This window comes from Mercenaria mercenaria, unplaced genomic scaffold (genome assembly GCF_021730395.1).
Source record: "Mercenaria mercenaria strain notata unplaced genomic scaffold, MADL_Memer_1 contig_687, whole genome shotgun sequence".
Taxonomy (NCBI): Eukaryota; Metazoa; Mollusca; class Bivalvia; order Venerida; family Veneridae; genus Mercenaria; species Mercenaria mercenaria.
Genome location: NW_026463578.1, coordinates 1 through 71,692, shown reverse-complemented (window position 1 = coordinate 71,692; position 71,692 = coordinate 1). Strand labels below are relative to the sequence as shown.

General features: G+C 33.6%; 3 protein-coding genes across 4 annotated transcripts; 2 read left to right on the top strand and 1 right to left on the bottom strand.

Moving 5' to 3' along the window:
- The first annotated feature begins 627 nt into the window (after nucleotides 1–627).
- On the top strand, nucleotides 628–14,417 carry LOC128554727 (uncharacterized). Its single transcript, XM_053536040.1, has 5 exons — nucleotides 628–756; nucleotides 3,171–3,383; nucleotides 3,756–3,977; nucleotides 7,615–7,773; nucleotides 14,266–14,417. Exons 1-5 carry the CDS (start codon nucleotides 696–698, stop codon nucleotides 14,415–14,417), a joined length of 807 nt encoding a protein of 268 aa, XP_053392015.1. The 5' UTR covers nucleotides 628–695.
- Nucleotides 14,418–18,565: 4,148 nt separating this feature from the next.
- Nucleotides 18,566–53,183, top strand: LOC128554726 (uncharacterized). The gene is made up of 12 exons (XM_053536039.1): nucleotides 18,566–18,671; nucleotides 19,022–19,211; nucleotides 22,138–22,353; nucleotides 22,811–22,966; nucleotides 24,749–24,874; nucleotides 25,251–25,421; nucleotides 48,416–48,558; nucleotides 49,191–49,386; nucleotides 50,708–50,857; nucleotides 52,192–52,326; nucleotides 52,574–52,635; nucleotides 53,160–53,183. Exons 1-12 carry the CDS (start codon nucleotides 18,642–18,644, stop codon nucleotides 53,181–53,183), a joined length of 1,599 nt encoding a protein of 532 aa, XP_053392014.1. The 5' UTR covers nucleotides 18,566–18,641.
- LOC128554725 (uncharacterized) lies at nucleotides 32,513–42,581 on the bottom strand. Of its 2 annotated transcripts, XM_053536038.1 has the most exons (4): nucleotides 42,408–42,581; nucleotides 39,466–39,658; nucleotides 33,303–33,597; nucleotides 32,513–33,063 (listed from the first exon to the last, which is right to left on the bottom strand). In XM_053536038.1, the coding sequence occupies exons 1-4, from the start codon at nucleotides 42,423–42,425 to the stop codon at nucleotides 32,811–32,813; spliced, it is 759 nt and encodes a 252-aa protein (XP_053392013.1). In that variant the 5' UTR covers nucleotides 42,426–42,581; the 3' UTR covers nucleotides 32,513–32,810. The 2 variants fall into 2 exon arrangements, with proteins under 2 accessions (XP_053392013.1, XP_053392012.1); XM_053536037.1 differs by lacking the exons at nucleotides 39,466–39,658; nucleotides 42,408–42,581 and adding an exon at nucleotides 38,296–38,878 and having other exon boundaries at nucleotides 32,515–33,063.
- Nucleotides 53,184–71,692: the final 18,509 nt, after the last annotated feature.

Sequence of the window (71,692 nt, the reverse complement as noted above, 5' to 3'; positions counted from 1 at the left end):
GATCTCGACAAATAAATTTGTCGCGTCGCCGTCCTCTAAACGTCGTGTTTTCGTGTTAATTGTGTCGAGTTTTCATGTTTTCGTGTTGCCGTGTTTTGCCTAGTCAAAATGCCAACACGACATGGCAGAAATCAGCCACCATGATAACACCTGAAATCTGGAAGACTTTGTATAAAAATGTGAAAGTCACGATTTCACTCTTCAAGACAATCGTTTTTTTTTTAATTTTATAAAATTTGAAATAGTGAATCTTGAAATCTTGCAGCGTAAATCACGAACTTTACGATTTCGCACTTCAACGTTTACTGTACATGTACTTCGATTATTTTATATTGTCATAAAATCTTCCGCTTTATTCCAAAGTTGATATTACCCATGTTTTAACTTTGTATTTTGTTTAGACCGACGGTCAATTGTGAAAATGTTTTCGTTATTATATACCTCAATGATATCGCAAATAGAAAGAAAAAAAAAAAACAGCTGACAGACCTACAAACAAGAACATTTTTGTAGCGACAAATTCTAAGTTGATTTGTAGGAAGTTATTATAAAACAGCGTTATCAACTTTTTTAAAAAGCTGTGTCTCAAATTACACCTCGTTAAAGGATCGTTCTTTCGTTCTTAAAATTATAGTTATACTTAACATTAATTGCGTCATTTTAAGACAACTTTTGTAATCAAACAGAATTCACAAATGATAACAGGAACATCAGCATTGCTGTTCACAGTATTATGGATATTAATTCCATCAACAGGTAATAGTTAATTAATTTTGCCTAAGCTATTTCGTCATTTTTATTTCAGCCCTTTCGTGTACAGTATATGACACGTATGAAAAAGACAGACTATTTCTTCAGGTGTATAGTTCTGTATCATATTTCTTGGCTTAAACGTATTCATTTATTAATCCCCTGCCACAAATGGTTGGGGTTATAGAAATGGTCTCCGCCCGTCCTTCCGTCTGTCCGTAACACTTTCGTGTCCGCTCCATATCTCCTAAGTCCCTTGAAAGCTTTTCATGAAACTTGGATCAAATGATCACCTCATCAAGACGATGTGCAAAACCCATAAGTCAGCCTTGTCAGCTCAAGGTCAAGGTCACAACTCAAGGTCAAATATTTGAGCCTTCCATTTTGTGACCGCTCTGTATCTCCTAATCCCATTGAAGGAATTTTATAAAACTTGGGTCAAATGATCATCTCATCAAGACAATGTGCAGAACTTATAAGTCAGCCATGCCTACTCAAGGTTAAGGTCACAACTCAAGGTCGGTCAAAGGTTTGAGCTTTCCATTTCGTGTCCGCTCTATATCTCTTAAACCCCTCCAAGGATTTTGAAAAAACTTGGGTCAAATGATCACCTCATCAAAACAATGTATAGAACTTATGAGTCAGCCATGCCGGCTCAAGATCAAGGTCACAACTTAGGTTCAAAGGTTTGAGCCTTCTATTGTGTGTATACTCTGTATCTCCTAAACCGCTTGAAGGATTTTTATCAAACTTGGGTCAAATGATCACCTCATCAAGAACTCATGAGTCAGCCATGTCAACTTAAGGTCAAGGTCACAACTCAAGGTCAAAGGTTTGAGCTCTGTATCTCCTAAACTCCTTGATGGTTTTTCATGAAACTTGGGTCAAATAATCACCTCATCAATACATTGTGCAGAATTTATGAGTCATCCAGTTCAAGGTCAAGGTCACAGCTTAAGGCCAAAGGTTTACCCTTTCACTATCCATAGCAGTGGCGGGGGATTTAGCTGTCTTTCAGACTGCCTTGTCTATATAGTAACTCAAAGCAAATGACAGTTTCACAGTTTTACATATTACTGTGGATTGAATTGAAAACTAACGCTTACAGAAATTCTCTCCATTTCATACTTTATATTGGTACAATATGTGGCGATCTATCAAGACAAGTAGACAAAATAAGACCCTGTGATTGAGTTGTCTTTGCTTATATATATAATTTTTTTAAAGTATTGGAAAGGAAGTCTAAAAACGTAATACGTTACTGAATAAGTAATAGGGTTCATAAGATACAGGTTAAGTGCGAAAGTGGTAGGGAGACGCCTTGTCACACCCTATATGGCTCCCTTCGGATAAAGCTTCTCTGGGAGCTGTGTTTGGAGCATGTATTCCTATAGAGCTCTTGCGGAGCTATATGTTTCGTATATATCTCTCGGACTAAACTTCGAACTACACACGGAAAACGTGTAGTTCTGTTCCGCCTATAGCTCGATTTCTTTATACAATATAGTCCACGTAATTACTTATTCATTTAAACTATCGAAATTAATTTCTGAAACAGAATAGTCAGGATCTGCACTCTACGTCCAGTAATATGTGTAGCGTTGGTTCTGAGATTGTGCTGCTATATAACTCTTGCGGAGCTATGTTCTCCGTATATAGCTCTCTGTATTTGGCGCGCGTATTCCTTTATAGCTCTTGCGGAGCCATACCCTCCGTATATAACAACAGCTGGCTGAAAATCATTGAAACCTCAAGAGGAAGTGCGCATTTATGTTCCGGTGGCATGATTTTTCAATGAGATATTTACCCTTGATTATTCAACATTAGTACATTACAAGTATATGTGCTCAGTGAATTCCACTATTGTTCTTTTAATATACAATAATCATATTTTAGGGAGCATCCATTGGTTTTACCGATATTTTTCAGTTTATTTTCCTGGTGTCACTTTTGCTAAAATAAATCGAGAATCGTTCGCATATTTTTTTTATTCGTTTCAGATTTAACACCAATATTTAACAACCCAAGAACGGTGTATTTATATGAAATGACTGTATGACAAAGACAAAATGTTTTTTCTCCAGGAGACTAGTTTTCGTTATCAAAGATCACATTTTTTTGCGCGTTTATTTGTGACTAGTTTGGAAACCCTGTAAATTTGTTACTTCTTTAAAATTCAACAATATTTCATACAAAGCCATATGACCTATCATGTGTCGGTGCGACGTTACATCCAACAAAACAAAACAAAAATGAATAAAGAATTTAGCCTTTCTTATTCTGCTAGGTTGTGTTATATATGACTGTATAACTATATAAAACTCCTACTCATTTTTTTCTTAGTCTCACGTTTGAAAATGAATCAAGAGTCGTCAAATATTTTTTATTTGTCCACATGATAGATATTTTTTGCTTTGCAGTTTTGGCAGCATCAGTTAACCTCAGCCCAGGAACGGTAAATCTGAATGAAAATGATGATTCTGGAAGAACTTTATCGACCGTTTCAGCCACCTGTTACCCATCAACTAATAACTATATCCTTGGTGTTTTTACTGGTACTACTCAACATACTGTAAGTTGTGAGACCTGCACGATCTCTTCTAATCCAGACTCTGGTCTCTTCTACTGGTCAGGTATGAGTTTCTATTTTCGGAATCAGAATTACTAACGAAATGATTAATAGTCACAGAACATAAGTACAGACTCGTATGTTTGCATAATGCCCTACTGAAATGGCGTTAAAATGATATCTAATCAAAAAATGTCTGATTTCGCATTATTTCATGTTCTTGCAAATTGAAGTTCAAATATAAAACACTTTGAATTCCATTATGCTCATGCCAGTTTAGATCATAATACCATAAAGAGTTTTAAGTAATAATAAATTTATTTAAACTTACTATGTTGCAAAAATTGCATTCTAGAAAATTCCATATGTTACATACTGGTGTATGTATTACAAGTATAATTTCAAGTTATACAACATATAATGTTTCCTTTTTAAGGAGGGAACACGGTATCCAAGTACTCTTGTTCAGCAACAAGTTGTGGTGACTGTCCTTCGTGCACGGCTTGTTCCACCTCTAACGGATGTCTTACTGGACCAGCAACATACAATATTGTTGTTCGTTGTTATACAACTTCCTATGACAATGATGATGACGGAACATCCACCCTGACTGTCAGTGTGGCTGAAGAAACACCAACATTGACCATTAGTCTTCCAGGTATTGGCAGTTGAAAATAGTAACAATCACATCAAAATTAGATTTAATATATTCCTTATACTACCTTATCAAGAACTGGTATAAACATTTACAATGGATTATTATTATGTTGTATTTATAGAACATCAAATAGCCTACAATATCATCTTGGATGTCATACTAGAACGCAAGTTTACGACACCTTTCTTATTTTTGGATCGCACATGGGTGATTTCTCTCCTATTGTTCGGAGGAGTCAAACAGTACCTCCAGATTGTAACACTAATGTTCTACCATTTTTGGCTACGTGAGAATACTGAAACAAAACATTTTTGTCTCCGCCTCCCGCGCCCCTCCCCCCGCCTCTTTTTAAATAAAATAAAATATGTAATGAATACTAGTGGGACTTTACATTATTGAGATAGTATCAGAATGTCTCAAGTTTAAAGTGTAATCTGCATTCAAATAATTCAAACTACGGTGAATTCTTTGACAGGTACAATAAACATTGCGCTATATACTATTATCGGAAACAAAAGTAGGTTGGCATTTCACAGAATTGATATGTCTATTCCCAAACCTAGACACGAACAGGTCTGCATAACTTTTGAATGAAAGCAGTTGAGATTTCCAAAACTCCCACCGGGTCTATTCCTAGTGCAGTAAAAGTCTTACCTATGGTTTTTGTTTTACCTCAAGAAATTATACAATAATTAAAACTGGTCAACGTGCATTTTATAATCGGCAGAAACCTTCTAAATACTAGAAATTAAAGATTCGCAATTATAAAATATTACTTCATTCACAGTTTAGTATTTTACGATGGTCCGAACGTTCTCGCTATCACTTTTCAGGAAGATCTTTGACTGATGTTTGTATAACACAAGCTTTTTTCCGACCATTTCTACAAATTATGCATGTGCCCGATTACATTTTTATAATGTCGTGGTTCTTATTGTTCCTTGAAGGACAATAATAAGAACAAAGGGTTAATAAAACAATTATAGCTTAATGTTTACATACTCTGTAAGTTATTATTAAGAAATTGAAATGTACCCTCACTTTTGCAACGTAGGCAGTTTAAGTTATAAACATTTCATTATCTTCGCACGTTTCTTTTTTCATTTTTCCATTGAACATACTTTCTATTGCATTGTGAACAATAGGACATGTTGGTAAATTATTACAGATCTGTTATTTGTAAGACTATTTTAAAGAAAACAGCCTTTAGTTTGTAGTAAACTTTGCTGTAAATCGTCACGTTAGCTTCCGGTTGGACATGAGCACATACAAATGTTAAGGTATACTACCTCCTAAAATGTAGTTTGTATACGTTTACGTGGGTCCTAGTTGAGTGGTTATGGTGACTTTCATAAAATAATTGCTAGTTGCCGCTGTGGGGTCAAACTCTAGCTGTGACATTTGGATTCTTTATTTAGGGAGCCACCCATTTAGCACCTACTGTGTCCAGGTCTCATATTTGTCCTATAGAGTCCATATCTTTAAATTGGTTACATGTATCCAAACGATTTGATCAGATAATATTGACTCAAGACTTTACGATAGTAGCAGTTGCAGCAGCTGATTATATATGTGAACATTTCATTTAGTCAAAGACAATATACAGCAAAGTTACAAGGTTCCGGGAGTGAGGTTCTTTTACAGTTCTCAAGGTCAAATGTTCTGATATTTAATATTTTGCCTACATGGATTGATGGAATGGATTACTACTTTCCACGAGTAATTACCAAACCTCCACACCTTCTAGGTTGTCATCTGAAACCATTTGCTAAGTCAAATGTAATTTTAACATTGTAATTATCAAAGTAATACAATATTATGTGAATATTTCATCTGCATTCAATTGTTTGAAGATTTCTGTGTTAATTTTACTAGTCTGTCATGGTGAATTTTGTCCCTGCTATTACTAGTCAGATATGACATATTTTTAACTGTCAAGCAAACATTATTCTCCTATCCAGTTTAGTGTCCGTATTATTTTAAGACTATCTGTCTGGGATGATTCACATTTCATGTCTCTCTACGTCATATCATGCCATCTGTAACAAGGACCACAGTGGAAATAATGGTTTTAATCTCTGTTTTGTTATTCTTGGGACTGAGGGCCATGATATGTCTGTGTATTTTATTTTTAAATAATTCAACATGATTTCAACATGACCTTAAATTTACCTTAATTTTATGTTTTGCTTTATTTACCTGATACTTTTGCACTAATGTTAGAGCCTTTCTCAGGGGGATTTTTATTTACATTGTGTTGTTTAACTTGTTGAAAATAGGGTAAGTGCGAGGTTATCATGCACTAAACGCGTTTAAACCCCCCAGTTTCCTTCATTTAGGTTACTGACCGTTCCAAGGCGTTGCCCCTAATTTCAACATGTTTTGTCTGTCTTGTATTGTGTGTTGCGTATGCTTCTTGTTTGTTGTAAGCGTTTTTCCTCCGCCCCACTCTCCCTTTTGCCCTCTCCTTTCCCTTGCATTTACGCCATTTTTGCATCTCCTCCCCCTTTACTTTGAGTAAGTTTTCGTGGCTCCGCTTTGTTTTGGCAGCCGAATCCCAAGACGGTACTTGATTGTTTTCCCTACTTGTGTGGGTGCGTTTGTAAGCTTGTGAATTTATAACGGTGCCCTACTGTTTCCTGGTGTGTTCCTTGTTCGTTTTTCTATGTTATTCAGTTGATCGTCGTTGTGTGTTTATCTTTGGTTCATGAGTGTCTGTGCTATTGTGGTTTACGTTGTAGTGCGACTGTTTTTAAAGAACATGGCATTCCCTTGAATATTCGTCCTTGTTCAATTTTCCCTTTCGGATTCCTCCCCCACCCCTACCCCATTTCACCCCTTACCAATTCCTTCCCCTTTATCGATATTTAGCTTATATTAATATTTACTAGTTGGATATTTGAAGCAACCCGTCTAAAATATTTTTCCATTACAGCTTCTTTTTGTTGTAGGCCTACTATGTAAATGCGTGGCTCTGGGGCTGTGTTTTTGGTGCTCTTTGCTTCCGAGAAATCTACCCTTACATATTATCTTTTGTTATTGTAACCATCCATGCACTTCATACGTTCATTTTCTGGGATGATTCATATTTCATGTATCTCTATCTAATATCTTGTCATCAGTTAAAAGGTCCACAATGGAAATAAGAGTTTAAATCTTTTTTTTGTTATCATTAGTACTGAGGGGAATAATATGGTTCATTATTCATGTCTTTGTATCTAATTTTGAAATAGTGCAACATGTTTTGTTATTGTAACCATGAATGCACTTCGTACAAAACTTACCTACCTACCTACCTACCTGTCTGTCTGTCTGTCTGTCTGTCTGTTTGAATTACATACATTGTGTATTAGTGTAGCTTACAACCATTGTGTATTACTGTAGCTTACAACCATTGTGTATTAGTGTAGCTTACAACTAATGATATATAACATCGCCATTGCTCGAAAGTATTGCTTGATATCATTCAGTTGGAACCGATTGGGAAAATGTAAATAAATCTAACGCTTTCCTCAAGAGCCGCCGTATTTCAGTTCAGGCAATTAGTCACTTAAATATCACAATTGCTTTTACGGTCATTCATGATAAAAACTCTCAAATTATTTAACATACCACGTTATAAATTCATTTTGTTTAGGTTCGGTAGCTGCGGATAACTCAATGAGCGTTGGCACTGTGTTAACGACAGCGAGTCAATTATTGACAAGTGGACCTACCATTGTGGAGTACACGAAGTCGTCAGCAGTTTCAAACACATACCTGCTCGATACAGCCAACATGTTTGAACTGAACACAGGTACTTTCCCTTTTTTAAGACTGACAACTGTCTGATGTTAAAACAACATATAGAATAAACGATGGAACCATTGCTAATGTATTCAGTTTTATTATACCTCACATAAATGTCCAATGCAAATTTCCCATTAGTTTAACTTGAATAATATATCATATTCCCCAGTGATTTTATATCACATGCGCAAAATCGTTATTTTCAATTTCTGCGCAGGTGATATGATCCATAATTTCATATCACATGCGCAACAGCGTTATTTTGTTTTTCTGCGCATGTGATATTATTTTTTGTTCACCCGTTGAGAGATTGATACTTCTGCATTGATTAAAAGAGTGAGTCGATTAATTTTCAGACGAGGCGCTTATATAATTATACTTTAGGATTAAATTACCCTTTTCTGCTGCTCTTGCATGTGCGAACACGGCCGAATTTTCTTTTTTATGCTACGTGCAAAATATTTCGAAAACAATATTTCATCAAATATTGAATCGAAACTACAACAATAAGTTTGGAAATGATCTAACTAAGAAAATGATTGCTCACACTTATATGTTTCGTTTAGAAAAAAAGAAAGTTATCGCCGTTTCTCGAACGCTACTGATTGACGCAATGTTAAAATATTAGAATAGATATAGGGGTCAGCTATAAACGTCTCGATTAAATCTATCAAAATGTCTTATTACACGGCAAATTCGCCACAAATTATAAGTGCTAACAAGTAAAGACTCTTTAATTCTGTCTTCATTATTAAGTTAGTAATTACTTTTTAATGTTAACTATGTTAACTATGTTGATTTTCCAGTAAATGCTTTGACCCTTATAATCTTTCGGTATAATAAAATAAATATTGCATTCCTGAGAGGGTGATATGAAAAATGTTCACCCCTCGAAATATGAATATAGACCTCGGCTGGCGCCTCGGTCAATATTCATATTTATCTCGCCTCCCAAAAGATTCTTGCATTTCTATTGGTCAACAGACGTCACGTGGAGACAGGATATATTCCATATCCTGCTAGTACATTACAGATATGAAATTTGATTAAAAACAAAATGGCTGCAGCACCGCTATCGTAATTAAAACAAGTCAGATTATAAGCCCAAGCTATAGATATCATTTCCGGGATAAAAAAAAATTAGTGTTGTCTTGCCGCTCTTATTTTTCCTATCTAAGTTAGGTTTGTGAAGTGAGTAGAAATTATATATAGAAGAACAGTAACTCTGTATGGCACGGCCGCGACTGACCTTGACCGTTGACAAGTTGATGTTGTTTTAGGTAGCAAGGTACACTTAGATGAGAAAATTTTGGGCACGGACGGTCTTACATGTAGCGAGTCGCAATACTGCACTTCCCCTATGAGCAAAATTTGGGTGGCTATTTTATAAATTGCGTGCATGTTTTGTGCTTTTAATTAATGGCAAGATCAGGATTCTCATACAAGAATAAAGAAAGTTATCAAAGCGAAAGGTTTACATCATCCATGAAAAATAGCGTGCCAAAATCATCAATTTTGCACCTTTTGAACAGTCTACAATGATCCCGCTGCAAGAACACTGTCCAATTTTACTGCATTTCTTAATTTAATAGTCCTTACTGAACGTCAGGACATAAACGGAATGGGGGCCTATCCAGCTCGTTTTTTCGGAAAATAACGAAAATGTTCCTGAGTATCAATCAACAAGCACAGAACCCTTCCGTGAATTGAATTTTTCCGCGAAATGGTGTCTCATTGATCATACAAAGCTACCAGCAGTTAGTTTTCCAACTGACATCAGAATTTTACATGTATCGGCTGTATAGATTTTCTAAAGAATTAATAATCATTATCTCTCACCTTAATTTACATGCATCCAAAATCACGATGTTCTCTTTATAACAAATATTGACGGGGGCCAAAATTCGAAAGTGTACCCTGCTACCTTAAGATTTTTCAGTTCATGAACAAAAGAGGGTTTGACTTGTTCTGAACTTTTATATGTCTTTCGCCAATTCAACCAAATAAAAATGTTTTCAATAGCATGAAAAGAAGTCTGTATGAGAGACTCTAAACTTGCCCACCCCTAATGCACAAATTTAGCCAAAATTTACAAATCGTCGCTACGAGACAAAGAACGTACAATACATCCGTTTTTACCATTTTCTGGCATGATTTAACGTATTTTGTCATTAGGAATGATATAAGGGCAATTCTGCACCATTTTGCGAAAATAAAATGTCTCCACCCCTTATTTTCTTATTTCATGGGGTCCCCACCGTCCGACCATCCCCCTAATTGACGAACTGCATAGCTGGTGGGCCAAATATGCGCTGTGTGGGTTAATAACGATAAAAATGATGTTTTTACTGTACCAGAACCTTGTTACTGGAGCTAGAATAAAAAAAAAATCGTATGCGTATATATTGACTTTTATGCTTTTATGTGTCCTCACCGTAACATTTTCGAGCTGCTGTGCCGTCAGGTAGCGTTTTAAGTGCCCAGAAAGTTTAGAATATCGAAGAAGAGGTTCTAAACTATTTGAAACCGCACAAATTTAAGAGTTCTTTCAAAATTTAATTTTGGCAGATTTTCCTTAAGGTAGCAAGGTACACTTAGATGAGAAAATTTTGGGCACGGACGGTCTTACATGTAGCGAGTCGCAATATTGCACTTCCCCTATGAGCAAAATTTGGGTGGCTATTTTATAAATTGCGTGCATGTTTTGTGCTTTTAATTAATGGCAAGATCAGGATTCTCATACAAGAATAAAGAAAGTTATCAAAGCGAAAGGTTTACATCATCCATGAAAAATAGCGTGCCAAAATCATCAATTTTGCACCTTTTGAACAGTCTACAATGATCCCGCTGCAAGAACACTGTCCAATTTTACTGCATTTCTTAATTTAATAGTCCTTACTGAACGTCAGGACATAAACGGAATGGGGGCCTATCCAGCTCGTTTTTTCGGAAAATAACGAAAATGTTCCTGAGTATCAATCAACAAGCACAGAACCCTTCCGTGAATTGAATTTTTCCGCGAAATGGTGTCTCATTGATCATACAAAGCTACCAGCAGTTAGTTTTCCAACTGACATCAGAATTTTACATGTATCGGCTGTATAGATTTTCTAAAGAATTAATAATCATTATCTCTCACCTTAATTTACATGCATCCAAAATCACGATGTTCTCTTTATAACAAATATTGACGGGGGCCAAAATTCGAAAGTGTACCCTGCTACCTTTAGTAAAATCATCGGAAAGCAAAGGAATTAACGCATTTGTAAGACAGCAGTTTGTTGTAGGATTATTTAATCTATCTGCAAGATAAAGGAATTAACAGGAAACGGACTAAAGCGGAAGTTTTAAAAGACATTTCTGACATCGTCTAATCTGATGATTTTTCGAAAGGATGGAACGTAAAAGTTTTTCAAAACCAGTTCATAACCTGTATAAATGAGCTTCTGTGTTTTGTGATTCTGTCAAAATACAGTTCAATTTTCATTTTATGGCTGGTATTAATCAACTATAATCAAAGCGTGAAAACCAGGGAAGATTTCAGGATTCCAGTCTGCACTGTAACTGTAAGTAGCTTTATTATAATATAAAATCTGTGTCAATCATCGGAACAAACCTAACTTAGATAGGAAAGTTTGGAAAGAAATTCGCTGATTCTGACCACTCTGACCCCGCCTCAGATTGGAATCTGTTCAAAGATGAACTAAATCGACTTAGTTCTCTACACATTCCAACTAAAACTACTAAGACACGCTGCGACCTCCCATGGTTAACTCCCAAGATCCTTAGACAAATCCGCAAGCGTGATAAAATGTACACTAAATTGAGGAAATCCAACCAATCCCCATGTAAAAGTAATACCTTCAAAGCCGTTAAATATAGCATCCAAAAACAGCTAAGGAACTCATACTGGTCTTACCTAGAATCAGTCATATTCATGGACGATTCACAACCAGGTAAAAATAAGAAATTCTATTCCTTCATAAAACATAAGAAAACAGAAAATTGTGGTGTAGCACCTCTTAAGCATGAGGGTCTAACATATACTGACCCTGCCACCAAGGCCAATATACTAAATAGGCAATTTGAGTCGGTCTTCTCAAAACCACAACCACTCAGTTTGAAGCAACTCTGCAAAAAAGTTACTACAAACACTTCAGCACCCAACATGCCCATGATCTCCGTTACAGAAGAGGGTGTTGATAAACTCCTGCAGGGGCTCTCTCCAAACAAAGCCTCTGGCCCAGATGAACTCTCACCAAGAGTTCTAAAAGAGCTACACCACGAGATAGCGCCCATCCTTACAATTATATTTAGGTCATCCCTGGAAACTGGCTGTGTCCCGCCAGATTGGAGAAGTGCAGTTGTCGCCCCTGTTTATAAGAAAGGCCCGAAATCAAAGGCCAGTAACTACAGGCCAATATCTCTCACCTGCATAGCTTCCAAATTATTGGAACACATTCTAGTCTCCAACATCATGACACATTTTGACAATAATGACCTCTTAAGCCAGTACCAGCATGGCTTCAGATCTAAGCATAGCTGTGAATCACAACTGATCAGCTTTACACAAAAAGTTTACGACAACCTTGAGCAAGGTCAACAAACAGATGTAATAGTAATGGATTTTAGTAAAGAATTCGACAAGGTTGATCACAATAAATTGATATTTAAACTTAATGAGCTGGGTGTCCACCCTCTGGTATCACAGTGGATAAAGTCATTTCTGAAGGGTCGAACCCAAAGAGTAGTTGTAGACGGCTGCACTTCTGACACCCTGCCTGTCCTGTCCGGTGTCCCTCAGGGATCCGTCCTAGGGCCCTGTCTCTTTCTGGCTTACATTAATGACCTACCAGATTCTATTAGAAGTAAGGCAAGACTGTTTGCAGATGATACCATAGTATACCTTACAGTCAAGTCCTCATCTGATGCCCAAACACTACAAAAAGATTTGTACGCCCTTGAAAAGTGGGAACGGGACTGGTCAATGGAATTCAATCCAGACAAGTGTGAGGTGCTGAGAATTACTCGCAAACGAAACCCTGTCATGTTTCCTTACACCCTGCATGACAAGGAACTGAAATCTACCGATACCGCTAAATACTTAGGTGTTACACTAACTAAAGACTTAAACTGGTCTGAACATATTAATACTATTTCCTCTAAAGCAAACAACTCTCTTAAATTCATCAAAAGAAATGTTCAGACAACAAACAAAAAGGTCAAAGAGAAAGCCTATAACACCTATGTCCGTCCACAACTCGAGTATTGCTCATCCATCTGGCACCCCTGGCAAAAGTCCCTCTCATACAAAGTCGAAAAAGTGCAAAGATCAGCTGCACGGTTTATCTTAAACGACTATAACTATACAAGCAGTGTAACCCAGATGATTAACACCCTAAACTGGCAAACTTTAGAACAACGGCGCATACAATCTTCTCTCATCTATTTTTACAAAATCCGAACAAATCATGTATGCGTCGACCATAACCATCTAACTCCGACCAGAAACCTGAACTACCTAATTCCACAGTCCCGTACTCAATACCACATGAATTCCTTCTTCCCCCGTACAATCAGACTATGGAATGGCCTTCCCCAATATGTACAGTCCAGCCCCAGCCTCAACATATTTGCTGAGCGGCTGGCCACTGTACATCTGCAGTAACTTCCTTCACTATGTTTTTAACTTAGCACCTGTAGTAATTTTTATTCTTTGCACCTAATGAGTTTTCTCATTTTTAACACTGCCCAGACAAGCGCCTTCCAGTCATAATCGTTAATGATTGTTGGAAGTATCATGTAGATGTAGATGTAGATCAGTACAGTGAGGATGTAAAAGGTAGTCGGCAAGATAAAATCGTTACACTGCTTGTTGGTGACAGGATACGGGATATACGCGGTCTCGAAAATCCATATCAGGCTCGAGCTACGCTCTCGCCTGATATGGATTTCCTCGACAGCGTATATCCCATATCCTGTCACCAACAAGCAGTGTAACTAATAATTTCGCGGTGAACATTTTTCATATCACCCTCTATGGAATGCAATATTTATATAATGTTCAATAAGTAGAACAGATAGAACAGAAAATTGCAAGTCTATTTTCTCCAAGATATAGTTTAATGTTTTCCCATTACAAATATGAGCAGTGACAGTCCCTTAACCGTGATTCTTTATGCACGCTGTTTGGAAAACACGACTTGGATGTCTGAAAAACAATTTGTAGCAAATATTTTATTTTAAAGGTCATGTATATGATGAGAAGTATGTGAAAATAAAAAATGTAACAAAAAAATTGACTTAATATTAAACCATCAGAAATTGTACACAGGAAGCACTTTCTAACAGCGACTATAAAAATATGTTTTGTAAAGTAAAGAGCTCCAACAAAAACTTTTTATATGCAAAGAAAATAAATATAAAACTAATACCATTTTCAGACAATGGGGACGTTTATGTTTAGACAAAATAAGTGTCAAAATAATGTTATTTTCAGACAGCGGAACAGTTTATGTGGCCACTGACCCTTCAGTAGAATATGACTACACTTTCATTATTGGAATATGCATACACAGTCGCCGGCAAACGTCCTGTGGAAATCTTCCTATAAACTTTGGTATGTGGTATGTTTCTGTACATAATGAATAAACATTGATCTCGCGTCAAAACGAAAACATTAAAAAACAAAACAAAAACAAAAACAAACACTTTAGTTTAAGGAGCATAGCAATTTCATTGTATATATCATTTTTGTTCTTGGGATTGGAAACGTCAATATTTTTCCATACTGACGTCTGAATTTCATATCGATTTCGTGACGTCGTTTTACTGTATGTCGTATTATTAATTTTTTATTTGAAAGTGAAAAAAGTCATTATATTTATATAATATTGATATATGTAGATACGCATTTATTTAATAGATAATTAGCTTTGCATCGAGAAATACTCACTCCCTGTTGAATTCCTAAAGTCACGCAAAATTTTACTTTTAGAACTCGTGCTTATTTCCCGAAAGATTTACTTTACATTGCATTCGTAAAAGTAACAGAACACTGACTTGTATTAATCCGCACACAAGCAGTGTGCACATGTGTAAGAATTGTTTTGAAATAAAGCACAGTCTATCAATTAGGACAAAACCTCCTCTCCTCCTTCCTCGTCGTTTGTAAGCCAGAGCATAGAGAATAGGTGGATATCATAGAGAGCGTTTAATGAAGTTGAAAGCGTATCAATTTGGTACTTTGTCCAAGAAATAATATATCAGGTTTGTGTTGAACAGCAAAATGATTGTTTCGTTTAAGTTATCTTATCGAAACTTATACCAGTTGTCAGACCTGGTGTCATTTGGTGAAATGGTTGAGGAGCACGAATTGATTGAAGGTGTTTCCAGCCTTTAACTTAACATAAAGATATTTGATGTTGAAATGTGCATTTTTAAAACTTGTTGAAAAGTGTAACAAAATGCTCTATATCCTTAATTGTTTTTTTCTTATAAAAGATGAAAAGTACTTGTTAACGGGATAGAGTGACTGAAATAAAGATTATTGTAAGATTCAATTGTCTACAACAACAAAGTAGACAGCTTTGATAATAACAATAACAAACCAATATAGGAACACTAAACATTTACTTCTCAAGTAAATGTACGTCCACAATGTGTAGATTAGAACCATGTCCAAAGATAACGTACGAATGTTGAGTAGAGCGCCCATGGCAAACTCACGGGCTTACGCTATTATCCCGTGGACAGTGTACAGACACTACAGTAACATCAGAATCAATACGAGTTTTATAGTAATATCAAAGAATCTTTTACAGACGGGTGCTTCCAGACCCCAAACTGTAAGGATCAGACAAACTACGGTTTCAGTGACCAGCATGCAGTCGGAGCTACATTGTTTACCATGATATATGATAACCCCTCAGACCATTTCACCGCAATCAGTTCCACATGGCAGAATTTGAATTTTGTAAAAGTTTCTTCAACACTAGCAGAAGCTTCCATAGATTCAAAGACAGGTAGGGAATGTTAACTTATCTATTCTGGTAGAAAAGCTTGTATATTTATATGAAGAAATGTTCTAAGGTCGTGTAAAGAAAATTGTATATTTGTGTCAAGAAGCTCGTTAGTTCGTGGAAAAAGAATGGAATATTCATGTAATGAAGCATGTGTATGCGTTAAGAAGCTTGTATAGTCTTTGTAATGCAAACAAACTTGTATATTTGTGTTCCAAAACCCTTGATGTCCGCGTAAAAAACGTGTGTATTTGTTTAACATGAAGCTTAATTTTTTGCGCAAGAAACTTGCACACACGCGCAAGAAAGCGTGTATAGACTCTCAATGTACCGCAGATACACAACGACACGTATGATGTAGTTTTTGTACCTTGAGGACCAATCCTGAGTCATGAGTTCGTATCATACATAGGTGTGGACGAATTTCTACTTCAAAACAAATTTTTAAAGGAATGTTTACACCAACTGACTCCTCAGTGTTAGATTAAGGTATTCCATTTTGTTGATAAAATATTGTTAATGAATTATATGAGAATGCGACAGTTACATTTCTTGCTTAGTTTTATTGCCCATTGTATAAGAAAAAAATCTTGAAGACTTGAGTTTCAAGGGTTAAGTTTTAGTTATTGAGAAATTCTTTACATGCGTGTAATTGCTCAAACGAAATTGAGAACATTTTAGAAGGTGTTGTTTTTTTATGCTGCATATTAACATTTGTTTATTTATGTTAAATGGACTAGTTTGGTAGACCATGATAACTTTAGTATATTTTTAAAGCAAGACTGTAGAAAAATAAACACATCACACATTCATTTTCGACAGCATATTTCAGCCTAAATATAGTAAATATCTAGATGTCAGAGGTGCGAATGGGTAATTTGCAGAAAAAGATTGCAACACGTGTGCAGTTAGGATAAAAAATGATAACATAAGGCAAAACTAAGCCCTAGCTAGAACAAAGTGGTTATTATGTCGCGACAGCTATTCTGGAGGAAAATTAGACGCGCAAATATACGTTACTGAAAAATCTCTAAAACCTTGAAAAGTGACTTTATCAAGCTGAAACTGGAAGTTTTAATGGATATAGGCTAGCTTTACAATTAAAAGAAAATTGACACGTTTATAGTAAAAAACGCCACTGGCACCAGATCAGAAAGAAAATGCCTCCGTATGTGTTATACCCTACCCCTAGGTATTCTATAAGAACCATGGTCGTGAACGGGAAAATATACTAACCCGTTTCAATCGCGCATTTCATACCTAAAACACGCAGTTGGGTAAATGTGTACTATGGATATCAAACAAGTGGTAATTTATCTTCCATTGTGTACCAGTCACATTTTTCAATACATCTTATCTTAAAAAAACAACGCGTAGTTTATAGTAATTTCAACATTACACAAAAAACTTGCTTGAACTTCCCTGGTGAAGTTCCGTTCTAGATTACAAAACCATTCTGATTGGCTGTTGTAAAAATGTATGTCAATCGTCATTTTACTACACGTGTCCGCTAAAATGTGAAAATGCAGCAAAATGTGCAAAATGAATAAAATATACAGAACAGATGCAGACCAATGTACGATTTCAAATTAAAGATCATATACAAGATGAATTTCATTCATCATTTCGAGTTTTAGTGTAAAATTGTGATTTTTTTAAAAATCTGTTTTTGTTTGTTTACGTTTCGCCAAACATGTGCGCACTGCCGTGACCTCTAGACCGGATGTTCATTAGGGAAGTTCAAGCAAGTTTTTTCTGTAACGTTGACGAAAGCATAAAATATGTTGATAATCTCAGCAATATGGAATATTGAGACAATGTGACTGGTGCACGACGGAAGATAAATTATCGCTTGTTCAATATACTAGGTACACATTCACCGAACTGCGCGTTTAAGTTGAGAAATGTACGATTGAAACGGGTTAGTGCACTTTCCCGTTCATGACCATGGTTCTTATAGAATACCTAGGGGTAGGGAATAACACGTACGGAGGCATTTTCTTTCTGATCTGGTGCCAGTGAAAAACGCTATTCTTACAGTAACTATTTTATTTTATTTTGGTATTTAGGTAAAGTGAAAATTCTTTCCGCGCTGAAAACTTTCTGGGCTAACAACAGCTTTTCGTATTGACGAAGCGCGTCGTGTCGCTTGTTGTGTCGTATCGACCTAAAACATTACCGACAGCACACGACCTGTCGTAAAACTTTGGAGACTCATTGCTTTTTTACCCAAGTATTTTCTACCGGTAATTTAAGAAAGGCCCTGGTAATTTCAAATGAAACATGGAATGTAAATTCCTGCATTTTTGTTTTTTTATAAAGGTGTTATATCAACAACTGGGAATGTAACAGTATGGCCGGACTATCCCAATCTGACTTAAGTACTTGATCTTCTAAACGAAGATCTGAGAACGACCCATTCACTATCGTCTTCTGTATATTTTGGATTTCCATTATTGCTATTTTTATTTTATCCAATCCGACGACTTGTTCGATTGTCATAGAGTAAGAAAAATGTGCAATTATTTCAGGGCTCGAACCCGGGCCCCCTCGCTTACAAAGTAAGTGGCCTACCGACTGAGCTAACCGGCTATCTGATACATTATGACATAAGAATTGTAAATATCAAAAGTCAAGGCTACAGGTAGATTTGCAAGATGTTGTAAGTTAGGCTCTGATTGGCGAGCGAAAGGGTCGTCAGAACGAGGCAATGAATAGGTCGTTCTCAGATCCTATGCGTAGCGTAATAGGAGATGTACTTTAGTCAGATTGGGACTATCCCTACTCCACTCATACCTTTGTTGTAAGAGTTAGCAACCCGGGATATTCGTGCTCTTATACCGCCACGTGCACTATGATCATGCGGTTCTCCTTTACAAACTGGGTAAGAAATTGAATGACAAATAAATGTACATGATTCATGATATATAGTGGGTGATTCAACTTGACTTTGCTTTTAATCTCTTTGTATGAAGAACTATACTCATTTCTTCATTGATGTGAGGCAGAATTGTATCACGTTACCGGTATACATTTCATACTGTTAGTGCATTTTACAGAATTTTGAAAACATTAAATTATGTACATTCTGAAACTTATTTTCATATATGAAAGTGATGCTGAAGGTTAAGTCGTTTAGTATCTTGTTAGTCGCATATACCATAAATATATTTTATCAGTGTATCATAGATACATTTTATGCGTTATAAGTACATTTTCATATGTGTATTGTAGCCTATACGTTTCGTCAGTTTGCCGAACACAGCCTATATTCACGAGGACACGGACTCTCGGACACTGGTGCACAGTATTATTACGTACGATCCCAACAACCCGGATCATGATAATGTCACGTGTACAGTAACAGCCAATGACGAACCAACTCTTCTTGAACTTATCCACGACGGAAACTATGATTATGATTGTAAAGATTTATTTTGAATTTCCACGACAGGGAAAGCATTTTGCATTAAAATAATTCTTAGTTTCATTGTAGTTACTTTCATATATCATAGCTGTAAAATAACTGTATTTATCACATGTTTGACGTCGCGGGAGTGTAATAATGCCATTAAATAAAAATGATAATACACTAGTGTAATAAAGCTTTGACGTCGACGTCATTTATAGTGTAAGCGACGTCGGTCAAATTGTCTTGTTTATATAGTGAAAGAAAGTCGATTTTTTGATGTTTTGACAAGAAAGTATAACATGTGATAAAAAGAATATTACATTTGTGACTTTCCACATTGAATTTATTAAACTCGTTGAATAAAATTGATAAAATGCTCGGCAGAGCCTCGCATTTTATTATTTTATTCAACTCGTTTAATAAATTCAATATGAAAAGACACTCATGTAATATCCTCTGTGTATGTTAAATTAATTTTGAGATGTATGTTAAATTAATTTTGAGATTTAATGTTTTAGATTATACGTTATTCTTATGTATGTCAAGGTCCATAATCTACAGTTCAGTTTCGTTCGAACTCGAGTGATCTCTTGAAATGTGCTCGAGTCATCAGTAGTACAAGCCATAAAGTACGGTTAGTTCGGTTGGACTTACAATAGAAATATACACTTTTTGGTGTACCACATATCGCATTGTGTTTATCGATACGTAAACGCTATAAAATTGTTTCTCACTAGTTAAAACTTATTACATAGATCATAAAGCAGTATAAAAACATTGCGTACCTTAGAGGGTGATATGAAACAAAAGATCTCCAGGAACGTGAATGTCGACCGAAAACAGATAAAGATTGTAAACTTTTATTGAAAAATAACACAATTATTTGAATGGGTTTATTTATATAATCGGAATATAGACTCTTAACACCAATAAAATATAGCCACATTACAGACAGTGTTTTATGTCTGGCAAGGATTGGACATCATTTTAGATCTGAAACTGTGGCGAAATATTCAAATATAATATTTCATAGCATTACTCAAAATGCGCATGAGACATTAGTATAACGATCAGGTCATAAGTACGGGAAACAAAAAACAGCTCTTCTGCGACATAATAATCAAATTAAACAAATGGGGAATTTGCATTGAGAATTTACTTGGCGCAAGATAACCTTAATTAGTACAACTCCTTAAATAAGTCGCTGAGCAATATTTTGTGCTGTTGACCTGTGTGTAATTGAACTCTCAGTTTTGGAAATGACTTTTTTCCTTTTATCATGTAACAAAATACTTACGGAGTGGCTAATAGTATAATATTACAATACAAACCTTTGCATTACCGAAACTTATTTATCCCTTTACAGTTTTACCGAGTCCGTCGGAACATAAAATAAAGGAAATAATAAAAATAATGTATAATTTCATATGGAACAACAAATCGGAAAAAATTAAACGAGATGTACCACAACTTGATTAGGAGAGAGGAGGACTAAAATAATAGATATTAAATGTTTTTTTCACTGGCGCCAGATCAGAAAGAAAATGCCTCTGTACATATTATACCCTACCCCTAGGTATTCTATAAGAACCATGGTCGTGAACGGGAAAATATACTAACCCATTTCAATCGCGTATTTCATACCTAAAACACGCAGTTCAGTAAATGTGTACTATTTATATTAAACAAGTGGTAATTTATCTTCCATTGTATACCGGTCACATTTCATCAATACTTCTTATCTTAGAAAAACAACGTGTAGTTTACTGTTTTTCAACGTTACACAAAAAAACTTGCTTGAACTTCCCTGGTGAAGTTCCGTTCTAGATTACAAAACCATTCTGATTGGCTGATGTGAAAATGTATGTCAGTCGTCATTTTACTACACGTGTACGCTAAAATGTTTATATGCAGTATAAATGTGCAAAATGAATTAAATAAACAGAATAGATGTATACCAATGTATGATTTCAAATTCAAAATCATATACAAGATGAATTTCATTCATCATTTCGAGTCTTATCGTAAAACTGTGAATATATTGCATTCTGTTTTTGTATGTTTACATTTCGCTTAACATGTGCACACTGCCGTGACCTCTAGACCGGATGTTCATTAGGGGAGTTCACGCAAGTTTTTTCTGTAACGTTGCCAAAAGCATAAAATATATGGAGCATCTCTGCAATATGGAATATTGAGACAATGTGACTGGTGCACGATGGAAGATAAATTATCGCTTGTTTAATATCAATAGTACACATTTACTGAACTGCGTGTTTTAGGTATGAAATACGCGATTGAAATGGGTTAGTATATTTTCCCGTTCACGACCATGGTTCTTATAGAATACCTAGGGGTAGGGTATAATCATTCTCGCATACCAGAAGTCTACCGTGGTTCCCCGTGGTTCGTCTCGGGATTTTGACGAACCTCTGATGGATGAGAATGGGGTATACTATGTACAGAGGCATTTTCTTTCTGATCTGGCGCCAGTGTTTTTTTTGAAGTCAATATTATTAAAAGCAAAGATATCATTCTGTTTTGTTATTATTTGATAGATCTGTAGAATTGTCAAAACAAGTGAAACATTTTGTATGTATGTCATAAAAGAGAACAAAAATATAAACCGCCGGTGATTAGTTTGTGCTATTGTTCGGTCTATAGTTCAACACGTGTTTGCTGGATAAAATCAAAACCTATGACAGAAACTTAAAGATTTATTACTATTGTGATGTAATAATATATTTATTGAATTACAAACAGATAATAAGCCCATCAGTCTAGTAAAAATTTCACTTTGTCATAAGAAACCATTAAAACGTTTTAAATCGCTGCGTACGAAGTGCTACATACATGTAAAACAGAAACGTTCGTTTGATAACCTGATAAACTCTCTTAATTGATCATGGAAAACATGAACATTTTATTACATTTTCAGCATGGTTTATTTACAAGAAAGAATGCAATGAGCCTGGCTGTGGGTACATTGATGAAAACTTCCTCTGTACTGTGGGTATTGGATGTTTGAACTACGATTTAGATGACGAATATACGATCACCATACAATGCAGTGACGCTTATGGTTCAAGTGACACGGAAACCTTCACTCTGCAAGTAACAGAAAATCAATCGCCATCTTTCACAAATACACCAAGTACGTTAGTGTTTTGGCAGTAAAATGCGTGTAGTGTTTACAAGGACAGTTAAATCATTTTGGTTTGGTTTACATTTGTAGTTTCCTGGACGTTGCACGTGTAATACCTAGGTTTCTGGCACTAGATTCAAACATTCGCTGTAGGCAACTGCTGTTGTCTGTACAGCAGTTATTTTTGATTCTTACTTCAAGACTGATTAAACTGAAATACTGGAAAAGAACTCGAGAACAAGTTATACATGTATTTTGAAATAAGCATAAACAGTCTATGACTCCGTATATGGATATTTGTATTTGACCCCAACAAACTTCAAAACATATATGGCAATTCAGTAGGTTATTACATTCTATATATTTGCAATTAACAAACTTTATGTCTAATAATGAAACATGATGAAGGAGAAAAATATTTTGTAAAGGTTACATGTGTGTTTAGAAATGTTTCTTTGCTTTTCAGCTAACATCACGATAAATACTCGTAATGTAGCACAATTTGATAGGGTGTTTTCAGTCTACTATTCGGATTCGGAGGGTGAAACATTGGACTACAATTTTACCATTAAACCGTCTACACCGTCTTTGTTTGTGTTTGATACTCGAGGCAATTATTACGGTGAGTATTGTGGGGAATACAGTATGAAAGAAATTTATCTTAGACGAAGGCAGTATCTGATTCCACGTTGACACGATAGCGCCTAGCTGCTACAAAGCCGACCACTACACGGACGCAGGCATTATCCCCCATACTCAAGCTCTTTTCAAACTTTAGTAATACGCATACGCGGAGAAAAACTATTACTATTACCTGATACAAAGAAATAATCTACATATCACCGTGGTAATAAACTGTTTTTCGTTGAAGCATAGAAAGTATACAATCAGATACAATAGCTCTATACATCTCATGTCTTTTTTATTGGGTTTAACGTCGCACCTACACAATTATAGGTTATATGAAGATTTTCAAGCTTTGATGGTGGAGAAAGAACTAGGGTGCCCCTCCGCCATTACTATAGCAACTGCCTGATAAAGCCTGTCTGAGAAAAGCAGGCTTTCTTAGGTCAGTGACTTGAGAACACTTTGCACTGTTTAAACCTATGATTAAATCCAAGGACATCGGATTGTGTCCATTTTGCATTTAAAAATTATTACGCTCTCATACGACACTGAAGTAGGTCTTTAAAATCCCAAAATATCAAAAAGCGGCATAAAAAAAACAAAAACAAAAAAAAACAAACAACAAATGCTAACATTGTGTTTTGTAACCGATATCTCTGTTCTGCTGAACACGAAAGAATAATTTCAATTTGTTGCCAAGTGAAATTTTATCCGAAGTTCAGTTGCTAGACGGATACCCATTCTCACCAAGCAAACGTTTGAAGTGAATTAAATACACACGCCATAATGCCAATTGGCAGAAAAATTAGGCAGTTCCGTTTCATCTACCGTTGATTTTATTCCATAACAGTCCACTCCAGATGCAATATTCCATGATATAAGAGCAGAGAGATAAAATCCTGAACAAACGCTTTGCATGAGTCATTTTCCGTTTTCTACGAGCGTTTCCGTTATAAAAACTTTTTTTGTGGTAATTGCAAATAGGTAGGCTAACGCTATACATTAGTGACATGGTCTCACGTACCTATTAAAGAGCGTTTTTAAAAATAATCGCGTAAATATGTCTTTAATAGTTATTCTAAAAACAAGATGGCGTCGTTTTGAAGAATAATAAAAATAAAAAAAGAAGTCCGGCAAAACAGCAAAATTTGGTCTACCCCTGCATTTTGCACTTTATTTCGCATAATGGTAGGATTTATGTTGTTAATAAATTATGGCATAATAAATAGAATAACAGGCTACTGTCTTTTGAGAAAGGGATTTCTCAGACTCGGCCAGGACCATATCTAGCCTCGTCTGAGAAACCCTTTCTCAAAAGACAGTAACCTGTTATTCTCTATATATCATCACGAGCGGGCACCTGAGTAGAACCACCGATCTTCCGTAAGCCAGCTTGATGGCTTCCTCGCATGAAAAATTCAACGCCCCGAGTGATGCTCGAACCGTCATCGGTGTTAGGCATGTGATTTCAAATCAGCGACCTTTACCACTCGGCCATTGAAGCCACAACATCGCATGTCGTTGATGTAAAACAGCGGTTTATCAAATTTACTACGTTAGTCTTAAGTTTAAGAACTTATGAACTTGCCAAGATTTGTAAACATCCCCGCTTGAAATAGCATATTTCACCACTGCTGTGTTATATCTAGTAGCTTACTTTACAATTTTAAAATCATCATTATAAAAGATGACATTCAAATCTTTTCACAACAGAAACTTCAAATGAAGTTGGTTATTGTTAAAATCTGTGTAAATGTATCTAATGAATATATTTCAGATGATCCATGTAATGTGACAACAACTATATCCCATTGGGACCAAGGAAATACAACATTTGCTGTGTCTTTTTGTGGTCGAGAAAGAAGAAACATAGTCTGCTCTGATTTTAACATTAATATCCGGGGTAAGGTTCATTTAAGCGTTTAAACTAGATTATATGAAGAGAGGGGGAGAGAGAAAGAGAGAGAGACAGAGAGAGCTTTTATTTACAAATAAATTTCTCTTTATGTCAGATTTCATTATATCTAGCATCTCGCGATTACTTCTCAGGTTAATTACATCTCACTTTCATAATTTCTCAAATTAAATCACTTCCCAGTTATTGCAAAATAAGATTTTTGAAACATGAATACTTCAACAACAAAATGGTGATAAAACGTTTCTTATTAAAAAATTTAAGCATTGTACTTAATGTAAGAGTAAGGCTTTATAAAAAGAAAAAATCGAATAGCTTTCACTATTAATGTATATATATATAGTCATTATACAATTATTTTCAGAATATTGTGGACCTACGCCTGTATGTAACGATGATTCAACAACAGTTACCGATCAGTTTGCCATAGGTGGTGAGCTTTTCCAAATTAATGTAACCGGAAGTGGATACACGTCACTAACTTACATCATAATATCAGAATACTCTGATCTGTTTTCTGTAGATTCGCTAACAGGTACATATAATAGACAGTGAGTTAAACGTTTGGTTAAAATCGCATTGGACAATTAAACGTAAACGGATCCTTATAGCCTACCGATCTGATCTGACGCAACATTTGACATTAATGATACAGCCATTCAAAACAAAACAGCTGTTAAACAATTATTTCTTAATCATGCGGAGTGGGGGTGGGGAGGGGACGTATTTTGCAAGTTGCTGCTTTGAGGCGAGAAAAATGCTGATTGCAGTTGAAAATGATGTCATTTGTTTACTTTTTGACATAACAGAGGTCACATTTTGCAGTGGTTAGTGTGTTTATTATATACAAATGTTCAAACAGTTGGTGGCCATATAATTTATCTTCACTCGGCGTTTGGTCTTTGTTTGTTAAAAAAGTTATTTAATATACAGTGCCAGTTTCTAGTGATTAAAAAATCCTAACCGTGCATGAAAATGTAATTCCTGTACAAACAAACACTTTACGGGATGTCTACTGATTTATACATAAGTTTATATTGTAATTGAAGATTTTTATTTGCTACTTCTAAAACTTCCCATTGCAAAAGTATTTTATTATCCTCTACCAGGAATATATATATATATATATATATATCATAATTGAAACTCAGTTTTTCTACAATGTAGTACAATTAGGTTTTCAAATGGTACAGCTCTTTTATTTCATTCTAATTATGTCGCAGATATCATTCATTGTTTGTGCATTAATATCATATCGTCATACTGGTATATTTAAACATATACTTTCTTTGTGTTAAACTCGCGTTTTTCTGTGCAGAACCGACATAAGTCTTGTGGGACAATTGTTTGACTGTAAATGACACTGATGCGTTCAATCATTTTAAATCTTACTATTGCAGTCTTCTCCCTTCTTCTTCTTCTTCTGGTTATTATTGTTATAATTATATTATTTTTATGATTAGATTAGTAGATTTACTCAGCATCCTTTCATTATGAGCATGTTTATTTACAGAGGCAGGCAGTCTGAGTGCGAAATTTATCCTCTTTCAGTACAGACAAGAGCGATCTGACTAGACCGACTGAACTCGAGAAAGTTTTAGCAATAGAAAGAGAGAAATTCTGAACTCAGCTTTTTTTTTAATCATTAATGTGTTTAGTGTACAGCAGCAATACCCACGTAGCACTATTTCCTTGGGGGAACCAATACAGACCTCATACTTAGGTGGTCTACTATAAAGAGCATCTCATAAATTTCAAGTGCTTGACTGGTATTTGAACCCTAAACCTCTAAATTGAAAGTCAAGCGTGTCACAAATATACCAACGTTAGTCTATTCATTACCAGACCGGATTATAATATAATTAACGGACCTTTGCAGTAGATAATCAAAATATATATTTCAAAATTACAAATCAATTTCATTGATTTTTTCTTTTTCAATTCTCAATCCCATAAATGTGTTTTTATACGCAGTATATTTCCTTCATTATTTCGAAGTATTTTGTTCGAATAACTAAAATAAATTAAATGTCCATTGCATAATGTACAATTTTGACAATTCAAAAGAGATGCTGCATTGTACCTTAGTACTCAAAGTAATCTGCAATTGTATTTAGGTTCTTTCTATCATTTGTACTTAACTGACACGTGCATATCATGAATTTATAAATATGACATTAATAATTTTGACCCTTAATTGTGACCTTGACCTTGAAGCCAGCCATCCAAATCTTGCACTTTGCACATTGTCTCAATGTAGTGAAAATTTGTGTTAAGTGCCTTCGGAATTTTTCAAGCGGTTCAAAAGTTACACAGCGGATACGAAATTGCTAACGGACAGACGTAAACTGTGACCTTGTTGAGCAACCGAATCCACGTGTACTAAGTCATTGTGTTACATATGAAAGGCTTAGCTTTTACCCTTTTTTATTAATGATCACGGAAACGAAAACAAAATATCAGGAATTTAGTCAGGTTCCTTTGACCTTGACCTTTGAGCTACTGACCCCAAAATCAGCAGGGATCTTGCACTTATAGTACTTAGTGTTTAGGTAAAGATGGAATGCTGTAGTTGTCATACTTCATTAATTAGAGTCCGAAAACCATTTTAAGTCTCCAGGTCAATATAACATTGACCTTTGATCGACTGAACATAAAAACATACATGGTCCTTCCAAAATAGTGCTTAATCTAAATGTCAAATTTGAAAGCTACACCAATTACACATTTTTACTTATAGTCCAGAAATAGAAAATGTTGAAGGACGGACAGATGGATGGATAATGCCATTCCACAATACGTCCCAAATTTTTATCAAAACTGGAGAATAAAAGTTAAACTAATTATTTCAAGATGTATATATAACTTATATATAATCTGTATATTTAGAGATTTATGACCTATATAAAAGAAATAAATGTACGGAGATTACCTAAAAATAAGTGTGGTAAAAATGATGTTCCTTACACGCTGCACTTCCTCTCAATGTCCTCTATCATTGTATACTATCTGCGTAAATTTCCTACAGCAGTTGTAGTGTAATGTCCTGGACAGTAAAACTTATTATCGCATAGTGCGGCAATTTTCCTTTGATCTTTGCAGCATGTTATACATAGTAACACACATTATTACTACAAAACTGTGCTGATATCTTACAAAACTGTTGCGATATATATCAACACGGAAATCTCTATGGAGTTTCATAAGAAAAAAAGTGTTCCGATATATATCAGCACAGTAAAACTGTTCCGATATATATCGGAACACTTTTTCTCTATTGAGGTCCTATCAAGGGAGTATAATTTTTTCCTTTCAAAGAAAAGATGATTTTAGCTCCAATTTACAGTTCACAGAGAAAGAATTGTCACAAACACCTACATTTATAAAGTAAAAGAATAAATAAACTAGAATATTTCAAAAACTTGATAGTTATTGCCAAATTCAGAAATACATGAAATATATGAAATTCTGAGATTTCTCAAATGTTTCTTTTTCTTTGATTTTTTTTACAAACAAAACAACAAGTTTTACAATATGTCTGGCCAATGAAATGCAAAGATTTAAAACCAATGCAGAAATTTGTTGGGTACTTTTATCTGGGGAACACATTTTCTAAAACAGAAGTTTAGTGTTTCGGTCAGCGAGGCGCAGAAAGGGAATCAAAATAGTAAAAATAATAATAAACAAATTTAAATGAAAATAATATATACATTTTAATGATATTCTATGCGATAAAACAGTTATAATATGTAATGCTCGTGTGTTACCAGGATATATCAGAGCTAGGGGTACATCTCGTTATTTTTCTCTTCACATATCTGTCTCGGCCTACCGGCCTCGACGATATGTGCAGAGAAAAATACCCTCGATGTACCCCTAGCTCTGATATATCCTGGTAACACACTCTCACACATACTATAACTATTACATAAAGGGCAATAACTTAAAAAGTAGGATAGAGTAATGGTTTGTGAGCATCACACATTTTCACTTGAAACTTACCATAAGTGGTAGTATTACGTGAAACTTCTCATAAGTGCCCGTTTGTTTTTATATTCCAGTTATGAACTAGACCCGAAACGAATATGGACAGATATCAAATAAAAGAAGATAATTGAACAAATACTGCCAATTTCAGAAAAGCTCGCCGAATGGGCGTTTACGTCAAACGCAGGTAGTAAATGACGTAGCTGTCATTGTAGTGATCGGTAAGAGAGTAATTTGATCACGCTTGTAGTTTGCTCCGCCCAAACGTATATTTCTATCTGTAGCAGTGGAAAGCAACCTCGTAAAGTGTTAGTTACAAAAGTGAAATATTACGGGATTTTATTTCAGAATAATCCTGCATAATCATACATGTGCATGTACACATACGCAGCATATACACTTAAAACTATTTACATTATAGATCTGAACTGTCTGAAGATCGACATTGATGTGTATAATTTGTATTTATAAGCAACTCTCGACGAAATACAACACAGCTGGTTTCATGTATTTATTTTGAATCGAAGTATCTACAGTTCGATTACCAGGTCATACGTGTTTACACGCTTTCAAACCAAATTTCTCTACTTATATTTAATGAACTTTCTAATTTTTAGCTCACCTGTCACAAAGTGACAAGGTGAGCTTTTGTGATCGCGCGGTGTCCGTCGTCCGTCCGTGCGTCCGTAAACTTTTGCTTGTGACCACTCTAGAGGTCACATTTTTCACAAGATCTTCATGAAAATTGGTCAGAATGTTCACCTTGATGATATCTAGGTCAAGTTCGAAACTGGGTCACGTGGGGTCAAAAACTAGGTCAGTAGGTCTAAAAATAGAAAAACCTTGTGACCTCTCTAGAGGCCATATATTTCACAAGATCTTCATGAAAACTGGTCAGAATGTTCATCTTGATGATATCTAGGTCAAGTTTGCAACTGGATCACGTTGGGTCAAAAACTAGGTCAGTAGGTCTAAAAATAGAAAAACCTTGTGACCTCTCAAGAGGCCATATTTTTCATGAGATCTTCATGAATATTGGTCAGAATGTTTACCTTGATGATATCTAGGTCAAGTTTGAAACTGGGTCATGTGGGGTAAAAAACTAGGTCAGTAGGTCTAAAAATAGAAAAAACCTTGTGACCTCTCTAGAGGCCATATTTCTCAATGGATCTTCATGAAAATTGGTGAGAATGTTCAGCTTGATGATATCTAGGTCAGGTTCGTAACTGGGTCATGTGCGGTCAAAAACTAGGTCAGTAGGTCGAAAAATAGAAAAACCTTGTGACCTCTCTAGAGGCCATATTTTTCACGAGATCTTCATGAAAATTGGTAAGAATGTTCACCTTGATGATATCTAGGTCAAGTTTAAAAGTGGGTTACGTGCCTTCAAAAACTAGGTCATTAGGTCAAATAATAGAAAAACCTTGTGACCTCTCTAGAGGCCATATTTTTCAATGGATCTTCATGAAAATTGGTCAGAATTTTTTATCTTGATGATATCTAGATCACATGTGCTCAAAAACTAGGTCACTATGTCAAATAATAGAAATAACGACGTCATACTCAGTTGAACACTGGGTCATGTGGGGATAGGTGAGCGATTCAGGACCATCATGGTCCTCTTGTTTTATTATGTTTTGTTTCAGCTTGTGCTCAAGTTTTTCTTAAACTAGAAACGCTAAACTAAGGAAGCAGGAGTTAAGGTTACAAAACGCAATATTTAATGCTTACAAATATGATGTTTACAAAAACGAACTGTATAATTATAGTCTTCGTATTATATCCACGGATGTCATTCATAGATTTTTTTTCAAACGTGGAAAATGCCGCTTATTATCGATGTTGTCTTCCACATTGAACTATAAGGTTCCTTTACCCATTTTGCTTTCAATTGTGAAAAAACAAACTCGGCAATATTTATTTAAAACTTCATGCAGTATCTTGTCAAAATACAACTGAAAGTTTTGTCCCTAGAATCGTGAACGTCTGGTTATACCTAGTGCATGTGTGTATAATGCCTTTCTTCTGTTTCAACCTTTAGCCTGATTGTGGCAAGTGCTTCTGTCTTTGCAACAAGAGAAGACCTATATCAGCATGCACGTCCGTGCAGTCTGATCATGGTCTGTACGGTTCGCCATTCAATCAGTATCTTTTTTGTAAGTACCCCTTTTAACAGTTAATGTTACTGTCCAAATTGAAAAATGAGATGGACAAATTCATTATAGAAATTTAGCAGGTTAAAGGTTAAGAGCGCAGCTTGTTGCATTTTGTTCTTGTTACACAGAGAATAGAAACTTAAGATTATGCACTAGATTTTGTAATAAAAACTTTATTGTCCAGTTTACATGTCATGTTGATTGCTATTTTAGCGCGCCAATTCTGACTGATGTCACTCTATTGAACATGTTTTTAGATCACTGTTATATTATAGCACTAAGTCTTGTTCAGTAATTCCTATCTTCTACACATGTATATCGGACAATTCTGTAAAGAGCGCAACGTGCGCTGAGTGCGACCGATTAAATCGAGTGCAGTCTTGGCATTTTTGTTTTATTTTCATTTTTGCTTCAAAAATTACTACAGCTCGTTTAAATGGGTCAACCATGCTGTTGTACTTATGTAATAGACTGGCCCAGTTTATAGGTTGGTCAGGACTACGATATGTATTGTATTTTGCCATCGACTTATTTCTATAAAATGCCCCGTCCATGTTTACAAACACATTTGAGCCGTTCTCCAGCAAAACCGGGCTTAATGACATTTTTTTCGATTTTTAGGTTTTGACATTTTCCAATTTATCAAGTATGACTGTGAAAACCGTTTTATTCTATGTAAATAAGTTTTTTATTTATAGAGTTTTAAAGTTACATGGTGCTATGCGCAGGAACGTCAAAAATGCGCTGTTATGACGTCGTGATAACGTCGTAAAGAGCTTTATAAAATGTGTTTCGGTGTCAGTTATAATTACTATTCAACATTATTCTGCAGGCTATAACTATAGGAGAAAACATTTCTTCTGTCAAAATAAACGTCTTATTCAGTATAAGATACATATATGTTAATTCGTCTTTCGTTTTGATATACATGTAGATCTAGTGATCATTGCGATTTTAAAGTAACTAACCCACAGTTTTCCAAGATTTTTTCAACATATTCATTTTCACCAAGTTTGAAATAAAATGAATATGTAACATTGAAAAAATGATAAAGTTGGTGAAAAGAAGAAGTAAATATCCGTAAAAAACACAAAAATAATGTATTTGTTTACATTATTTGAAAAGCGTTGCAACGGTTTACTACTGTTTTCACAATATATTTTGTCATTCATAAGGACATCTTTGACAAATTCATATCTCAATTAGTTTGTGCCACTAGCAACTTTCAGAATAAACACATACTGATTTTTGAAAGAAAAATATTTTCGTCTAAATTGTGTGGGTTAGTCTATTTCAAAACATGGGAGTAAAACTTAAATGTATATAAAATTCTTGAGTCACATCGATTTTGCCCTTTCAAGAAACAATGTCTGTCTAGTTTCACATTTATTTAACATTATATTTAAATATATTGTTATAATAACAACGTAAATATAACAGCAAAAATTAAATAATTACTAATTACTAATCGTTTTAGTCAAGACGTACCAGTACATATGAGCCCCGACACGAGAAAATGTGTCTTCGGGAATCTTCGTGAAGTTCCGGAAAGTGTTTATTTAGGCTGTCCTGAGCATTAATACACCTGAAAATGCATCTTCAGGTAAAATAAGCCTTCTTTGACGTAACAACGAACAGTGTGGGCCCTGATCGTACTGCGCGGATGCGCATGTTGATCCGGGTCCACGCTGGTCGCAAAGCCTCGAAGATTCCCGAAGGCACATTTTTCCGTGACGCGGCTCATATATATTCCAATTCAAGTGTCTACAAATGTCAAACAACTACTGATCACTAGGCGCTGGGCACGTGCTATCCTGGTGCATTGGGCGTACATAAGGTCTGACGGCCTTATAAAGGTAATCCTGGCGTTCTCGTGTAAGTCCATGGGCAGGGATAACTGTTGGTAAGTCGTCTGCTGGAAATACACGATCCTGAAACCGCAGCACGTTTACTGTCGTTTCATCTGTGTCTCTGTTCTCTTTCACAGTTACTACACCAGGTTTGTCAGAAGACATCTTGAAGTACTGGTACTTCCTGCATGAAGAAGAAAATGAAGTATTCATCGAAAACAAATAATGCTTTGCTTTTTATATGTATACAGCTTTGCAATAAATTACTTATTCTGTAACGCACTCTTGTGCAACGTGATTACCATTACCTTGCATTTTTGGACAAAATCAGTACAAATTATTTTTTTTTTTTGCAAAATAAGCATTTCGTTGATACAGCTTGCTTCTATGGACACAAGTGGCTTTGTAAAATATCATAGCTACCTTATCCCACGCATTGGTTTAATAACAGGTCCCAAGAACGATTTCCAGTCACGCCATTGCCAAGCAGGATATCGAACAGCTTCATTTGTAGCAGACGACATATCAACAACGTGTTGCAACTGAACAAGGGAATCACAATCGGTGCGCCGGTAAAGCTTCTTTAAAGAAGCAAATCCACTGTCAACAAGGCAGCGTGCATGCCCAGGAATCTGCATATGGTATTCGATCTCCTGGTGTCTTCCTGTCATGACACGCCACATGAAATATCCAATCACATACTGATTCTTGTTCTGGCCTGGAAATAATAAAGCAAAGAAAACTTCAGTGCATGGAAATAAGTTTTTATTTGCATTAATGCACGTTTGCTTAAGGCTTCAACGGTTGAACAGAATGTTATTTTTAGTAGTGCAAATCATTAATTATTAATGAAAGTCAATTTGGTATGTTCAAAACTTAAATTGCAACATCAATTACCGTGAATACGGTGGCACAGAGGTGACATAGATGTTTTTTTATATTAATACGTGCGCACGTAATAACTAATACGTGTGCACGTACTAGTACAGAAAACATCATCGCACATACTATTAAAAACCATCTTCGTACGTATAAAGTAATACGTGCGGACGTACTAGTACAAAACACATCATCGTACATACTATAAAAAAACATCTTCGTACCTATCAAGTAATACGTGCGCACATACTAGTACAAAAAAATCATCGCACATACTATAAAAAACATCTTCGTACGTATAAAGTAATACGTGCGCACGTACTAGTACAAAAAATATCATCGCACATACTATAAAAAAACATCTTAGTACGTATAAGTAATACGTGCGCACGTACTAGTATAAAAACATTGTCGTACGTATAAAGTAATACGTGCGCACGTAAAAGGTTTTACGTGCGCACGTATTAGTTTATGCGTAGATAGATGTTTTTTATAAACTAGTAAGTGCGCACGTAAAATATTTTACGTGCGCACGTATTACTTCATACGTACGAAGATGTTTTTTATAGTATGTGCGATGATGCTTTTTGTACTAGTACATGCGCACGTATTACTTTATACGTACGAAGATGTTTTTTTTTTATAGTATGTGCGATGATGTTTTTTTGTACTAGTGCGTGCGCACGTATTACTTTATACGTACGAAGATGTTTTTTATAGTATGTGCGATGATGTTTTTTTTTGTACTAGTACGTGCGCACGTATTACTTTATACGTACGAAGATGTTTTTTATAGTATGTGCGATGATGTTTTTTTTGTACTAGTACGTGCGCACGTATTACTTTATACGTACGAAGATGTTTTTTTTTATAGTATGTGCGATGATGTTTTTTTGTACTAGTACGTGCGCACGTATTACTTTATACGTACGAAGATGTTTTTCTAGTATGTGCGATGATGTTTTTTTTGTACTAGTACGTGCGCACGTATTAATTTATACGTACGAAGATGTTTTTTTTTTTATAGTATGTGCGATGATGTTTTTTGTACTAGTGCGTGCGCACGTATTACTTTATTCGTACGAAGATGTTTTTTATAGTATGTGCGATGATGTTTTTTTGTACTAGTACGTGCGCACGTATTACTTTATACGTACGAAGATGTTTTTATAGTATGTGCGATGATGTTTTTTTGTACAAGTACGTGCGCACGTATTACTTTATACGTACGAAGATGTTTTTTATAGTATGTGCGATGATGTTTTTTTGTACTAGTACGTGCGCACGTATTACTTTATACGTACGAAGATGTTTTTTTTTATAGTATGTGCGATGATGTTTTTTTGTACTAGTACGTGCGCACGTATTACTTTATACGTACGAAGATGTTTTTATAGTATGTGCGATGATGTTTTTTTGTACAAGTACGTGCGCACGTATTACTTTATACGTACGAAGATGTTTTTTATAGTATGTGCGATGATTTTTTTTTGTACTAGTACGTGCGCACGTATTACTTTATACGTACGAAGATGTTTTTTTTTTATAGTATGTGCGATGATGTTTTTTGTACTAGTACGTGCGCACGTATTACTTTATACGTACGAAGATGTTTTTTATAGTATGTGCGATGATGTTTTTTTGTACTAGTACGTGCGCACGTATTACTTTATACGTACGAAGATGTTTTTTATAGTATGTGCGATGATGTTTTTTTGTACTAGTACGTGCGCACGTATTACTTTATACGTACGAAGATTTTTTATAGTATGTGCGATGATGTTTTTTTGTACTAGTACGTGCGCACGTATTACTTTATACGTACGTAGATGTTTTTTTTTTATAGTATGTGCGATGATGTTTTTTTGTACTAGTACGTGCGCACGTATTACTTTATACGTACGTAGATGTTTTTTTTTTTATAGTATGTGCGATGATGTTTTTTTGTACTAGTACGTGCGCACGTATTACTTTATACGTACGAAGATATTTTTTATAGTATGTGCGATGATGTTTTTTTGTACTAGTACGTGCGCACGTATTACTTTATACGTACGAAGATGTTTTTTATAGTATGTGCGATGATGATTTTTTGTACTAGTACGTGCGCACGTATTACTTTATACGTACGAAGATGTTTTTTATAGTATGTGCGATGATTTTTTTTTGTACTAGTACGTGCGCACGTATTACTTTATACGTACGTAGATGTTTTTTTTTTATAGTATGTGCGATGATGTTTTTTTGTACTAGTGCGTGCGCACGTATTACTTTATACGTACGTAGATGTTTTTTTTTTTATAGTATGTGCGATGATGTTTTTTTGTACTAGTACGTGCGCACGTATTACTTTATACGTACGAAGATGTTTTTTATAGTATGTGCGATGATGTTTTTTTGTACTAGTACGTGCGCACGTATTACTTTATACGTACGAAGATGTTTTTTATAGTATGTGCGATGATGTTTTTTTGTACTAGTGCGTGCGCACGTATTACTTTATACGTACGAAGATGTTTTTTATAGTATGTGCGATGATGTTTTTTTGTACTAGTACGTGCGCACGTATTACTTTATACGTACGTAGATGTTTTTTTTTTATAGTATGTGCGATGATATTTTTATGTACTAGTACGTGCGCACGTATTACTTTATACGTACGAAGATGTTTTTTATAGTATGTGCGATGATGTTTTTTTGTACTAGTACGTGCGCACGTATTACTTTATACGTACGAAGATGTTTTTTTTTATAGTATGTGCGATGATATTTTTTTGTACTAGTACGTGCGCACGTATTACTTTATACGTACGAAGATGTTTTTTATAGTATGTGCGATGATGTTTTTTTGTACTAGTACGTGCGCACGTATTACTTTATACGTACGAAGATGTTTTTTATAGTATGTGCGATGATGTTTTTTTGTACTAGTGCGTGCGCACGTATTACTTTATACGTACGAAGATGTTTTTTATAGTATGTGCGATGATGTTTTTTTGTACTAGTACGTGCGCACGTATTACTTTATACGTACGAAGATGTTTTTTATAGTATGTGCGATGATGTTTTTTTGTACTAGTACGTGCGCACGTATTACTTTATACGTACGAAGATGTTTTTTATAGTATGTGCGATGATGTTTTTTTGTACAAGTACGTGCGCACGTATTACTTTATACGTACGAAGATGTTTTTTATAGTATGTGCGATGATGTTTTTTTGTACTAGTACGTGCGCACGTATTACTTTATACGTACGAAGATGTTTTTTATAGTATGTGCGATGATGTTTTTTTGTACTAGTACGTGCGCACGTATTACTTTATACGTACGAAGATGTTTTTTATAGTATGTGCGATGATGTTTTTTTGTACTAGTACGTGCGCACGTATTACTTTATACGTACGAAGATGTTTATTATAGTATGTGCGATGATGTTTTTTTGTACTAGTACGTGCGCACGTATTACTTTATACGTACGAAGATGTTTTTTATAGTATGTGCGATGATGTTTTTTTGTACTAGTACGTGCGCACGTATTACTTTATACGTACGAAGATGTTTATTATAGTATGTGCGATGATGTTTTTTTGTACTAGTACGTGCGCACGTATTACTTTATACGTACGAAGATGTTTTTTATAGTATGTGCGATGATGTTTTTTTGTACTAGTACGTGCGCACGTATTACTTTATACGTACAAAGATGTTTTTTATAGTATGTGCGATGATGTTTTTTTGTACTAGTACGTGCGCACGTATTACTTTATACGTACGAAGATGTTTTTTTTTTTATAGTATGTGCGATGATGTTTTTTTGTACTAGTACGTGCGCACGTATTACTTTATACGTACGAAGATGTTTTTTATAGTATGTGCGATGATGTTTTTTTGTACTAGTACGTGCGCACGTATTACTTTATACGTACGTAGATGTTTTTTTTTTATAGTATGTGCGATGATGTTTTTTTGTACTAGTGCGTGCGCACGTATTACTTTATACGTACGAAGATGTCTTTTATAGTATGTGCGATGATGTTTTTTTGTACTAGTACGTGCGCACGTATTACTTTATACGTACGAAGATGTTTTTTATAGTATGTGCGATGATGTTTTTTTGTACTAGTACGTGCGCACGTATTACTTTATACGTACGAAGATGTTTTTATAGTATGTGCGATGATGTTTTTTGTACTAGTACGTGCGCACGTATTACTTTATACGTACGAAGATGTTTTTAATAGTATGTGCGATGATGTTTTTTGTACTAGTACGTGCGCACGTATTAGTTATTACGTGCGCACGTATTAATATAAAAAACATCTATGTCACCTCTGTGCCACCGTACGTGAATAAAGGATTATAAATCTAATTAGTATAGCTTTATAAAACCAAAGTGAATCATTGAAAACTGTAGCTCTACTGTTTATTGAAAAGTGGTTATAGACTTTTTCTTCACATAGATTTAAATGCGTTTATTCCTTTAATATTGTTTTATTATTACCGATATTCGCGTACTGATATGTAAAACAATCTCACCTGGACAATTATCAGCATGTATGGCACACTTTGTTTCCCCAGTACTGTACGAATTCTTGGCATAATCTATCATGGATATAACTGCATTCGGCCCATGTGTTGACGTTCCATCTTTCCCAATAGTTTCGTTTTCATCTATTAGAAAGTTCAACTGTTTAGGCATTCCATCGATCCGAAAACCAAAAATCTGCACTTTTCTCAGAGTGAGAAAATACAAGGGGCCCATTTGTCTGGAATGGTGAGGGATACTAACATTCTGGCAAAAGTCAAACGTGTAATGTACGTACTTTTCCAGGTTTTCATTTTGGTAGGACTCTTTTGCCATTTTAATGCAGTCATTATAGACTTGCCTCTCTTTTTGTGCATCTATCACATGGTTCTGAAAGTTGCTTGTTGATTGTATCTTTTCCTCCTCCGTAACTGAATCAACAATGGCCTTTCTCATCTTTTCACACGTGGCACACACATCATCTCGTGGAGTAGCAATCCTAATATGTGGCAAACAATGTGTCCATATATTACAAAACGTGGAATACTTCACAGAACGACAGGGTGGTTCTAACTGCGCGCACATGTTCACATATTTTTCATGTAAAGTCATCTTTGTTGTTTCACTTGTAAGATAAATTGGTGCTATATTGCCGCCACCTCGTGGTGCTGCAGGCTGCGGCATACCATAGTCATCTGCATAATTAGATACAAATTGCACCAATCTTTTAATGTCCTCAAAAACGAGTGATTTTGCCGTTTTCCTTCCAGTATTTCCGTGTATCCTTGGAGCAACACCATTCTTATTTACATGTGTCATAATGTTCTGTAGACTGTGTTTTCCAATGTCAAAAACAAGCATAAAAGTCTTTCTACACACAAACTTGCCTTGGAATTTGAAGTCATGTCTAAATCTAACACGTTTCCTCCCATTCTTTGTGTTTTCTTTGTCTCTGCTATCAGCCAATGTTGCCATTATGTACATTTCCTTATCTTGTTTTTCCATTTCTCTAATATTTAGAATATGTCCGTGCAACTCATCTATTTCAAGACAGGCATGACAGTTTCTTTGGCAACCACAACCAACTGACTTAAATTGTCTGACCCTAATCAAATCCGGGTCAGCTTGAGCCAACGATGGCGATGTCCTATTTTCATCGTTCTCGTTGCTAGATTCCTCACTTTCATCCGAATGGCTAGCTGGTAAACTATCCAGATACTGCCTTACTCTTTGGTCAACATCTGCTACACGGCCCAACTCAATATGTTCATCGAAATCACTTTCCTCTTCATCACTGTAATCACTCATCTGTGAGACACATGGGGTAGCACTCGGGGTCCGCCCAAAATGTTCGGAAAACAAACTCTCCAGCTCCTGAAAAATGATTAAATATATTTCAATGTGTTTTATTTCATCAAACAAAAGTGATAATTTGGTGCAATAAGCAAGGAATTGTAAATCAATCTAGTCGCAATCTTTATTTCTCTTCTACTGTATCGTTCAAGATTTTGATGCAATATTTATAATTCACCATAATACTGTTTTCCTATATAGAGAGTTATAGCGCTTATATAGAAATGTAATTTCGGATGATAAAAGAATGACTTCAGTTTAGATTCTAAATGACGAGCCAATCTATATCCAAAAATGGTAAATTATTTAAATTCATTCATTGAGTTTTTTTTTTTTTGAAGTTCTCGTTCTAGACAGACATTTTTTCGAATGTCGTAATTTTATTGATTAAAAAAAAGGAATTACAAAAAATTCCCCTTTCAGGTTTCGAACCCACGCCTGCCTGACTACCAAAAGAAACACTATAAGTACAAGCGCCTTAGACCGCTCGACAACATATAAGCTGCTGTCTTTGTAGGAAAAATAAATCTCTCAAATTGCATCGAGCGTTTAACCACAGGAGCCTGAAATTCTATCTATAATGCTCCAAAATGGCTAAATATAAAAATGACCCCTCCTATATATATATATAAAAAAAGAACAGGAATGAAACAAAACCGTACCCCGCCCACTTTGTGTAAACAAGAAATTTCGAAAAACAGCAAAGCATCTCTATACGAGCGGTCTTATTTTGAAGAGGACAAAAAAATCTACTAGAAACACTGCTTACTGTAAACTGTCTTCCTTTTAACTAACACAAAATCATCATTTTAAATACCTTTTCGTTCATCGCCGAAACCATTGCGTGACGTCACATACATGTACCTGTTTCACAGCCTCGCAGTTAATTCGATGTACTTTCACTTCGATAAAAAAATAAAGGTAAGATATTGTTTATGTTCTATATTTTATTGTTCATTTTTCCATGAATAAAAATTATATATTTGCATTTGTTTGTCAATGTATTCAACTAATATTTTCAAAACAAAAACGTAAACAAAAGGGGAAGTAACTCCATTATTCACTGGAGGGAAATTTAAAAATTGGAAACTTCCATAGTGACTATTTTTTATTATGGCAGATAACCTGAGCGCTGCGATATGGTATGGAAAGCATGTGTTTTTTTATAAAAATGTTGCATTTGACCCTTAATTTGTTATGACACATCGAAGTGAAAGTACATCGAATTAACTGCGAGGCTGTGAAACAGGTACATGTATTAGTCCTAAATATAAGACCTGACATAACTCAAATCACTTAATAAGTTCATTTTAATTGATATTTTACATTTTTTATTTTCCATGTTATGTCAGGTCTTAACGTTGAACTGAAATAACGTATAGCACAAAAACCGCTTCAGATTTGAATTTTGATCTGAAGGTTTTTAAACGACTTTCTGGCAAAAATGACTGAAACTTTCACATTGAGTATGAAGAATAATCATAAATGTGCTTTATGGCAGCAATTAAAAGTTATATTTTACCTTATTTGTTATTAATTAACCGATTAATTAATCCAGTATCCAATCCGTTGAAAGTTTTGAATAGTGGCACGGTAATAACCGAGGGTGTTCCGGATGTAAACACGATTTGCATATTAGAATCATTTCTTGACGAAAGTTACCTTTTCTCTTTCTCATACAGAGAAACTATAAATGTCAATAATATTTCTATTTCCAGAAGAGACATTTAAAATTTATAAGGATAAAAATAGAAAATATACATTTATGATGAAAAAAATCAAAAGTATTTGGCGGGAAATATTTTTTCGTCTACCGCCGATCAAATTTAATTGGTACTTTCAATTTCGAAACAAGATGGTGGCATGTCAAATATAAACATTCGATGTCAAAAAGATGAAGCGTCATTTCGTGGATAATAATGGATTGTAAATCATTTTAACCTTGCAGAATTGAAGCAAAGGTATTTTTGTTCCTATTAGGTACAAAGTTTACCGACTTTATAATGTTTTAGAAATTGGTTTTATGCTACACTTCTTTCGTACTTAGCGTTTAGACGTCGAAAAAGGCTTTGATAGTAAAATGTAAAATGTCAGAATATTGACTGTTGAACGTCAAATGACAACTTTTTCACGTCTAATTATTTGGACTAGTACATGTATGTGACGTCACGCAATGGTTTCGGCGATGAACGAAAAGGTATTGAAAATGATGATTTTGTGTTAGTTAAAAGGAAGACAGTTTACAGTAAGCAGTGTTTCTAGTAGATTTTTTTGTCCTCTTCAAAATAAGACCGCTCGAATAGAGATGCTTTGCTGTTTTTCGAAATTTCTTGTTTACACAAAGTGGGCGGGGTACGGTTTTGTTTCATTCCTGTTCTTTTTTTATATATATAGGAGGGGTCATTTTTATATTTAGCCATTTTGGAGCATTATAGATAGAATTTCAGGCTCCTGTGGTTTAACGGAAACTTGACGATGCAATTTATATAGTGGGTGGGGACACCGGGAATCGTAGAAATCTGATGTAGATCGAGATGCTTTACGCTAAATCATGAGAAAAAACTCTAAATAGATATATCTAGCGGGACAAAATTATATTTTCTTCCTTTCTTAGGTCTTCATCTTTGAACTTTTTGTCGGGTTTTCTGATACCGACTTTCTGAGGTCACCTCTGTCTCAAAAGTAAACAAATGTAAACACCTTTCTAAAATGCACAAAGCAATGCACAAATCATTATTAGTGAACTATTGGTTTAGAAGAAAACTCTTACCTCTAACTCCTCATCCATATTTAATTATCTTTAACTAGATCTATCCAAAAACAAGAAAACAATCGATTTAATTTACACACGTGTTGTTTGTAAACTTTCTGAAAAGTTGATGACGCACTGTGTTGATGACGTCAACCTTTAAACTGGAATTTCCAAATAACGTCACGAACGTCAATAAGCCCGGTTTTGCTGGAGAACGGTCCATTTGTTTATTTTATGGACTGTAAGTGGTGCAGATAAACACGCAGCCATTTTTAATAAAAACTAATAAGCATTTCCTTTCCTACGATGCGATGTAATCCGATTTTCGGTAAAAAATACAAAGTGATGTGGTCACTATAATTATACCTCCGAGTCTGATTACCACATCCAGTCTTCCAGGTTTCAAGTGGGCTAATTTAGGTTGCCTTGATGCTGTCTATTTCGATCTTTCCAAGTTTGATGCCGAGAATTGTCGAAGTCATACAAGCTTACGATAGGAAAATTATAGTTATAATTTTAAACAAACAAAAGCACATGTGATTCTGATTAAATGCATATCATGGTCAGAAGGTACGATCGTTAAAAACTAGTATTTGTGACAGGCAAAGTATAGCAAGATCGCCTTTTACAAACGCTGTGAACATAGAGGTGCAATTTTACTATCACAATTTTAAATAAAAATCTTTTGAGACACGTAAGTTCTATAGAATCTATTTTGTATTTACGACATAATCTGTAAAATACCAAAGCAAAGGATCGACATCGATTAGAATTTCATTGGAAAAGTTTTCGATATGAAACAATATACATTATTTCATAGAAATCCGTCAAATTATTACTGAATGTAGAAGACATGTGGTATGCGATGTCATGAATACTTAAGTCAAACGGAAAAAAGTAGAGATAAAACTAAGCTGTCAGTCGATTCCATCGCCCTTTTATGCTGCGTTTACACTTAGCCACGATATCCACGATGTCCACGATTTAAAGAAAAGCTCGGACCTCCACGATTTATTGCACGGATTTTGTGATACTACGCTTTCCTACGCTTTCTTACGCTCTCAGTACGTTTTGTTACTACCTGCAGCGTTTTATTACGATTCTGGTCGAGATCTGCCACGATTTTCATCACGTTCTCTCAAGTTCTCTTACGATTACCACGATATGCTATCACGCTTTGTCACGTTCTGTTTAGATCCCTCACGTTATCAAGTTTTGTTAAGCTCTCCTACGATTTATGGTCACGATTTGATCAAGACTGTCACTTTTTGAGCACGATTGGAGTATAAATAGGAGTCATGGGTCATCCTCTCATTCTCTCCAGAGATTTCAAAGAGGAACGAGCTATGCATCAAAGAGCTGAACAAAATGCTGAATTTGCATTTTTCGTGTATGCCTATAATAGTTACTCGTCGGCAGCAGCAACAAGGGACGGAATAGGGCTGGATATAAAAGAGAGAAATGAGAAGAAGAAATAGAAAGCCTAAGACCTGGTGGGTGAGACCATGGTTAAGTGGAAACCGAAGGCACAAACTGGGACAATACTCTCAACTTTTCACAGAACGTGTGAAGATGTTTGCTCCAACGCCAACTATGTAAGGATGCCTGCAGATCTAGTGGAACTTAGAATCGTGTTTCCACGTTCACCAAGATCCCCATACGATGGAGCATCAAGGTCTGATGCGCTACGTTAAGGTCTGTTAAGCTGCATTACGCTCTACAACGATTTCCACGTTCTATCACGTTCTCTCAAGATTTAAGATAAATCGGGGTAATCGTGGCAAAATTTTTGACTGTCAAAAATTTTGTCACGATCCTTACGATCATCACGATTCCACCAAGTTCCCTCAAGATCACCACGATTCGATCCCACGAGCCCCCACGCTCACCACGCTTCTCTCAAATCGTGGACATCGTGGACATCGTGGCTAAGTGTAAACGCAGCATAATTAATCAACTTCAGAGTTCTATGTCGACTTCTGTCGTGTGATTTCTAGAATCCAAATTGTAGTACCCATCCATCGGTTGACTGCTCCCATAGTCCAGTGGTTAGTCGTTGTCTTGAAATCACTGTAACCTCTCACTGACTGGGGTGGGGGCACGGGTTCGAGCCTTCCTACCGACCATATTTCTTTATGTGAGAAAGTTTGCAGTTTCATCAAAGAACTGTTGAAATCTGGCGTTAAACCCAAGAAAATATTTCCGTCGTGAGCAAGTTTCTTGGCAAGGAGACTTACTTAGTCATGAATCCCGAATCAAGTTTCAATTTGCTATTAAAGCGAAATGAAGAAGCCCAGTTCTTAAGGTTTTTAACTTCATGTACAACGGCTACATGACCGGAAGTTTAATCGTTGATAAGTAGGACCTAAATACATGTTCAGTGTACGAAAAAAAAAGATTCCAGTTAATTCAAGAATCGCATGTTGCTGGATTAACAAACACATAGAAATGCTTAGAGCTATTACCTTTATAACTTGAGTCATGTATGTAAACAGGGTATTTATGTTTAAACTAAATATATAATTTTAATGTGCTATGATTTACTAATGTAAACTTAGATCCCTGACCAAGCGATAAAAATACGCATTATTTTTTATCGACTTGTCACAAGGAAATCGATGTACATCGGTGACAGGAAAAAATACTTATAATGTATACGTGAAATGATCGGGAGAAATAGAGGATATTTGTTTGTTTCAGTGAAATATCAATTTTATTTCACTCGTGAGCACCAAAAAAGTTATTTTCACTCGTGGCTATGCCACTCGTGAAAATATCAGTTTTTGATGCTCACTTGTGAAATAAAATTGATATTTCAATGACACAAACCAATTTTCTTTTTATTTCATGTGTAAAACTCTACTTTTGTTGCGTAATTTATAAAATGTCGAAAATCGTGGGAAAGGTCAGCAGAAGGCATAGGCCTAACACAAATGACGTCATCGTCATTATGGTCCCCGGTATTCATAACGCTCGATATACAATTTGACTTCAATCGCGACGGAGGATCGGAACTAGTTCGGCAAAAACAGTGAAAAATAAAAATGATAATCTACTGTTTCAAAACTGTTGATTATCACTTTTATTTCACTAAGAAAACTCTATAATTCACTGGAAAACATAAAATAATGCGACGTTAATTAGACATAATGTAATCCGTTTGAGAGCACGTTTCGAAAGTGAATCTGAGATACGACTAAAAACTGTAATATCATCCATTTTAAAAACCATAAATACATTTATCACAGACTTTTCAGTTTAACTTGGCTCGCGTCTTGGGCGGAGTTTATGTAAATGACGGTTACAAAATTAGCCACTCACGATAAGAAAATCGATATCAGTCAGTGACTAAATGTGTAAGATGCAAACACTGAAACGGCGCGCTATTCTGAAATTGGCAGTAAGGAGGGATAGAATATAATTGAGCCGTGCCATGAGAAAACCAACATAGTGGGTTTGCGACCAGCATTGATCCAGACCAGACTGCCCGGATGCGCAGGCTGGTCTGGATCCATGCTGGTCGCAAACCCACTATGTTGGTTTTCTCATGCATTGGCACGGCTCATATCATGTTGTTCGATTTTTCTCAGTGCTTGACTCTGAATTAGAACTTTGCCAGTATAAACTTTAGAAAACATTAACCGAAAAAAAAAAACTGAATTAAAAAGAGGCATAACTTTGTCTAAGTTCAAATCAGAGTAATGGGAATTATTTCTCCTGGTGTAGACGTTGATAGTAAATTACTATCTTAAGGAGGTAGGTTACCTTCATATTTGTATGTGCGCATGTCCAACCGGAAGCTAACGTGACGATTTACGACGACGTTTACGACAAACTAAATGTGTTTGTATATTCATTCTTCTGAAAACAAATCATGAACTTGTCTTCGATCTGATGCTTTATGGTTTAATAATGCAGAAATAATGAATAAATTGCCGCAGAAACGCTTCAAAACAGTGTTGCCTTAAAATGACGTCATGACGTTACGTGTCAGTTACCGCGCAAAATTAATAGCTTTTATCTTGAAAGTACGTAATTCTGTACATTTTCTTTATTTTAACTATTTTCAAATAACCATTATTTGCTGAAGTATTTTTTATGAGTCTTTTGCTCTGAATAATAATCAATATTTCGCTTCTTTTATGTAGTTATATTGAAATGTTATGCGGAATGTAAGAAAATGGATGATGGCAAAAATTATCCGATAGTGATCGATATTTAGCTGGACGGTCCAAGGGAGACAACAAGGTATAGCGTTGATCTCAATAAACAAGGAAAGATAATAGAATCGATTTTTGCCCAATTCTTCAGTATGCAATGTTATTTGGAATATAGTTGGGTGAAAGGTTACTTGTTACGGCCATTTTCAAATAAAAAGTCTAGCAGTTTGATTTGTAATACATATTTTTCAGGTTCCATTGATAATTTGTTACTTACATACTAAAACTAAGATCTAAAATTGTTCAAATTTCAGTAGAAAATTGTGGTTTCTTGAATTGAATTGATGTTACCATGGAAACGAAGCCCGTGACCTATGTATCTAAATGTAAAATTCAAAAGCGTTGACACTGGTCTATCTAAGAAACACAGCTTCGGCTTTTTATTTTCATTTCAACAGTATCCATGAGAATAATAGCAGCACGCTGAACGATTTTTCCATGAAAAATGGCAGACGAGGGGTACTGCTGTACGTATTCTAAGCTGTGAAATTTGTTTGAATAAATGCAAATAACACGAAAATGTAACCTACTTTAGAAATAATATGTTTTAAAGCTACATCAACTAGAAAGATAATCTTATTCAATATTTTTTTAGAAGAAATTACGACAAACAGCAAGATATAAGCTATTTTAAACATCTCTGTTGCCATGGTTACTTTAAAATTTAAGAAAAATAGGGTACCATGTAAAGTTCTTGGTATTTTGCTAATAATATTACCCGAATATTTCATGTTGGTCATTAACAGAATGGCACTGAAGCCGTCGAAAACCCCTATTTTTATACATAATTGTTTAAAAATGAGATAAAATGCGTTACCATGGAAACACGAGCCCCGCGACATATACATTTTAAGCTTATATTAGAAAGATAACGTGCATACCAGTAAAATTATCAAGTATGCAGACTTCTACGGATATCAATGAAATTAAAATACACTGAAAAGTGTTAAATATCCGTATTTTCCTTCTTCTTTCAATATGAAATACCTTTGGAGGGTCATGTTCTTCAAACCTGGATAAAAATTGAACTTGAAGGGACAGAGACAAACGAAATTGAGATTGTAGCAGTTAAAACTTCATATTACAGGAAATACAAAAACATGCTGCGGTTCAACTAATTTGAATTTACCCTTGTAACAAGGTATCCTACCTCCTTAAGTTTCAAATTAAACACTTTGATAGTAACAGAGATAATTTACTTTATAAAAAACTTCAACCAAAAAAAAATCTACATTAAAAATGGGCATAACTTTGTCAAAAATCAAGTCAGTATTTTGGGGATTGTTTCTCCTTGTACAGACTTTGATCGTAAATAACTGTTTTAAGTTGCAAGTCATAAGCTTTGATTGTAACAGATATTTCATGTACGAATCGTCTAGAGAAATTCATAATACTTTTATTGCTTTCTCTAGCGTTGGTGAGAACAATTTACATGTAGTGTTTTATGTATATATCACTTTTAAATACAAATGTATTTCTAATTGCAAAGGTTTATAATGGATTGTAGACTTCAAGAAGACATCTCGGTAGAACAATCACGCAACAAAAATGTCTTGTATACAATATAAATGTTGCTTGTACCCAAATTATTTTTGCAAGGGGAGGTTTTAGAAGTAGCAAATAAAAATCTTAATTTAGTAGGGTCTGTGCATATTAAGGCAATCTTACAAGTCTTTACATACTAAATATTGTAATATTTTATATCAAAATTTAATATACAACTTCATTGACATGTTGCAACATATTCTGTAGATAGTATTTTGTTACGTAATTAATGAAACCATCGTGTAGTTGTTTTTTTTGTAGGCAATGTGACATCTGCAGCGACCTTGGAAGCAAGGAATTCTCCTAATTCAACCACTTTCTCTATAGTTGCGAATGTTAACGACACAGCTGCTTGTGCTATCGCAGCTTGTACTCTCACTGTTGAAGTCACATTTACCAATTTCGTATGTATAATCTAAGCTAAAATGTCAGACTTGAGGCGGTCTAAAACATAAAATCATCAATGGCACTAGTCAACCCCTGTAGAAAGAGCAATAACTAGAAAAAAATCAATTGTTGAAATCAAATTTACCATTTTTGCATGTGGAACGTTTTAGTAACATTAGTTATTATTAATTATGCTTAATCATTATGATTAATTTTGAACTGTGTATAAGTAAAACCAATCAGACGTACGGTGGTCTAAAATGATTTTACTGATGGAACGATTGCATACTATTGCATTGTTGAAAGAGCAATAAATAAAATAAATAAAATAAGCAATCCATTGCCGCTCATGAACATACAAACGTGGTAAACGTGTTTTATTTATTTTTGTCATATACCTATATAAATTCTGTAAATAATTCGGCTTGTATTTCAAAAGTAAATATGAGCAGGCAGAAAAAATCCGTATAAAACCTTTTGTATTGGTTGTTCCTGGACTACTGTCATTAATATTCATGACCTGATGCATTTCTATAATTAACACACAAAACTTCACTAAGTTGTAAACATTGAAGATTTCATTAATAATAAAACAACAAACAAAATGTTGGAGGTATGTAAACATCTCAGTTTCTGTATCATGTTTCAGGATATATCTATCGACAACATGGGAAGTGTTAATGTTGATATTCATGAGGACGAGCAAGCGTCTGTGACACTTGTCACCATAGCAACGTCTGATGAAAACACTAATGACAGCGTCATGTGTGAGGTAGACAACGCCGCATCAGTACCAGCAAATAACAACATATTCTTCGCTGTGGAAACAGACAATGGTTCGAATGGTTAGTTCATTTTTTCTTGAGAAACTCTTTAAAGAAAACATGAGGAAAAAGTGCCAATAAATAAATCAAATTACTTATGCCAAACACGCAGAAAATGCAAACATAAGCGACTTGAAAAAAAAACACCGTGTTCCATTATTTATTTCATCTGCCTCGCTGTCTTATTTATCTGTTTTACGTGATATTTTTACATTATGTAAAAAAACATGCATACACTGCCATGGTAAGGCTTATGTAGAAAACATAAAAAAGGAGCCTCACAACATTTACTGCACAATCCACATTATGCGCACAAGTTTAGCACACATAAACAGACACACGCCTAAAGACAAAGGAAATGCATAAAGAGAAAACATACAACTAAATGAACACAATCGGTCACCGCCATGGAAGAGTCACAACCCAACCCCGACCCCTTCCTCCGCCCCTCGCCCAGCGGACACACACATGTATGTTCAAGATGCACAAGACCGTTTAAATGTAGATAAAAGCACACCTCGCTAGTGGGCCTCCGTGCCTGAGTGGTTAAGGTCGCTGATTTAAAATCACTAGCTCTCATCGATATGGGTTTGAACCTCACTCGTGGCAGTGAACGCGTTATGTTAGAAAGCAATCCAGCTGATTAACAGAAGGTTGATGGTTTTTCCCTGATGCCCAACCGAGATGAAATAGAGCACGGAGGGGCACCTAAGGTTTGTACATTGAATACCATTAAAGCTTGAAAGTCGCCATATAACCTATAATTGTGTCGGTGCGCCGTTAAAATCAACACAAAATCTCCACCAGGCGAATTCTTAACGCACGCAATATAAACAGAAGGTATAACATGTAAAATGCAAATGCCAATCAGACGTACGTAACAGCAAACATTGATAAACAATAATGCATGTACTCAGTGCCTTTGCAGAAGACAGAGGATCAGAGAAACAACCTCAAGGACCCAAAGAATCAAACCAGAAGACAGATATCAAAAAGGCTAAGTCCTGGTGTAATTCCAAACTGCCTGTCATAGAGTCCTCTGCCATTTCCTTGAGACACAATCAAAGAGGGAAGTGCGGCATCCAACTGTAAAAAGGGTGGCCGTGGCAGTTGGGTCTAACATCCTTTAATAAAACGTTTTATAACTGGAAAATTATCGTGATAAAATTTCTTACGAAGTCTGTAAACCACATCCACATCATCAATAGAATTCGAATTAACTATCTCACAAAAGTGTCTTTTAACTAATTTTCAATTTTAAAACTATATCTGAATTATGTTAAGTTTTTCTTTGAACTTGTCAGATATGAATGAATCTAATAGATCTATAACACACTTTCAGTTTATGAGTTAGTGAGCAAAGAGGGACCAGGATTTGATTATGACGTAGCAGACACGTATACAGTAGTGGTTGTATGTGAAGATAATTATGGTTCCTCTGATACAGCTACCGCTACGGTGAACATACTTGAGAACCAGAATAATCCAGATGGTAAATATTTCAACCAAATATGTTACTTAAAGTTTGATTTTCTCGATGCTTGAATAAAGACAACTGCATAGTACACTTTGTTTCTGTGTCAGGTTTTGAGTAAGGTCCAAATAATTCTGGAGAAAACGTAATTATCTATTTCTAATATGATTCATATTACAAAAGTTTAAAAGTGTTATGGAAATGTTTAAACTGTATATTTCTTTTCCCCAAGGTCTTACTCAATCTGTCCCCTCTCACATACATTACCCGCCTGTATTCATTTAGTATTTGTCGAAAAACATTCGTACTATTTTAAAATAACTTCACAGACATTTTCCTTGCATACCTACCAACCAATCTGAAACTGTTCAAGCAAACAGCATAACTTACCTTTTTTAGATGAGCTATCTAGGGCCATCATGACACTCTTGTTTGAAATTTCAAATGTTTTTTTTTTTTCAAGATGATGGTTAAATATCTGACAAATCTCAAACATGTTCTGATAGTTTTATGAAAGATATAAACGACATAAAACAATATTTCTGGAAGAAATACTTATTACAACGATTTATTTGAAATTTGTGCCTGCAAAATAACCTAATTTGCGAGGTTTTCATTGTTCAGGTTTAATTTTGAAAATTCAATAGTTACATTTACTTGAGAGTGGCACGTTATTCAATGTACAAGTTTTCCTGTGTCAATAATAATGGCGACATTATTCATACACAGAAATCTAGTAACCGGAAAAAAAGTAACTATAATGATATTTTGAACGGTAAGCGAAGATAATTTCATGGAATTTCGGCTTTTTTCTTTGACTGTTGCACTAGAAATGCATAGCTATAATGTATGCTTATGCAGTTTGTTTGTCTAACTACACACAAACGTCCCTCAAAGAAGTACAAATATACTTCTGTGCAAACTACAAGCGACAATAAAAGCTACGGGACAAGTACAATAATATGTACAATATCAGGGAAAGGAAACTATGACACAAATACAGTCCTGTGCAACATGTATTCGATGCTCACAAGTACAATCAGGTGTAAGATATAAGGAGTAAAGGTGGGGTACAACTATAAGCCTATGTAAAATGACACGGAAAAAAGGTATGCTGAGGTTTAAGCACATACAGGTCCGCCTCAAAATTTAACTACATCGCGACTAGTCTCACAATTTTCACATAACGCTTTATCGGCTAGATTATGATTACATATATTCATAATTTATTATCCATTTATTCAAACATGACTATAATACCTTTGTAAAAACATGTTTTTGCTCTATGTCGTCCTTCAGATAAGGTAAATCGAAATGATCAATATATAACTGTACAAAGTTTTCGTTTTCAGTTAAAGCCGAAGACAGTAAAAACGTCCCCACGGTTTGGCTGGTACTTGGAATCACACTTACCATTGTCATAGTTATGGCTTGTGTTTTGATTGCTTGTGTTTGCAGACCCAGAAAGAAAGTAAGAACGCTGAAAGGTAGGTATCATCTTACCTGAAATGAATGAGGACAAAATGAATAAAGGCATTGGCCTGAAACGGATAGTGACAAAATACGAGTTTTTCAGTTTCTTGTCTTTGATTTCCGATTGCATCAATACATCATGGTGCTCTACGATTTGTATCTAAATCTTTCAGTTTTCTCGATATTTGTTTACAAACCACTGAAGCTCACAATTGAACATATTTTCAAATTGACAGCTTGAATGTTATTGTCAACTTTCAGATTCACGCAATGAAAGAAAGAACAGCAATAACAAACAAGATGCAGAGCCAAACAACAGGCACGTATACTTCTCTTTTGATAACATAATGATTCTTGTAGACTTAGAGGTTAGGAAATACAATGTTCATATTTCAGACAACCAGATGTCTGTAAAATGTATGTTCATATAATCAGTTTCATTAATCATTATCAAAGCCTAGAAATTTAACATTTTTGACATCATTTCGAAAATGTAGCTCAAAGTTAACATTACATTCCATAACGATCGGAAAACGCTAAAATTACATACGGAGAAAATGCAATTTGCCGATTTTTATTTCGTGTCTTATTCAAACTCAAATAGCTATTGATTTTTGAGTGTCTATTGTTCCATGACGTAGTCTATTAACCTGTTTGATATTCTAATATAATTACAAATAGCATGTGTCCTTGTCTATGGATAATGTTATTTACTATTATTTGATGTCTTTGTTAAATTTTCAAATATCATTTCTTCGATCGACTCCAGCTACTGTTATAAACATGTTTGGTAAATTCCAAAAGACACTTATGTGTACCTAATTCTGTACAGTTGTCTCAATTACAGGTCGGGTCATTCCGAGGAATGTGAAATTGAAAGTATTAATTAGTACGAGGTTTTGGAAGACGGTAGAAATCAGTAAACATGTACATGATGGACATCAACAGGTTGAGAGAACGTAGACGAATATATGCTTGCAATACGTGGTTTAACAACTGAAATAAACAGTGAATATTGAAATGTAACGTTGAAACACAAATATGATAACATATTTAGTTACAGTTACCCTTATATAAACTTGATAAGTAAAACACGCATACAAAGTTATGATTCTCCGTTGATAGAGCAACTAATCATAATTATTTGAGACAAGTAAACCAAAGATAACAACAGTCTCTCAACCAGTAGACATGTCTAGAAGGGCGGTTCTCTTAACAGCCGAAAAAAGTTTTTCCAAAGAAATGTTGATTTACACATATATATTGGCATGCATGTTTTACCAAGTGATATTTAGTAAAGTAAACTAATGACACGCTACCTAATCAATCCCCCGCCACGAGTGGTGGGGGTTATAGAAATGGTCTTCGTCCGTCCTTCCGTCCGTCCTTCCGTCTGTCCGTAACACTTTCGTGTCCGCTCCATATCTCCTAAACCTCCTTTTTTGAATTTGGATTTTCTTGAAACTTGGTCAAATGATCACCTCATCAAGACGATGTGCAGAACTTATGAGTCAGCCTTGTCGGCTCAAGGTCAGGGTCCCAACTTGGGGTCAAATGTTTTAGCCTTCCATTTCGTGTCCGCTCTATACCTCCTAAACCCCTTGAAGGAATTTATAAAACTTTGGTCAAATGATCACCTATCCAAGACGATGTGCAGAACTCATGAGTCAGCTCAAGGTCAAGGTCACAACTCAGGTCCAAATGTTTTAGCCTTCCATTTCATGCCCGCTCTATATTACGGAATTTTATAAAATTTGGGTCAAATGATTAACGCATCAAGACAATGTGTAGAACTTATGAGTCAGCCCTGCCGGTTCAAGGTCAAGGTCACAACTTTGGGTCAAAGGTTTGAACCTTCCATTTTGTGTCCACTCAGCATCTCCTAAACCCATTGAAGGAGTTTCATCAAACTTGGGTCAATTGATCACCTCATTAAGAACTCATGAGTCAACCATGTCAACATAAGGTCAAGGTCAAAACTCAAGGTCAAAGGTTTGAGCTCTGTATCTCCTAAACTAGGGGTTCAACTAGGATTTTCATGAAACTTGGGTCAGTTGATCACCTCATCAAGATGATGTCCAGATTTCTCATTAGTCATAACATGTAGCATGTACAATATTTCTGAACCTCATAGAAAATCAGCTGTTAGGCTTTTATAGGGCATCCAAGATTATATAAATGTTCTTGATAGTCCTTTTAACCTTGATCAGAGTAAATTGTCAAAATTTTGCATGACAGAAATACTATACTCACTTTGTTGTTTTTGTTGTTATCTCTGTCAAATATTTATATATGTCAGTAAAACTCATACTTAACAACTAAAGATAAGATATTTCAAACAAAACATAACAACAATAACAACTGGACTTCAGTTCATTGAGCCATTACAGTTACAATAAGGTTATGCAAATGTGAATGACAAATCAGAAAATTAACGCAAAAACGCTATGTGCAGCCAACCTTACACTCATCAAGGGCTAGAATATGCCTGATACACTTGGGGTCAGGAAACACAAAGGCTAGCAAATATTTTGTGATATTTTAACACATATTGCACATAGGTGACGATCATAAACGATTTTGTTTACAATTTTAAGCGTGTTTAAACAACAACATTTTCACCACCTTTGCTCCTAATCAATGCTACAAAATATACGATACCCCTTGGCAGGGGCTGAGGGTAGGGGGTAGAGGGGGTCTTTACCCCAAGTGTCTGTGGAATACTCCCTTTATTCTGACTGCTGTTGCTATTCTGCAAATAGGAATTATCAGATCATCAGATCTGTTTAGAAAAATATGCACGAATTCCGCAGGGGAAATTTTTCCCAACTTTAGCTTACTATTGATCCGTGAAAGAACGAGTGTATATTTCTTGAAGAGAAGCTAATAATCGATTTGTTGTGTATTCATTGTAATATGAAACGCGTTTTGTGTGTTTGGGTGAGTAACACTGAAAATCTATCTTTGTTTAACACCACATCATCCTATAATGAAGTATCATAAGTGATAAGAAATTGTATCTTGATATTGAAAATACTAACGTATATAGTCAGTTACATTTGCTTTAAAATGAATACATCATGATTTGAACGTCATCAATTCAATGCTTTCAAAGAATATAGCAGTCAAGTAACGTTTGATTTCAAGGTGACAGTTTTTTTGTTTCGTTTTCAAAACATGTAAAATTCTTAAATGTTGCATTGCATTTTAATACAAAGGTATACAGTAAACAAAAACATTGGAACATAGTCCTACTTCTTGAGTGTATTATTTATAATTGCAAATGTTTAGTGCTAGTTATGCTAGACTTAAAAACTTTTACATACTTATTATGTCTTGGCCGTTTTTGTAAATTGTCAAAGGCGTTGTTATGTGCCGATGTGCCAATAAATGAAATGATTATTGAAAGTACAAGTTGAGTTGCTGAACACACAAGCAATATGGGGTTCTCGAACCTAAGAATTTGACAAAAAATACCCTTTACAGTATAATACTGGTAAATATCTGAAGGCTGTCTTAGAACTGGTGACTTTTTTACAGAAACAAAATACATCAAAAACACTTGAAATCGTTTTTAATTGTGGTATATTTAATGGTTTCAACATCCGCTGTTTGCAAATAAAGGGCAGTTTAAACTGGTGATATAATCATGAATGTATGAGTCAGTCTAAATACGTTTGTTGATCTTGTTGTTCTAATGCTATCTATATTATGTTTACTATGTTGTGTATATACTTTTACTTTAACAACTTTATCAATAAATGCTATTATTAAAGGTCTTAGTGTTAATACGATATTTTGTCTTAATATAGAGCGTTGGTTATTATTATTATTAGTAGTATCATTATTATTACTAGATTATCATCATTAATTATGTATGAATAATTATACATAATAGTTTTTTTACATTTTCGCGTATGTTTGATACCAAATGTGTATTACATTACTACAATTAGAATGCCTTATTACGATCATTCCAACCCATGCATTATTATCTCTGCATGCATTATTAAGGACTTGAATAATAAATAATAAATTCAAATTCTGTGAAACATTCAAAACTGATCCACATAAGCATATGTATATTACTTTGTGTTTAATTAACAAGAATTTCTGTGAGGTCCCTTAAACAACAAGTTTGGATAATTTATGGCCACATCTTTCTGACTGAATGTCTTGCCTGAATAATGTCACACGAAATGACTCAGACCAAGACAATGTAATGAAAATTCTAACAACCGAGGACCAAAATTTCAGGCACCCTTAAGTAAACTTAAAATGCAAAAATAGCTATACTTCTTCCGTGCACTTTACCAATACAATAATTTAGAAAGATTATAACAATATTTCTGTCGTGCCAAAATAGACCCATTCAATGAAGAATAATATTTCCGCCATACAATATGGACTAGCAAAAATTCTGCTGTGTACAATACACATACCACAGTTTAATAATAATTCTGCCGTGCACAATACACGTACATTTATTAAGCAGTATTTCTGCCCTACAATATGAACAGACAAGAACAATAGTTTTTTCCCTGAACTATACCCTGACCGTATATAATTTAGCAATATTTCTGTCATACAATATGTCACGGACAAATGTCTCCCTTGGACAATGCACGGACCTTCTGGTGGCCAAAATGGTTTATACGGCGCCGTTTGCCTTCAGCCTTTGTCTAAATTTGATCAGTTCCCCAGTTCCTCCTAGGCAAGATGTCACACCAAATGTTAACACACTCAGGAAAAGTTGCTGCCATATACTTTAGATCTTTTGATATTAAATTGAAAATCTGACATAAAGAAAACCGGCCAATGCCATTGCCACCCAGATGAACCATAAAGATGCTAGGTTTTTTTTGAAATGCCAATTTTAAATAAAGACCACGACATTCCCCTTATCCCCTCGCTTTTTTATCAAGTTTCAGATTTGGCTTGCCGGTCCTCACAGCATGGACACCAGCCCAATGTACAATAGAATCACTGCACAACCAGATATCTGTGTTTTCCTCCGAATCCGGAGCATCCGGTAAATCAATGCGTTGCCTCTTTGCTGTTGTGGGATTCTTCTCCTTTCTGCGGACGCCTTTACCACGGCCAGGCATTTTAAATGTGCAAGATGAATTTCAATAAGTCTCGATAAATTTTGTGTCTATTTCACCAGCTGATCAATCAATAAATGCGAAGAACCGAAAGGACTCCGAATGATGTTATGAAGTCACTTAAAAAATATAAAATATACAGTCGTAACCGAACGATTCCGAATAAACAATTCAGTCTGTGTTACTTCCCTTGAGTTACAGCTAATTTATTTACGACTCATACAGGAGTCTGTTAAAATGACATCTACATGAAAACCAAAATAATTCTTGCCTAAATAAGCACGATTTTATTTTTATTACAGAAATAATCGGTATTATTTAACAGTTCTTTAATGACCGGGCTTTACAAGAATCACCCGCCCGGAGACATTGCCAGGGTTATTAAAGCTTTTCTTCCTCTACACATGAGTTTTTACGACGCCGCTACTTATGTCAGCACGTCAGATGATTATATTGCAAAGCAGCTTCCGACTGGGTAAATGTGTAGTAGGCCTATGTGTAGGAAAACCAATGAGATGTTAGCTGACTTGATTAAGATGCGTTTTTTTCAAATATTGGAAGATTTATCGGAATCATGCAAATGAAAGCTTTCTGTGTCTACACACAATGCACGGTTTCGAGCCAGCAGGGGTTTGTGACATTAACCATTTCTTTCACGCAGGCAACTAACAAAGCTTCGACTTACATGATCGCTTTGAAAGATGCTTGATTTATATTGAAACCCTAGTACATATAGAACCGCAGAGTGTTGCCGGATTACAAAACTCCAACAATCGAATTTTCACCAAACCTTCTTAATTATGTAAACTTTCTCAAGTCCGAAGTTATCAGCGGGGAAGTGCAGGTTCTGTTTTAAATAATACTTAAAGTATATGTTCAGCGTAACATCAACATACTTAAAAATATTTCTTTTATTAATATGGCACCATAATTTTTAAATTTCAAAAACAAAGAACTCTATCGAAGTAAATAATTAGTAAGAATAAGATGACAAAATTAAAGGTATATTAGATCTAAACTTATGTATCTGATAACATGAGCAATTACAACAAATATTGTTCGAGGAATAACTTTACGTGATGTTTATAGACCGTTAGGGACTCATAGGTCTATTAACACCATGCAGACCTATTCCGAGAATGATAACTGGCTACTTTCTCCATTGTTTAAATAGTCTAGTTTGTTTCTGGTTTGTGAAACGTTCGTTGTATAAATAATTCTAATATGCTTGTGTCCTGTTAAAACACGTTTAAGCTAAAATGACGTCACGTTAACGTGCGATGATGTAAATGTATTGTTGCGCCCAAGAAAGAGCGCTGCTATATTTTATCTACTGTTTTAGATTAAGGGCATATTAGAATCGAAATAATGTATAGCAACATCGTGTTTTACCGAAATTAATACAATCAAAATCAATTATACGTCGCCAGAAGTATTCACTCGGGCTACGCCCTCTTGCAATTATTCCGCGGACGTATAACCTTTTCCCGTGTATTACAAACGTTAAACACGGGTTTTCTATATATTATTTTTTAAATAAATGAAGGATAACCATCACGTAATAAAGTTTGCTGGATACCATGCACTGTAACAAAATGCCAAACTTGCTACGCACTTGTAAATATGCTCGTCGGCAATAAGGTCATCTCATTTATCCTGCATAAATATCCCGTGCATTGGGATGATGATTATAGTCTCTTTTTCTGAGATCAGCAATTTATGTCTTTTCAATTGTCAAATCAAATCACTGTATAGTATCAGTAGTATTAGAATTACCGAAGCGAGCTCAATCTGACCCCCCTGACCTATAACCCCTCGGTCCAAACTAACCAATGCCGGCCAATTTAAAATACTTTAAAAACCACAGGTTTTAAACCCAGTTAAAAGTTTTAAATACATATGATATAGATGAGTTTACAAAATAAAATATATTGTTTGAAAGAAAGAAGATTTACTGATAATATAAACCCCCATTATGTTATAACAAAAAATGGGAGAAAAATGATAAAAGCTACCTGTTCATCTTGTGGAAAGATGAAATCAAAGTTTGTTAAAAGTACAGGGGGTAATTTAGATATTCACAAAGCAATGTTACCTTTATTACCTAAGAAAGGTTTAACACTTCCAGGATATAATTATTGTGGGCCAGGAAATCCCCTAGATAATGGACCCCCTGTCAATGAACTGGATGCAGTATGTATGGACCATGATTTTTGCTATGACAGTGATGTAAAAAAGGGTACATGTGATAAACAAATGCTTTCCAATTTAAATAAAACTAAATCAAAAACATTTGGAGAAAAGATTGCAAAACATTTAGTTGTAAAACCTATAATTAAAACGAAATACAAACTTGGGTTGGGACAAAAATCAAAAAACGGGAAAAGGGGGTAGAGTATACCCCCGAAATAAATTGGAGCGATGAATTAGCAGAAGAATTACACAAACCAATTAAAAGAAAATTTAGGAAACGAAGAGTGATAGTTAATGATATTGATGATACTTGGTCAGCTGATTTAGTTGACATGCAAGCTTTTTCAAAATATAATAAAGGAGTAAAATACTTGTTAACCGTTATTGATATATTTAGTAAATATGCTTGGGTTATTCCATTAAAGAATAAAACTGGAGAATCTGTTACTGAAGCATTTGAAAAAATAATTTTTGGAGCTTCAGCTCCTGATGAGCTTCATGCTCAGCCAAAAGATAGAATTCAGGGACAAAAGTCCCCGAAGACTGCAAGGATTCCACAAAATTTATGGGTAGATGAAGGAAAAGAATTTTATAATAAAAAGTTTGAATCATTTTTGAATAAAAATAAAATTAATATGTATCATACATTTAATGAAGGAAAGGCTGTAGTAATAGAAAGATTTAATAGAAGTTTAAAAAGAATAATGTGGAAATATTTTACAGCAAATAATACTTATACTTATTTAGATAATTTGCAGGATATGGTTGATAAATATAACAAAACAAAACATTCTAGTATAAAAATGACACCAATTGAAGCTAGTAAAAACTTAAATAAAGGTACTGTTTACTTTAATTTATATGGTGATTTAAAGGTACCAAAGAGCAAAGCAAAATTTAAAATTGGTGATCGAGTTCGCTTAAGCAAACTTAAAGACATTTTGAAAAGGATATACACCAAACTGGACAGAGGAAATATTTATAATTTATAAAATTAATAATACAAATCCAGAACATACACTATTAAAGATTTAAATGATGAAATAATTCAGGTTCATTTTATGAACAAGAACTTTTACCTACTACACAAGAAGTTTTAGAATAGAAAAAGTTATTAGACGAGACTATAAGAAAAAACAAGCTTTAGTAAAATGGAAGGTTACAATGAAAAATTTAATAGTTGGGTACCATTTAGCGATCTTGAACAAATTTAATTTAGAAAATATATTATATAAATGAGCAATAAAAATCTAATTTCTAATAATAATGGAATAGAAACAATAGATCAATTAATTATTCACTTAACTAAACTAGCTGCTGCTTACAGAAAAAGTTATAAATTTTGTGGGAGAGTAAGTACCGGATTATATATTACAGCAGGTGTCTTTGGTTGTTCAGCTGCATTAGCACTTGTTCCAGCTATTCCTATATTTGTAGCAGTTGCTGGTGCTGTTCCATCAGTAATTACCATATTTACTAACAGACTAAAACTTGACGACAAGAAATTTATTTTAAAAACACATCATCACAAAATAAAACAACTTATAACAAAAGCACATATCGGAAAAGTAATAAAGAAGAAGAGAAAAAAGTTATTCAGGATATTTTTACAATACTATTAGAAATGCAGAAAGAAAAAAATTATTCAACACCTCTTGAAATGCACATGAAGAATTTAAAACTTAACGGATATAAAAGTAAAAAAGAAGAAGAGCTGTATTAAATTTTACGTGTGTTTTTTTAAAGATTTTTTTCTATAAGATATTATATATAGATGGTTAATAGAAAGGTAGATAGAATGATTATGTCAAAATTATCTAGCACTTTAGGAGAAATAATGAATCCAGACAAAAATTCATATAAGAAAGTTCTTAAAAGAAGAAATGTTATTAATCAAAACTTGATCAAATAGTTAGCGATGATATATAAAATCATGTTATTGATAAATTACAAAATGTTATAGATCCTTATCTTCGTAAAAGAACTTTATTTGAATGGGACTGTGGTTGTCTATTAACTGAAAGAAGAAAATGATGAAAGATTATGTGATTGTCCAGACCAAATAATTATCGAAACAATCCTAAAAAAGTTATTGTAACCGACTGTGATACTAATGAAGAAAAAATATATAGAAGCACTTACAAAGCATCTAAAGAATTTGGTATTTAATGCTGGATTAATAAAAATGTGTTGTGAAGGGACAAACCGAGTAAAAATGTGGAATATCAAAAGTTAATGAAAAAAGATATAAGTTTAAATATTTTATTTCTTCTTAAAGATAATTTAAAACTTTATTTATTTTATTATTTTTTTAATTATTTTTTTAATTATTTTTTTAATTATTTTTTGCTTGAAGATTTTTTTTCTAAATATAATATATAGATGGAAATCGAGAGATCTACAAAAACAATATTATAAGAAATTTGAAATTAAAATTACATATAGACAAGATCCAAAGAATCAATTATATTTAACTATAAACGACTCTTATGAAATACTTAAATCTGAACTTAAAACTTTAAAGTATAAAAATAAACGTTGTTTTAAAAATAACTTTTGCAAAAATGGATAAAACTGATACAATATATAAATCAGCTTATTTTCAATCAAAGGCTTTAGAAATTATTAACACAAATGAAATAAAAAAAACTTTACATCAAACTTTTGATGAAATAATAAATAGAATTGGTAATTGGATTTCTGAAGGAAGTGGCTGGAGAATAGAGTCAGTTGATGCTCATTATATAAATAGATATAAGTATAATCCATTGGCTGCTTCAAGTTATTTAGAATTACCAAAACCATTACAAAATTCAATGAAAGGATTAATAAATATAAAGAATGATGATAACGAATGTTTTAGATGGTGTCATTTAGCTTATAAATTTCCTGTAACAAAAAATTCTGAAAGAGTTTCAAATTATAAAAAACATATAAACGATCTTGATTATACTGGAATTAAATTTCCTGTTACATTAAATCAAATACCTAAAATAGAAGTTTTAAATGAAATATCATTTAATATATTTGGATATGAAGAAAATAGTATTTATCCATTGTACATATCAAAATATCAATACGAAGAACACTGTGACATGTTGCTAATTACTAATGATAAAATAAATGATAAAATAACTGATGATGATTGTAAGAGGGTTAAAGCCACTGTAGTCCAACATTATGTTTGGATAAAAGACTTTAATAGATTAATGACTAACAAAACCAAAGACCAACATAGAAAAATATTTTTGAAAAGTTGCTTACAACTTTTTTACTCAAGAAAGAATATTAAATGAACATATTCCAATTGTTTAGCTTTTAAATGGTATCCAAGGCGTAAAATGCCAAAAGAGGGAAGAAAAGTACAATTTAAAAATTATCATAAAGGTTTAGCAGTACCTTTTGTAATTTATGTGATTTTGAATCAATAACTAAAAAAGTTTTAACTGTTTTACCATCAACTGAATCTTCATTTACTGAACCATATCAAAATCATATAGATTGTGGTTACGGCTATAAAGTTGTTTGTTGCTATGACGATAAATATATAAACCAACCCAGATTTATAGAGGTCCTAATGCAGTTTATAAGTTTATTGAAAAAATGCTTGAGGAAGAGGAATATTGTAAAGAATTTTAGTGTTAACTTTAACAAAGAACTAAGAATGTCTAAAAAGATGAAAGTGAATTTAAAAAACAAAAGTTTTGTCTTTATCTGTGAAAAAGAATATATAGAAGGTGAAGTGCCAGTCCGGGATCATTGTCATATAACAGGAAAATTCAGAGGAAGTGCCCCACTCAGAATTTTAATATAATTTTAAACTAACACACAAAATTCCTGTTATTTTCATAATTTAAGAGGTTATGACGGTCATTTTATTATGCAAAAAATAGGAAAATTTAAAAAGAAATTAATGTTATTCCTAAAATTTTGGAAAGATATATGGCATTTATGATTTCTGACTTGGTCTTTATTGATTCTTTCCCAATTTATGTCTCAATCATTGGATAACCTAGTAAAAATATTCCAGAATTTTAAATACTTATCTCAAGAATTTGATAAAAATATAGAATTATTAAAGACAAAAGGTGTTTATCCATTTTGATTACATGGATTCATTTAAAAAATTCAAAGAAACAGAATTACCTCTAAAGAAGAGTTTTATTCATTTTAAATGAACTAATATATTGACAACGAATATGAACATGCTAAAAAATCTGGAAAAAATTTAAAATTAAAACAATGGGAGAATACTGATCTATTTTTTAAAAACTGACGTATTACTTTTAGCTGATGTATTCGAAAATTTTAAAAAAACTATGTTTAGAGTACTACAAATTAGATCCTTGTCATTATTTTAGTAGTCCTGGGTTAGCTTGGGATGCAATGTTAAAAATGACTGGAATTAAGTTAGATTTAATAACTGATATTGATATGTATCTTTTATTGAAAAGGGACTGAGAGGAGGAATAAGTTATATTTCAAACAGATACAGTAAAGCAAACAATAAATATATGAAAGATTATAATTCAAAAGAAGGAAGCAAATACATTATGTACCTTGACGCCAATAACCTTTACGGTTGGGCTATGTGTCACCTTTCCCCTCTGGAAACTTTAAATTTATACCCGAAAAACAATTTAAGAAATTTTAATTGCAAAAGGTAAAACTAACTTTATAGTTGAATGTGATCTTAAAATATCCAAAAAAATTTTACATAAACCCACAATATTATCCTTTAGCTCCTGAAAAAAATTAAAATACCAGATCAATGGCTTCTGATTATAGTAAAAATATTAAAACAGAATTTGAAATAGGAAAAAGTAATGTAAAAAAATTAGTTCCAACTTTAATGAAAAAAACAAAATTATGTAGTTCATTATAAAAATCTTGAACTATATACACAATTAGGGTTAAAAAGTAAACAAAAATAACTAAATATTAACTTTTGACGAAAGTCCTTGGTTAAAAAAGTATATTTTTTTAATACTAAAAAAAGATTCTAAAGCAAAAAATTCATTTGAAAAGGACTTTTTTAAGTTAATGAACAACTCTGTATTCGGTAAGACGATGGAGAATTTACGTAAGAGGGTTAAATATAAATTAACACATGTGAAAATATTTTATTAAAATACATAGCCACACCTTCATTTGTTAGTTCAACGATGTTTAACTCTAACCTTTTTGGTATTCATAGAATAAAAGAAAGTTTGTTATTAAACAGACCTTGTTATGTTGGAATGTGTATTCTAGATTTATCAAAATATTTAATGTTGATTTTCATTATAATTGCTTTAAGGAAAAGTACGAGAGGGAATTGTAAATTATTGTTTATGACACTGATTCATTATGTTATGAAATAAAAACCAAAGATGCGTTATAAAGACTTTTATAAGGACAAAGATTTATTTGATAATAGTGATTACGATAACAACTCAAATTTTATTTCGATAATAATAAAAAAGTAATTGGAAAATTTTAAAAATGAAGCTGCCGCATTCCCATTGTTGAATTTGTCGGATTAAGAAGTAAAATGTATTCAATTTTATTAGAAAATTCATGTGAGCATAAAGCTCAGATTAACATTAAAAAATGTAAAGGAATTAAAAAACTTGTTGTTAAGAAAAATAGTTCATAAAAATTAAAAAAGATACTTTGTTTTATTCAACCCCAAAGTAATCACACCTTTAAAATTATACGTTCTGATAAGCATATTTTTTCCAGTTATGTTATAAATAAAAAAATCTTTATCATGTTATGATGATAAAAGATTATTCTTGATTTAAAGGTATTTATACTTAGCTTATTCTTAAATTAAAATTTAAATTTTTATTAAATTATAGAACCATAAATTGTTAATGAATATTAATAACGTTTAAAGAATTAATATAAAATAACATCATTTATTTTTAATTCATTTTCATAATTAATAGAAATAGATTTTATTTTTTCTATTATTTTTTACATGATAACTTTTAAGAATTACATTTTCTTTATTTTTTAGTTGTAATTTAGCTTCTCCTTTATCTAATTTAATTGCATCAAACAAGAATAATTAAGATGCAATTAAAATTAATTCTTACATTATTACCTTTTTGAACTAAACCAGGACTAGCATTTACAGTTTTTTCCCTTTTAAATAATCCACCCTCAGTATCTTGGGTAATAACATGTTAAAAACAATGGAGGTTTTCTTTTAATTTGTGTCGCGTCCATCTTTCTATTTTATTTCTTTTTCATTTATATTATTGAATATTCCCATTATTTAATTATTCAGTTAAATAAATGTCCTTATTAGTTAAAATAATTTATAATAGTTTGTTCATTTACTCTTTGATTTTTTAATTTTTAGTATTTTATCAATAAATCATTTCAACGGTACTTTATCTGTAACATTTTTTAAAGAAAAATAAACAATAATATCCGCAAAGTGTACTTGTTTGTCTTGATATTGAACATTGTTGTATTTTACATTTGGTTATATTGGGAATTTCTTCTTTTTGGGGGAGGAAAATCCAAATGGATCGAAGTATATATTATTAAGGTAAACAAACCCAATGTGTTCCAGGACCAACAGAGTCATCCAAATTTATAATTCCCACATTCAACCTTTTCTTTTAATTTTTTAAAAAATTATTTCTACAAATACACCCCTAAAGTTTTTAATTTTTATTGTTTTTCCCATTGTTCAATTTCAAAGTTAGAAATAGGTTTGTTTATAAATTTTATTTTTTTTTTACTATAGGAAATTTGTCTGTAAGGTCTCCGTTGTGAATCAATTTTGTAGTCCTTTTCCACTTCAAAGATGTAATCAAAGGTATTCCTAGGGCTAGCAGCCAACATACCTAAAAAGCCACCGTCTTGTTTTTGTTTTTGTGTTAATTTAATCACTCCAGATCTACTAATTGCTTTCTTTGATTAGGTGTAAGATATGGTGATATTTATATTTCTCTTTCATTAGCTACTGAAATCATACCATTTCCAAGTATTTTACTAACACCAGTAAATGGCCAAGTCCGACAAAGCGCCAATGCCTAGAGGGGCTAATATTTTTGGAGCTATTTTTGCTGCCATTGGAAGAATTGTTTTTCCCCTAACAAACCCCAAAGCTCCAAAAAAATCCCCCCATTTTGACCTTGACGGTTTTGGGCCCTTTTTGAAATTGAATTTCTAACCCCTTCTTATTTGAAAACGTTTTTTTTAATTTGTTTTAATTTGTGTTTTTTTTAAATTAGTAAAGGAATTTTTCCACGTAATTTTTTCAGGTTTTAATCAAAAAAAAATTTTTGGGTTTATGGAGTTTTTTTGGGTTGTGGGCTCGGGCTAAATTTTTTTTTTTGCCATCGAAAAGGTTTTTAACTTTATTTCAATAAAATTTTTGTTTAAATTTATAAAACTTTATATTTATTTTAAATTTATATTTTTTTTTTTTAAACAATAACAATTTAAAATTTAAAAACAATAACAATTTTAAATTTCCCAATTTGTATTTATTTCAATTTTTCCCTCATATAATAAAATTTCAAAAACAAAATTTATTACTGCTGGTGGGTTTTTTTAAATTTTTAGCTGTTAAGGGTAATATGTTAAAGGGGTCATTTTGTTATTTCCCTTTTTATATTCCAAAAGGTTAAAATGAAAAAAACCAAATAAACAAATTAAATTTTGGGATCTATTTGGGCGGGCCCTTCCAGTAGTTTTGTTTTTTTGGGTTTAAATAAAAAAAAATTAATTACACCCATCTTATTTTTTGATAATTGTGTATTCTTTTTCTGGAAAAAAAACCCCTTTTCCCAACTTCAAGAGGGAAAAAGGGGGCTAAAAAGGGGAATTTTTCTTTTGTGCATTAATTTTAAATGTATCAAAATAAATGGGGATTATTTTCTTTAAAATGACTTTTGTCGGGTCGTTGAAAATAAACAAATACTTGTTGTGGTTTTTTTAAACAGCTGTTATTCTAAAGGTTATATTATTTTGTTGTGTATCAGTTGATTGCGTCATCATTTCCTAAGGTATGAACCATCTTGCTTTTTTAAATCTTTCAGTAGTAATTAGATCAAACCCAAATTCATTAAAATTAAACGTGGAACCCATAGAATTAATTTTGTTACAATTACCCTACCTGGATCAGCAGCATTAGCTCTAAAAATTAATTCATCATCATCTGTCAGCTGCAGTGTTATTTGAATTTGACTTGGAGGTAAAATATTAGTTTCTAAACCCTGAAAAAATGAATAATTATTTAATGGAATTTTAGCATTTACCTCATTACCACCTTGGATTAATACCTTTCTAATAGCAAAACCACTATTATATGCAGCTTCGGTTTTTCTGAGTTCAGTGCCAGCGCCAGTATCTAAATAAATAAACTCATTTGTTCCAGTTGATTTTGCATAATCCTCAGATAGTTCAACCAAACTCTTTACATTTATTACTTTGTATAAATTATTACAATCATAAACAATTTTTCCATTTTGTTTAACCACTAACTGATCAATTAATGAAGCTGCATTATTAATTAGAGCAATTTGATCTCCATCACCGTAATTATTACCATTAGCAAGCTTATTTACTTTAAAACTTACTTCAAAATAACCATTAAACCAATCAAAATATGAGCTTCTATCATTAATTGTAAAGTGATATCCGTTTTTTTGTTTGCTTAACATTATTTCCCAGGACAGATATTAAAGCTGTATCTAATTGAATAGGAGTTAGTTCGTATCTTTCGCAATATTCTTTTGTTCTAAACATGTATATATTATATATTATTTTATTTTTTATTTTAGTTTTTATTAAAATTAAAACTTTATTTTTTATAAATTAATCTGTTAATACGTTTTTGTTGAGCTGAAGTTCCAGCACGAGCTAAAGTCCCAGATCCTGACAATATTCTATTTATTCTCATATGAATATCCTCCTCATTATCATTATTTTTATTATTATTTTTACTGTTATTCTTTTCTTGTAATTCCTTAGCAATTAAATTACCAACTGCTGGAGCAGGTTTCTTTTTAAGTTTTTCAACAATTTTAGCTGCAGCTAAATTTCCAACTTCTGTTCCAACCTTTTTTGTTCCACTTTCAAGTGCTGCTTTTCCTGCTGTTTCCAAAGCTTTTTTTCAGCTGTGCTAATTGAAGATGCAACTCCGCTTGAAAGCAATTTCGTTAAAGTGTCAAAGATACCTGTCCCGTGTATGATTTCTTCTCCTGTGTGAGCATCAACATAAATAAATATTCCTTTATTTTTTGTCATAAACTTTCTGTACATTATATAAAACTAAAATTTAATTAAATTTCTTTTAAAAATTAGTGTAAAACTTGTTTCAACCTCATTAAAATTAATTATTCTACCAAATACATCTGTAATATATATTCTAATTGAATTTATAATATATTTATTAATTTCAGAATATCCAACCCTTTGTGGTTCTTTTGTAAATGGATAAGCTCTTGTTAAATCTGCAGTACTTAAAGCATAAATAATGTCACTGAATTACCATCAACAAGTGAATTATCAATAAAATCACAATGAATATAATTGTATCCACAGAGTTAGTTTATATTTGGTGTTTTAGTTCCCCATTCAGTTTTGTCTATTTTTTTTTTCTCAAATCCAAGCAATGTATGAAAATTTGATATTTCAAATCCAACTTAAAATTATCTGTAATTGAAATCAAAATCTTAAAACTACTTAAATCAAATTCCAAACTTATTGGAGCAATTTCTGATTTATCAAATTCATAATCACCATTACTTATTAATGTTTCCCTAATATAATTATTAATATCTGTGTAACTGTAAGAACCATTTGTAAATATAATATCTTTCCAATCCTTACCATTATGATAACGAATTCTTTTATTGTCATATTCATCACTAATATTATGCCAAGAGTAGGTCATAGTGTTAATTACTATCCAAACCAACAACATAAGTTTTATTTTTATCTAAAATTAAAGAACGACTAAATCTGATTGTAAAATCACTCGGAGTATTTTTATCATCTTTAACTGTTTCAGAACTTAATACTATTTTTTGTTCCATTTATATAATTATCAAACATATCTTTTTAATTAAAAACTAAAGTTTTAAAACTTTAATAAAAGTGTAAATTCAAGAAAAATAATTTTTATATAACTTTTCATGTTGTTCTGGTAATAGTGAATTCATTTTTAATAGTTCATCAATTATTCTAATACCTTCATTTTTTAGTTCTTCATTATTATTTCCAGCATTAATTGAACCACAAATTAACTCCAAGTCATTAACCAATTCTTTTGGATTACATGGACAAATGTCATAACCTTGTCCCCTAATTACTTTTTTAAATTTCATAGATCTTTTATTGATAGGTAATCCTGATTTTTCTGTTAATTCTTTAAATATTTTTCTTGAATGAATTGAATGTTTTTTATTATTGTTATATCTTTTATTAATCAAATCAATTAAATCATCATCTACTTTAGTGTTAATTACTTCTTTTCCAGTTATTCTATCCTTAGCAATTAATTTATTTTGACCATAAAGTTTATTTAAGTTAATAATTAAATTACCATATTGCCCATTTGGTGAAACTTTATATGGGTTATGATATCTTATTCCTTTTCCATCTTGTCCATATGTAGAAGCCATACCATGAATATGATTTAACCGGTCTTTGTACTTTATGAGTTGATCTTGATCATGTTTTAATTCTTTTGCTTCTTTTTGTTTATTTGGATCTTTTGAATTTGATTTGCCAGTTATTAAACCATTTAATTTTCTAATATCTCCAGTAACCTTATCTATTGTAGCTTTAAGATCGTCTTTACTTATTTTATCTGGATTAGATTCATCTGCAGTAAAAAAGTCAAACATTTCAGACGGTTTGTAATATTTATATCCTTCTAAAACATCATTATCCAGAAAAGCATCTAAATCTACTGTAGGTATTTCCTTTGCTTTCGGTCTTGCTCCTAATTCTTCAGTGTCTTCAAACTCATAATCTCCATCATCCAAACCCATATGATCTTTCGGCGGTAATAATCGTGTTGGTTCTCGGAATAGTTCTTCCAAACCCATAGTATCTTCCGGCGGTAATAATCGTATTGGTTCTTGGAATGGCTGTGGTAATGGTTGTAATGGTTGTTGTAGTTTCGGAGGTGGTGATTCTTCCATTAACTCTGCCACCCTTTTTAGATTTTCTATTTCATATATCTTATCAGCAAAACATTTTGGAAGTAACGCTAATTGTTGTTTTATTCCAGGTAATGCTTTTAACTGACTTGATAATTGTTCTTTTTGACTTTCTATTTTTTCAGTAATTGGTTTATAAATTTCAGTATACATATCCCGATTTGTAGCTTTTCTTATTTTTTCTCTCATTATTTCTTCTCTAAGATCTCTCATCTTTTGCCCAACTATTTTTTTTCTTATTATCATTTCATTAAGTTTTGATTGCATTTATATAATAATGTAAGATAATGTAAAATAATGTAAAATAATGTAGATAATGTAGATATTGTAAAATAATGTAATATTATATAAATGGAAATTCCAAATTATGATACAAAAAGTGATAATCCAATAACTTTAAACAATTTTATCCTTTTATGCCAGATTCATGTTTTAGAATGTTAATATTGGATCTTTGGATCTGGAAAAACAATACATTAATGCATATACTTCGAAAACCTCTTATATATTATGATAAATTATACTTATATGCTAAAAACCTAGAACAATCTAAATATCAAGATTTAATTAACAACTTAAACCAATTGCAAAAAAAATTAAAGTAGATCCAAATGAAATACTTGAATATTCAGCTGATCCCAACCAAATTGAACCTTGTGAGAATCTTGAATCAGAAAAACAAAAAGTAGTAATATTTGATGATTTTTGTATGTGAAGATAAAAAAGTTCAAAATGAAATAACAAAATACTTTATTCAAGGACGTCACAAAAACTGTTGTGTTATTTATTTAAGTCAGTCTTACTATAAAACACCAAAAGATATTCGAATTAACTGTTCACATTATATTTTATTTGAAAGTCCAGGTAAAATGGAAAATAATAGTATTTGTACTGAACAAAATATA

Coding starts and splice junctions, on each gene's coding strand:
- LOC128554727 (XM_053536040.1), top strand. CDS start 696: ATGATAACAGGAACATCAGCATTGCTGTTCACAGTATTATGGATATTA. Junction 3,384..3,755: donor TGGTCTCTTCTACTGGTCAG/GTATGAGTTTCT, acceptor TTCCTTTTTAAG/GAGGGAACACGGTATCCAAG. Junction 7,774..14,265: donor CATGTTTGAACTGAACACAG/GTACTTTCCCTT, acceptor TGTTATTTTCAG/ACAGCGGAACAGTTTATGTG.
- LOC128554726 (XM_053536039.1), top strand. CDS start 18,642: ATGATCATGCGGTTCTCCTTTACAAACTGG. Junction 18,672..19,021: donor GGTTCTCCTTTACAAACTGG/GTAAGAAATTGA, acceptor TGTGTATTGTAG/CCTATACGTTTCGTCAGTTT. Junction 48,559..49,190: donor AAGTCACATTTACCAATTTC/GTATGTATAATC, acceptor ATCATGTTTCAG/GATATATCTATCGACAACAT.
- LOC128554725 (XM_053536037.1), bottom strand. CDS start 38,869: ATGTGCGCGCAGTTAGAACCACCCTGTCGTTCTGTGAAGTATTCCACG. Junction 33,598..38,295: donor ACATGCTGATAATTGTCCAG/GTGAGATTGTTT, acceptor TATTATTTCCAG/GCCAGAACAAGAATCAGTAT. Junction 33,064..33,302: donor AAACCAATGCGTGGGATAAG/GTAGCTATGATA, acceptor TTCTTCATGCAG/GAAGTACCAGTACTTCAAGA.